General features: G+C 44.7%; 2 protein-coding genes and 1 non-coding gene across 7 annotated transcripts; all 3 read left to right on the top strand.

Moving 5' to 3' along the window:
- Window positions 1–481: 481 nt before the first annotated feature.
- LOC136167162 (tubulin alpha-1C chain) lies at window positions 482–41,101 on the top strand. 4 transcript variants are annotated; one of them, XM_065934497.1, is made up of 4 exons: window positions 482–630; window positions 37,194–37,416; window positions 37,557–37,705; window positions 40,018–41,101. In XM_065934497.1, exons 2-4 carry the CDS (start codon window positions 37,296–37,298, stop codon window positions 40,990–40,992), a joined length of 1,245 nt encoding a protein of 414 aa, XP_065790569.1. In that variant the 5' UTR covers window positions 482–630; window positions 37,194–37,295; the 3' UTR covers window positions 40,993–41,101. The 4 variants fall into 4 exon arrangements, with proteins under 4 accessions (XP_065790569.1, XP_065790568.1, XP_065790570.1 ...); XM_065934496.1 differs by lacking the exon at window positions 482–630 and adding an exon at window positions 20,953–20,997; XM_065934498.1 differs by lacking the exon at window positions 482–630 and adding an exon at window positions 32,686–32,702.
- Window positions 41,102–45,573: 4,472 nt separating this feature from the next.
- LOC136167161 (tubulin alpha-1C chain-like) lies at window positions 45,574–53,739 on the top strand. 2 transcript variants are annotated; one of them, XM_065934494.1, is made up of 4 exons: window positions 45,574–45,590; window positions 50,085–50,307; window positions 50,447–50,595; window positions 52,648–53,739. In XM_065934494.1, exons 2-4 carry the CDS (start codon window positions 50,187–50,189, stop codon window positions 53,620–53,622), a joined length of 1,245 nt encoding a protein of 414 aa, XP_065790566.1. In that variant the 5' UTR covers window positions 45,574–45,590; window positions 50,085–50,186; the 3' UTR covers window positions 53,623–53,739. The 2 variants fall into 2 exon arrangements, with proteins under 2 accessions (XP_065790566.1, XP_065790565.1); XM_065934493.1 differs by lacking the exon at window positions 45,574–45,590 and adding an exon at window positions 46,193–46,331.
- A 925-nt stretch (window positions 53,740–54,664) lies between these two features.
- LOC136168110 (small nucleolar RNA SNORA18) lies at window positions 54,665–54,795 on the top strand. The gene has a single exon (XR_010663262.1). It is a non-coding gene; the product is annotated as a small nucleolar RNA SNORA18 (small nucleolar RNA).
- The last annotated feature ends 5,396 nt before the right edge of the window (window positions 54,796–60,191 follow it).

Here is a 60,191-nt window from a genome sequence, read left to right as displayed (position 1 = left end):
AACTGTCCAGGGAGCCACGCCGCAGCCTCTGGCAAGATCCGAGCCTTTTCTCTTTCGACCAGCAGGCGGCGCTGTTTTCCACGGCCACCGCCCCGCCCGCCTCTAAGGTCACTTCCGTTGCGGCCCAGCGAGGCTCTCCCCTGCCACGCCTTGTTGGTCTTTTTGAGGCCAACTTTCTTCACCTAGCACACCCTGCTAGCGTTTCTGAACCACAGTACTCTTGCGACAGTTTATGCTACTTGAAAACTTCCTTCCTGAATCATTTGTGAAAGTGGAAATTCTTAAGAAAACAAAACAACCCCCCCCCCACCACCACCCCGTATTTGGGATTGCGTCATCGCTGATTTTTTTTTAACATCTCAAATGCACTTCAATTTAAGTTAAATTAAAAAAGCTTCTGACTCAACAAAGAAGGCAATATATGTTGAAACTCAGAATGCTTTAAAAAACAAATTCCCCTTCCTGTTTATTCCAGACGCTTCTGCTGGTTTAGAGAGCGGGTCGCGAAAATTCAGCTGCGGCGCCATCTGCTGGAAGCGCCGCGACGCTGCAAGGAGGTTGCCGGCGAAGGAGGAGACAGGTTGCAGGTGAACGTCCGGCCCTTTGCCCAGAGAAGGCTCTGACACCAAGGTAACAGTCAAATGCAGTCCGCTTGTCTAAAAAGAGACCAAATTGATCCTGCAAGAAAATGGCCTCAGTTTTGAGGAGCCCTCCGGCCTAAATGAACTGGCATATGGTCTATGGGTGTTAGGAAAACCTGGGGCTTCAGAGGAAGAGGAGGCTTAATTCATTTCATTACCCAGCCCCCAGCCCTGGCTTGTTCTCAGGTGCAGCGCTCAAAATTAAAACCGTATTTTCCATCAGTGCACATAAGGAGTTACAAGGTGCAGAAGTCACAATGTATTTGTTCTGTTGAATGGAACTGATTTTGCTGAATGGAAGGAATTTTAAAAGATGAGGAGGGTGACAGAAATTAAATTAATCTGGGAGTGGGGATGTGTTAGAATGTGGCCTTGCCCATGGTTTGATACAAGGTCACTAAGACCCACTACCATTTTCCAAACTCTTAAGTCAGTTCTGATTTACTTGATGATTTTTCTATTTAGGAGACTGCAGGCTCTTTCCACACCAGGATCTAAACCTATTTGCAAACACATTTATATACATACTCCAAAACAAACCTCAATTTACCATTGCTGGGAACTTTGTTAAAGGTCACAATCAGAAAACTCCTGGGGAACTGGAAGAAAACAAGATTTAGAGCAGAAATACAATTGGCCCACCCATCTGGAAAAATACGGTGTCACTGATAGGAAACATTTGTAATAGGAAAATGTTATCAAACATAGTCCTCACCCTCCAGAGCTTGATAATAACATTCTAACAAAAATGAGTTTTTGTTTTCTGGGATGAGCTCATAATGGGTTTCCTGAAAAAGATGAAGTAGCTTTACCAACAATATAAACCTGTTGGAACCTAACTGGTGATGTAGTTCTTGGGGTCCATGTCACGTCACTTTTGTATACAGTCAGTGTTTTACAGAGACATCGTTTGGTGCTTGTATATCTAAGCCCTCATGTATGAGACCTACCTGATTCTACTGCCATAGTGAATAGTGTCACAGAGAAAATGTTAACCCTCCAAATGGATGCTGGAAGAAAATAAACTAGGAAATCAGGATGAGAAATAAAATGACAATCCACTGTGATGATGTAAGAAAGGACTGTATCAGAGAAGAGTCAGTATATTTTCTATTTTGAATGAGCAAAGAGTTATTGGGTGTCGAATTGTCACCAGTAGAGGAATTATTTAATGGCTGGTGCCGCGTCTGTTAGACCTCGCTTCTACTACGGTATTTGTTGACGAGAGTCTTTCATAGAAATAAACGACTTATAAGACATCAGTAGAGTGAGTGGTGACATGCCGTGCAATTGAGCGTCTCTTGGTGAAGGTACTTTTACGGTCTCTGGCTTGGAACAGTGCAGGAGGGGAGCAGAGGTGGAGCACAGAGACCCAGACGGTTTAAGCCCTCATGGTCTCTCCCTTTTGCATGGCACAAAGCAGTCCCTAGAAACTGAGTTTTTCTCTTCTATGGTGTTTCTGCTTTCATTAACTTGTTTGTTTAGAGGGTGCCTGCACCCTCAGAACAGAGCCACATATGCAAACTACCCTGGCCTTCCTCACAGATGTCTCAAGGGTATACATTGGGTACTATTTCTGGTGAACCCAATATTAAAAGTCTACCCATTCCCCCAGCAGTTGAGCTTGGGATTCAAATATTTAGTGTTTCGAAGAAAAACACACACACACACACACACACACACACACACAACGGAAATTTTTTCTAAAGATGACCTCTCCCTTGACTTTCAGCCTGTTCTAAATTGGGCTTTTGAGAGAAATGTGATCCTTCTTTCAAAAACATGAAACAGATTGAGTTTAGTAGACGTTTCTATCTGGACCTAAGGGTTAGGTAAGTGTGTCTCTCGTGATGAAAATCCTGACTTCACAGGGGACTTGCCTTAACAATGTCAGTTCAACTCACTGCTGTTCTCTCAGTACCACAGTCGTCTTCTCCTCCCTCCCTGCAAAATGTCAGGCCAGCTCCTGCTCATCAGTGGGTCTTGTCCTTCTGGCTACTTCCTCCAAGATTTCCTTGACTTCCCCAGGTGAAGGGAGGGTGCCCCTGCTGAGTGCCCTTCAGCTTGCGGTTCCCCATCATAGCTCCGTCACAGCATATTGTCATTGCTTATCTGTTTCCCATAACAGACTCTTCAATCCTGTCAAGACAGGGTTAAGGTTATTATTATGTTTATTTTGCATCCTCAGGGCCTAATTAGTGCTTCAGATCAAGCAGATAATTAGATAGGAATTCAGCATACAGTGATAACAAGAAAGGGTGTTTCAGAAGGAGGGACTAACCGTGAACACACAGAGGTATAGACGTGGAAGAATGGCCTGCAGCCTGAGTGTGGTTTGGCCAAAGCCTGAAGCCCCTGAAAAACTCCATTTTTCAATTAAAGGCAAAGGCTAAGAGGAGATTAGGTGGGAAGGAGTCTGAGGTGGCTACGAATATTGTGACGGTTTGTTTAAGGCAGTGGTCATCAGAAGTTGAAATAGGTGCGAATGATGACATTTCTGGTGTATTGTCTGTCAGATAAGTACTGTACATGTATTTTCATTAACAAGGTAGAGTCACAGAACTAGCCCATTTCCCTTATGAAAAATACCACTACGTTGGCAAAACCGGTCTACATGATCAAACTAGGCAGTTAAGTAGGCTTATTTTCTATTAGGAAAAGTTAGCCTCCATGTAAAATAAATTTTTTTGGTAATTGTTTATTTTTGGCTGTGCTGGGTCTTTGCTGCCATGAGGGCTTTCTCTAGTTGTGGGGAGTAGAGGCTACTCACTAGTTGCGGAGCGCTGGCTTCTCATTGCAGTGGCTTCTCTTGTTGCTGAGCACAGGCTCTAGGGTGTGTGGGCTTCAATATTTGCAGCACGTGGGCTCAGTAGTTGGTCTCCTGGGCTCTGGAGCACAGGCTAAGGAGCTGTGGTCACGGGCTTAGTTGCCGTTTGGCATATGGGATCTGCCCGGATCAGGGATTGAACCAGTGTCTCCTGCATTGGCGAATAGATTCTTTACCTCTGAGCCACCTGGGAAGCCCCTAGCTCTGTTTTTAAATTAAGAACACTATATCACTTTAAGGTCTTCCAGCACCATCTTGTGACTTCTTATTCTAAGACAGTCACTGTCTAGGGCACAGAGGGTTGCTGGGAATCTGTTCAGGGGATGAAATAAGGCGCTGCCCTTTTTGGCATTTCTTACTGGGATCTCAGGAGACTCTGCCTCAGACATAGTACATTCTCAAATCATTCCTTCCTTTGGTAACAAACAGACTTCAGGGTGGCTGAGGAGTGCCTTTCCCTTGTGAAGGGTCAGAACAGTTGGAAAGAGGAGGCTGGAAAAAGAGAAGGCAGCTCCATGTCAGCTGTGCCCTGACAGATCTCTTCCAGGAGAGGACACGTTTGGTAGCTCAGAATCTGGAAATGGAGCCTCTTATACTATCTATGCTGTGTACCCTAAGGGTGCCTAGATCCCAGCTTGAAGGCTGTGTTTCTGTTTTCATTGTTGTTGTTTTAATTATTTATTTGGCTATGCTGGGTCTTAGTTGCAGCATGTGGGATCTTCCTTGAAGCATGCCCGATTCTGCAGCATGTGGGTGTGCTCTTAATTCCCTTACCAGGAATAGATGGAAGCTGGGCCTCCTGCATTGGGAGCATAGGCTCTTAACCACTGGACCACCAGGGAAGTCCCTGAAGATTATGGTTTTAAAAAAAACCTGGATTTTATCCTACAGAACAGTGGTCTCCAGAGTGGAGTATATAAAAGGTACAAAAAGGAAATATTACAAATTCTAATTATACTTGTTAAATGTCATCCTCTTAAACTCTCTATATTGGTAGATGTTTATGATTTGTATAAAATAGAAGCATAATAGTGTATAAATAAATTAGGTGTGTGTGTATCAGAGGATGTGCAAACATTAGTCTGCTGATAGGCACATGCAATTAAAAAGCCTGTGGACTACTTTTAGGGACAGTGAAGAGTCATTGAAGGTTTCCAAGTGAGGGAGTGAAAATGAGCCCCATCATTGCCTGCATCTGAGAGTGAGGAGCAGTGTCCGGCCTGCAGGGAGACACGTGGAGGTACTCCCTCCTTCAGAGCTGGCAGCCTGGCTGACAGGTGCAAAAGCAAGTAACAGTAGTGAGTGCTTGGCTAAGCATGGGGGGACAAAAAGGAATCAATGTAAATGAATGCGGAGGGGCTTCTCTGGTGGCTCAGTGGTAAAGAGCCTACCTGCTAATGCAGGAGACTCAGATTCGATCCCTGACTTGGGAAGATTCCACACGCCTCGGAGCAGCTAAGCCTGTGAGTCACAACTACTGAGCCCACGCGCCCCAGAGCCCATGCTCTGCAACCAGAGAAGCCTCTGCAGTAGGAAACCTGAGCACCGCAACTAGAGGAGCCCCTGCTCTCCCCAGCTAGAGGAAAGCCCTCACAGCAACAAAGACACAGCATGACCAAAAATAATAAATACTTAATTTTTTAAAAATAAAAGAAAAAAAAAATTAAAAAAAATAAAAATAAAAGAATGTGGAAAGAGCAGTTGTTTTTTGTTTTTAAACATGTATTTCCTACAGAAAGAGCTGAGTTTTCAGTAAAGCCCTAAGATGGTGATAGTCTCGCCTTGCTATTTTCGTTTCAAATTCCAAGCATTCTGTTTCGTCGTTCCTTTTTCTCTGTCTTTAACCACCAAATTGATGTTTTATTTCTCATTGGGGGGACCATACTCTTCCGTTCTTAGAAAGTGAAAAGAAGTGAAAGTTACTTGCACAGTCATGTCCAAATCTTTGCGATCCCATGAACTGTAACCTGCCACACTCCTCTGTTCATGGACTTCTCCAGGCAGGAATACTGGAGTGGGTTGCCGTTTCCTTCTCTAGGGGATCTTCCCGACCCAGGGGTCAAACCCTGGTCTCCTCCATTGCAGGCAGATTCTTTGCCAACTGAGCCACTAGGGAAGCCTTGCCACACTATTTTCGTTTCAAATTCCAAGCATTCTATTTAGTCTTTCGTTTTTCTCCATCTTGAACCACCACATTTATGTTTTATTTCTGATTGGGGTGGGGATCATGCTCTTCAGTTCTTAGAAGAAATACCTAAAAGCTGAGAGTTTGTGATGAAGAAGGGTTATCTATTGTATTGGTCTTTCAGAAGATATCAACATAATGGTTAATATGTCAAGGGAAAAGGGAAGTTAGGGGAGTAACTTCAGTAGCTTCTTCATATTTAGAAATTCTACTGTGGTCAGAAGTTCCCAGAGAGAGAGGCACTTTAAAAAGTACCCAAAGAATATCATAATAAGGCATAATGATACCTTAACAGTTGTGTATAATAGATGCATCCTCAAAGGATTTTCATGGTATTATCCTTGCATTCTCACTAGTTATGTCTCTTGAGTGTGAAGGTGATAAAAGAGGTCCAGAAGCATCCCAGGCTCCATCTGAATGGAAGCTTAGACTTCCTGAAAAACAAAAACACTGTTGGAAAAGAATCCTGGAACGTTCGTCCAGATGCTTACTCCAACCCCTCCCTACTCACAGTAACACCATAGGTGTTTGTTTTTTTTTAAATATTGATTTTATTGCATCATTTTACTGATTAGAATGCTAGGTATAGTGGATATAAATATGAAAAGAATCAAATTTTTACAAACAATACTTTGCTGCTACACTAGTGAATAATTAGTGGAGGTTGCAATTATAGTACAGCTTTAAATAACATTCTCATAATGGATTTAACACAGTGAACCAACCAGGGCCTAAGGTTTAAAGTTCTGCAAAGAGAAATCTGGGACAGTGTGAAAACTGAGAAAGTTCATCCTTCAGTTACGTGCTTCTTTTAACCATAAATCCAGCGACAGAAACATTCACAAAACTTGCAGCAACCCCTGATGAGAGATCTTTTTAAGAAACAGGCAAAGTAATAATATGGAAACTTGGGTTCGTTTCCCAGGTAGACTCGTTCCATCCCATCCCTGTCTAGTCCTATCCTTACCTGAGAACTCTGTACCTGAAGTGCATTATGTATCCATAGGCGTTGTTTTAGCCATTTAACAGAAGAAAAAAACAAGACTTGGGCAAGATAAATATACTTGCCAGTACGCAATTGCTAGGTGGCAGACTTAGAATTCAGTTGATGTCTGTTTTACTCAAAGCCTGTTTGACTACCTGGGAGACAATTGGTAATTTTTGATGGAAGAGTCTCAGTAGTGTGGTAGAGTAGAAGACAGATAACACAGGGTTTGGTCACTCATTCAAATATTTATTGAAGAGGGTGGGACTTCTAGGTGTGGTAGAGTGAGGAGGTGGGCAAATCAACTCTCCCAAAAAGCAACTACAAAGTTGGAAAAAATTGATGAGGACAACCATTTTAGGACCTTGAAAATCGACCAAAGGCATAGAATAATATGAGAAGTGTTTGTGTTTGAACAATTGCTGAAATGTAGTAATAACAGTGGGAATCTGTGACACGCTTGCTTGAGGATGCTCCCATTTTCCAGCCCTGCTGCCAGCCCAGTCACCATGGAGATTTTGCCAGAGGTGGGGATACTGTGAGGACTGGCAGCTTTGCTGCCAGAGTCAGAGGGCTCAGTTAATATGGATCAGGAGAGGACCAATGGTTCTACTAACCCAAAATTGTAGTTGTGGTTGGGGGAAGAGTATTCCTGGCTGAGGTGTGTACATTTGCAGCTGAGAACAGAGGGCCTAAGATAGCCACATACTCCTGGCTGACCTCGAGGATTTGTACATGGAGGAGCTATGAAAGGGCCCAAAGGAAAGTAAAAGTAAAAACTCAAATAGGATTGAAAACAGCCTGAACTTTAAATGTGCTTCCCTGCCCACACCCATTACCAGAGGACAGAAGCCAATTTCTGTCCGAACACTAGCTAACCATTAGGCTACTTAGACACAGGGATGACCCCTAGGAAGCCAGACTTGAAAAGTAAAAACAAGAGAAAATAAACTGAGCAGGGATATCAATAGCCATACCTTTCAAAGGGGACAGATTTAATTGATTTAACTAAAGCAAGGTACTAAACACACAAACACAGAAGTTACCCTGAAGGGAGAAAAAATTGGAATCCAGAGTTGTTACAGTACAGTATTTAAAAATCTAGCTTTCAAATAAAATATGCAGAGAGGTAGGAATGTATGACCCATTCTGAGGAAAAGCAAAAATAAGTAGAAACTCTCTCTGAATGTTCCCAGAAGTTGGATTTAGCAGGCAAAGATATCAAAGCAGTTATGTTCAAAGAACTAAAAGAAATTGTGTTTAAAGAATCAAAAGAAAGTAGGACAGTAATATTAATAAATGAAGATACTCAATAAGAAAGCACATTATTTAAAATTTTTTAAATGACTAAAAATGTAGAAATAAGCAATACTTGAAAAATTTTCCAGGAGTAGAAATAAGCAATACTTGAAAAATTTTCCAAGAGCAGAAATAAGCAATACTTGAAAAATTCACTAGGAGAGCTGAAAAGCAGATTCAAGATGGCAGAGAAAAAGAAGCAGTGAAATTTGAAGAGAGAGCAACAGAAATTATCTACTGAAGAACAGGAAGCATGAGAATGGAACAAAAGTGAATGGAGCCTTGGACATTTGTGGGACAACAGACCAACATACGTGTAATGGAAGAGGAAAGAAAAGGTTAGAAAAAACAATTTGAAAAAATAATGTCTGAAAACGTGGCAAATTTGATTGAAAACATTAATCTACACAGGCATGTAGCTCAACCAACCCAACTAGGATTTAACTACAGAGATCCACACCTAAACACAGTATGCAAACTGTTAAAAACAAACAACAAAAAATCTTTTAAGGCATCAAAGGAAAACCACCATCATGTACAATGGAACATCAGTGTAATTACTAATTTCTCATCTGAAACAATGAAGGCTGGAAAGCAGTAGAATGGAATATTCAAAGTGTGAAAGACAAAACTATCTACCAAGAATTTTTTTTCAACCAAGAATTTTATATCCCACAAAGCTTCCTTCAAAAATGAAAGAGAAATTAAGACAAACCCAGATAAGCAATTTTGAGGAACCTGCCCTCAAGAAGTGCTAAAAGGAGTTCTTCAGGCTGACAGGAAAGGATATCAGATGGTATTAATAACTCAAATCCAAAGGAAGAAATGAATAAATAAAAATTTTTAAAAAGAAGAAATGAAGAGCACTGGAAATGGGTTAATATAAAGGATTATACAGTGCTATAGCTCTGTACTCAATATTTTATAATATCCTATAAGGGAAAAGAATCTGAAAAGGAGTATATATGTATATTTCTGAATCAGTTTGCTGCCTACCTGAAACTAACGCAACACTCTAAATCAATTATACTTGAATGAAAAAAAGGCAATATAAAAATATATTTCTTGTTTCTTCACAAAATGTCTTTTGAAAATATGAAATTGTATGAAGCAATAATTATAACACTATACTGATGAGTCATAACATGTGAAATAATATAATACCTAATAATATATTCGGTAGTATAGATGTAACTATATGATAAATAATATTAAGTGTTAATATGAAGATATATTTGAGATATTAATATATATTAAAGCACAAAGGAAGGTGTGGGTAGAGTTATATTGGACTAAAGTTTCTGTATTTTCCTGAAATTAGTATTAATCTGCAATAGATAGTAGTGAGTTAAGATGTATTTTATATTCTGTAGAGTAACTATTAAGAAAATAATTTTAAAATATATGGTAAACCTACATAAGACTTAAATGGCACATTAAAAATATTTATTTAACACAAAAGTGGCTTTGGTTCAGAGTGGCTGTAGTGGAGATAATGAAAAGTGGAAATGCAGTAAATGTGTTTCAAGGTAGAGCTAATGGGATTTGCTGATATACTGATGGGAGTGATAGTAAAAGAGTCAGTGATGACTCCAAAGTTTTGGGCCCAGGTGACAGGAAGAATGACATTGCAATTAATTGAGATGGGAAAGGGAGGAGCATGTTTAGGCAGAAAGATTTAAGAATTTAGGTTTAAGAATCTATTAGATATCTAAGCAGAGAATTCCACAGGCAGTTGGATATATGGGTCTGCAGTTCTGGAAAGCATTCTAAGTTGGTGACTTATGTATCTATCGGACTTCCCTGGTGGCTCTTGCAGTAAAGCGTCGGCCTACGATGTGGGAGCAACCCGCTCCAGTATTCTTGCCTGGAAGATGGTGTGGATGGAGGGGGCTGGTAGGCTACAGTCCATGGGGTCACAAAGAGTTGGAAATGACTGAGCGATTAAACTTTAAAGTATCTATCGGTGTACAGTTCAGTTCAGTTCAGTTCAGTTACTCAGTCGTGTCCGACTCTTTGCAACCCCATGGACTGCAGCACGCCAGGCTTCCCTGTCCATCACCAACTCCCAGAACTTGTTCAGACTTATATCCATCGAGTCGGTGATGCCATCCAACCATCTCAGCCTCTGTCGTCCCCTTCACTTCCTGCCTCCTATCTCCCAGCATCAGGTCTTTTCCAGTGAGTCAGTTCTTTGCATCAGGTAGCCAAAGTATTAGAGTTTCAGCTTCAGCATCAGTCTTTCCAGTGAATATTCAGAACTCATCTGCTTTCAGATTGGCTGGCTTGATCTCCTTCAGTCCAGTGGACTCTCAAAAGTCTTCTCCAACAGCACAGTTCAAAAGCATCAATTCTTCAGCACTCAGCTTGCTTTATAGTCCAACTCTCACATCCATAAATGACTACTGGAAAAACCATAGCTTTGACTGGACAGACCTTTGTTGGCAAAATAATGTCTCTGCTTTTTAATATGCTATCTAGTTTGGTCATAGCTTTTCTTCCAAGGAGCAAGTGTCTTTTTTTTTTTTTTTTTTTTTTTGAGCAAGCATCTTTAATTTCATGGTTGCAGTCACCATCTGCAGTGATTTTATCACAGACAGAGAATAAAGTCTGTCACTGTTTCCATTGTTTCCCCATCTATTTGCCATGAAGTGATTGGACTGGATGCCGTGATCTTCGTTTTGGGGATGTTGAGTTTTAAGCCAGCTTTTTCACTCTCCTCTTTCACTTTTATCAAGAGCTCTTCAGGCTCTTCAGTTCCTTTTCACTTTCTGCCATAAGGGTGGTGTCATCTGTATATCTCAGGCTATTGATATTTCTCCCAGAAATCTTGATTCCAGCTTGTGCTTTATCCAGCCTCGCATTTCACATGATGTACTCTGCATGTAAGTTAAATAAACAGGGTAACAATATACAACCTTGACATATTTCTTTCCCAATTTGGAATCAGTCTGTTGTTCCTTGTCCAGTTCTAACTGTTGCTTCTTGACCTGCCTACAGATTTCTCAAGAGGCAGGTAAGGTGGTCTGGTATTCCAATCTCTTGAAGAATCTAACACAGTTTGTTATGATCCACGCAGTCAAAGGCTTTGGCATAGTCAATAAAGCAGAAGTAGATGTTTTTCTGGAACTCTCTTGCCTTTTCGATGATCCAGCGGATGTTGGCAATTTGACCTCTGGTTCCTCTGCCTTTTCTAAATCCAGCTTGAACATACGGAAGTTCTCAGTTCACATACTGTTGAAGCCTGGCTTGGAGAATTTTGAGCATTACTTTGCTAGTGTGTGAGATGAGTGCAATTGTGTGGTAGTTTGAGCATTCTTTGGCATTGCCCTTCTTTGGGATTGGAATGAAAACTGACCTTTTCCAGTCCTGTGGCCACTGCTGAGTTTTCCAAATATGCTGGCATATCGAGTGCAGCACTTGAACAGCATCATCATTTAGGATTTGAAATTGCTCGCTTTATTTGTAGTGCTTCCCAAGGCTTACTTGACTTCACACTCCAGGATGTCTGGGTCTAAGTGAGTGATCACACCATCGTGGTTATCCGGGTCATTAAGACCTTACTGTTTAGTTCTTCTGTGAATTCTTACCACCACTTCTTAGTCTGTTCTGCTGCTTTTAGGTCCTTACCATTTCTTCGTTTATCGTGCCCATTCTTGCTGAAATGTTCCCTTGATCTCTCCAGTTTTCTTGAAGAGATCTCTAGTCTTTCCCATTGTATTGCTTTCCTCTACATTTTTTCATTGTTCATGTAAGAAGGCCTTCTTATCTCTCCTTGCTATTCTCTGGAACTCTGAATTCAGTTGGGTATATCTTTGCCTTTCGTACACAAGTGGAAAAATTGACCTTTAATAAGAGCATGGACAGTTTATTGTCAGAAGCTAGAAGACCAGGCAGGAGTGTGTGGGACAATCACAAATAGGTAAAGGGTTAAGAAGAATTATCCCAAATTTTGAAATTGTGCTAACAGGATTACTGGGTATCTTTTTAGTGAAGAGCTGGGCTCTGTCCAGCAGGCCCTCTGGGGATTGTCTCATTTTCTAAGGGCAGCCACCTTTGCTTGACTTTCTACTTATTACTGATTAGGATTTTTTTTTAGATTTATTTTTAAAGGTATATTTATTTATTTTTGGCTGAGCTAGGTCTTCGTTGCAGTGCACGGGCTTTCTCTAGTTGTGGCAGGCGGGGGCTCCTCTTTGTTGTGTAAAGACTTCTCACTGGTTTCGGAGCACAGGCTCTAAGCGGGTTGGCTTCAGTAGTTGTGGTGCATGGGCTTGGTTGCTCTGCAGCTTGTAGGGTCTTCCTGTATCAGGAGTCAAACTTGTGTCCCCTGCATTGGCAGGAGGATTCTTATCCTCTGGACTGCCAGGGAAGTCCTGATTAGGATATTTAACAGTCCTGTTTCTTATAGAAAACTTACAGTGATGCACGTAGTGTTCATCCGAGAGAAATACAATGGTATTGGCCCTATGGAAAAGATAGCCTCACAGGTTATGATTTTTTTTTTGTTTTCTCTTGAAGGGCATTAGTCAGTTTTGTTTCTACTTAGCAGTCTTATTCTAATATTTTTAAGGTACCTTTCCTGATGAAATATAACAACTCCTGTTCCTTAAATGCTCTTTGCACCAACTTTATCATTTTACTGGTTCCTTAGTCAGTAAATCTTGAGCTCATGTTTAATTCTATATTTATATGTTGTGATTTTAACTTTTTAAAATATATTTATTTATTTATTTGGCTGGGTCAGGTCTTAGTTGCAGCATGCAGAATCTAGTTTCCCAACCAGGGACTGAACCCAACCCCATGCACCAGGAGCCATTGGACTACTAGGAAGTCCCATGATTTTAACTTTTTGAAAATTATGTTTTAGCAAGGAAAGCATAACATTGGGAACTTGTGGACAGCCTCTTCTGATTGCTTCTATTTTCCCAGTGAATAAAGATGCAAAGTTATGAACTGAGAGTGAGAATGGGAAGAACTTTGGAGGGTTTGAGGATCCAGAAGAAGACGTTAAAAAAAATGTTGAGGAAAATGGGAAAGTGAAGGGACTTAGGGAAATACAGTATTACTGCTAAGCAATGGAAGGCCCCCTGGAGGTTAGTGATCATGAATTTTAAGTGGATCTGTCAGCCTGCCACAGCTATGCCTGTAGGCATGGGGTAGGTAGAGATTTAATTAGCTTTGAAGTTTTGCTAAGTGAACAGGACAAAGAAAATGGAACTAGGGAGTTGCAGATGTAAGCAAGAGTGTAAGATTATAGTGATAGACTGTGCAAGGAGAGGTGTGAGGACATACGAGGGTAAAGGGCAGTGAAATGGTGGCAAGATTGGCGTCTCTCAGTCTCCTTAAAGGGAAGGATTGTTGGGATTGGTTTTTTCTTACTGGAAAGGTGGAGATGGTGATTGGGTGGTGGGATGCTTAAAATGGAAAAATTGACCCCACTGGGGTCAGTGGGGTGGGGATACTTATTAAAGTTAAGAAGTAAATGGGCAGATGGAAAAACCCACAAATTTGAATAAAAGGGAAGAGATATAGGATAGTAACTCAAACAGGAAATGACACTATGGTGGTTTGGGAGTAATTTGTGTTAAGAAAGAGAATTAAGGGTCAAGCAAAGGGGTTAATTAATAAAGCAAGTTCCCAGAGGCTGTCAGCAGGAATATAAACTAGGACCCAAGTGGGTGGGATTAGTATTAATAAAATTGGAGGGCACCTTAGTGAGAAAAGTGGGAGGATAATACAAGGAACAAGAAAGACAAACAGTTTGTGGAGGATGGGATGAAAGCTATTGGAGCTCAGATTGAATCCTTTAATCATATCACTACATTAGGAATCTAGGTTATCTGCTGGGAGTGAGCAGGTAAATGAAGATTAGGAGCTTGAAGGATACAGAAGCAATGAGGAGCTTCTCATTGGGGAAGCACCTCTTTCCTTGGGAAAGGAGGAGTAAAAGATGGATAAGAGTCATACAGCAGTGAGGGGTGAAGACTGAGAGAATTTCAAGTCTTCGAGGAAGGTGATAGATTAGCTTAACTTCCTGTGTCTCTCTGTAAAGGTGGAAAGCACAATGAGCTACTTCTATGGGTTGATTTATATAATGTAGCAGGTTACAAAATTGATCACATAGAAACAATGGTACTTTAAATCATTCTTGAGCTCCGGATACAGACCCCCTTACTTACTAAATCTACTTGTTTGTTCTGATGGTGTCCAAAACTCTCTACTGGAAGGCCAAAGACAATCTAGCTTCAGCCTCTTATAAAAATAAATAAATAAACAGAAGTAACCCCGACCCCCATGCCTCTGGTATTTCCTATTGCTATTGCCCACCTAGGCTCCAGAGACAGGAAATTCAGAGCCTTTTCCTATTCCTCACTCTCCAATCCAATTAGACACTAATTTCTACAAATTCTACATTGTAAATGCCTCTAAGAGTTTGATGCTCCTATTGGGATTAATTATAAACTGTTGTGAAATAAGAGTCATATTTTATGTCAAGACAAGAAAAATCTAAACATAAAACATTCTTGCTGCCTGTTGTCCTCCCCTCCCACTGTACATTGTGTCTCTACATCATGATTGACTAAACCTCCCGCATCACCAGGAATACCTGCTCAACCATAAAGAGAAACCTCCTAGCATCAACAAGCAACTCCTTAAAAGATAACACTCTTTCTTGAGCTTGTCAAGGGTCACATGACCTACCACAATGACACCTAGATCTCGATCATGTAAACTGTCAGTAATACTTCATTTAGTGTACAAAAAAGTTACATAACTGTGCCTTGACTTTTAATGGACAGAGGAGTTCTCAGAGCTTTCTGAGCTGTGCTTTCTGGGTTATGACCCTCAAATTTGGCTCAAATAAAATTTTCCATTCCTTTCTTAGAAGGATTGACTAATTTTTCATTGACACTGTCCAGAATCTTAGGTTTGCATATGCCAATTTGGGACATAAGGGAATGAGGCAGACTGGTTGTGTTCTAACTCAGGCATAGAGGAAACTAGCTCTCTCAGATTAAATTCCTTGGATGGCTAAACTGTAATGGGCTTACAGTCTCCAGTTCCAATTTGTACGGAGCACAATATGTGGTCTCACATCAATACATGGGGCCTTGGCACTTCCCTGGTGGTCTAGCGGCTAACACACTAAGTTCCCAATGCAGGGAGCCCGGGTTCAATCCTGGTCAGGGAACTAGATCCCACGTGCCACAGCTAAAAATCCTGCATGCTGCCACTAAGACCTAGTACAGCCAAAATAAATAAATATTAAAGAAAGAAAGAAAAGAAACAGCAACATACACTTAAAAAATTACTTGAAATGTGTTAATACTTGAAATGTCTTAAAATGCGTCTCTAATCTAGACTTCTTTCCTCAAGACGGTTTTGAGTCTCAGTATCCTTTTCTGCCACTGGACTGTTGTCAAGCTCTCCTAGTTTTACCAAGGCTATATTCCCTAATGTAGAAACTTGAGGATTTGTGTTGGAAGTCCTGGTCCCTTTCCACCCTAGGATTCTTATGCATATTGATTCATTGCCTCCTTAAGTTCTCGACTTGATGTCTGATTGGCATCTCATCCTCACCGTGTTCAAAGCAAACCATGAGCTTCCTGTTCCTTACCACACTTAGACCTGCTCCTTCCAAACTGCTCCTCATCTTAGTATCAACTCCATTTTTCCAGTTGTTCAGACCCCAACCCTTGGGGTCACTCTTAAAGTTTTACAATTTTATTTTATGTATTTATTTTTGGCTGCTCTGGGTCTTTGTTGGTGCATGGGCTTTCTCTAGTTGCAGCGAGCAGGGGCTACTCTCTAGTTGCAGTGTATGGGCTTCTCATTGCAGTGGCTTCCCTTGTTGCAGAGCAGGGGCTCTAGGGCCTGTAGGCTCCCCAGTTGTGGCTTCAGGGCGCTAGAGCATGGGCTCAGTGATTGTGGCACATGGACTTAGTTGCCTGTGGCGTGTGGGGTCTTCCCAGGTCAGGGATCAAACCCGTGTCCCCTGCAGTGAAAGGTGGATTCTTAACCATTGGACCATTGGGGAAGCCCCGGTTAGGGGGGACATTCTTGAATGTTTTCTCACAACCCCCATCCAATCCATCAGAAACTCCTAACCAGAATCGGGCCACATCTCATCATCTCCTCTGCTGCTGCCCTGCGTTCCTGCTCAGATTATTACAGCAACTGCTTAATTGGTCACCTGCTTCCATTCTTACCTCCCTAGAGTCTATTCTAAGGATAGAGGCCTAAACGACCCTGTTAAAACAAAAGTCTAATTGTATCATGATGTTGGGCCAATGACTTCCAACCTCATGCAGAGAAAAAGCCAAATTCCTTATGGTAGCCTCTAAGGACCTACATAGTCTGGACTTCACTCTCTCTCTAACCTTTTCTACTGCTTTTTCCCTCATTCTCACTCTCTAGCCATTTCTTCTGCCTGGAACGCTCTTCCCCCAGAGAGTCACATGGCTCAGCTCGTCCTTCAAGTCAGAGAGGCCTTCTTGCCACATTAGCTGAAACAGCACTCATTACTCTCTAGCATCCTCACTAGATTTCATTTTTCTTCCTATGTCACTTCTCTTCCCCAAATGCAGTATGATCTCCTCAGAGGCTTTGTCTTCTCCTTAATTCCTAGTACAGTGCTTAGTACACACTAGGGGCCAGATAAATATATGTTGTGTAAAACAAAGAATAATGTAATTTTGCATTTCTAGAAAATCTTTATGTTTTCAGGGCACTATGTAAAGTAACTAAATTGTATAAGGAAACTTAGAAGCTATGTTTTATTTTACAAATGATGAAACTAAGATCCATTCAGTAAGTTGTGCTAGAACTAGAATCTAGATCTCCCAACCCTCAATCCAGGGATCTACTTATTCAGAGATCTGTTTTAGATCAGTTATTATCCTCACACTGCCAATGGGGAAACTCAGATGCAGTACAGGAAGGGAACTTACCAAAGGTCATGTTATCTATTCACACTAGAAACCAGAATTCCCAGTTGCTAGTAGTGATAATGGCTTTGAGAGTTTGCATTCTTGTTGCTGAGGAGTCAATAAAGTTGTTACTTCAATAGGTTGTTTTTCTAATCTTTGCCTCCCCAACCTGCCAGCATCTTTCACTTTGCGCTTTACTCTGTCTTTGTCTATAGAGGTCAGAATGATTCTGTTGCTGTCTCGTCAGTTCAGTCACTCAGTTGTGTCCAACTCTTTGTGACCCCATGGACTGCAGCATACTGAAAGGTTGTTGCTGAACGATGAGACGCGGGATTCTTGGCCTCCGGAGGAGATGAATTCAATCCGGGGCCAGAGACGAGGCTGGATTGCTCAGAGCTTTTGTGTAATAAAGTTTTATTAAAGTATAAAGGAGATAGAGAAAGCTTCTGACATAGGCATCAGAAGGGGGCAAAAGAGTACCCCCTTTGCTACTGTTAGCAATGGAGTTATATACTCTCCAATGAATCCAAAGAATGTCTGGAGGCTGCAAAGACCTCACCAGACCCACTCCCATAATTTACATTTTAAGATAACAGAGTTGGCTAGAAGGACAATCTTTAATCCAAAGATTGTCCTCAGGCAGGATATACATCCTTGTAAAGACCAGACCTACTCCCATAATTTACATTTTAAGATAACAGAATTAGCCAGAGGGTTTAATCCAAAGACTGTCCTCAGGCAGGACACATTATTGTTATATAATCCTAAGGAATGTAGAGGAAAAAAAGTAAAAAAGTTTGTCCTTTCTTCCTCCTTGAATATCCCAGACCTCTCTCTCCTTGGGGACCCCTAGACTTCTTATCAACTTGCCTAGGAAATGACTCTCTCAATACCAGGCTTCCCTGTTCATCACCAACTCCCAGAGTTTACTCAAACTCATGTCCATCCAGTCGGTGATGCCATTCAACCATCTCATCCTCTGTCTTCCCCTTCTGCCTTCAGTCTTTCCCAGCATCAGGGTCTTTTCAAATGAGTCAGTTCTTCACAAGAGGTGGCCAAAATATTGGTTTCAACATCAGTCCTTCCAATGAACATTCAGGACTGATCTCCTTTAGGATGGACTGGTTTGATCTTCTTGCAGTCCAAGGGACTCTCAGAAGTCGTCTTCATCACCACATTTCAAAAGCATCAAGTCTTTGGCATTCAGCTTTCTTTATAGTCTAGCTCTCACATCAATACATGACTCCTGGAAAAACCATAACTTTGACTAGACAGACCTTTGTTGGCAAAGCAATGTCTCTGCTTTTTAATATGCTGTCTAGGTTGGTCATAGCTTTTCTTCCAAGGAGCAAGTGTCTTTTAATTTCATGGCTGCAGTCACCATGTGCAGTGATTTTATCACAGACAGAAAATAAAGTCTGTCACTGTTCCCATTGTTTTCCCATCTATTTGCCATGAAGTGATTGAACTGGATGCCATGATCTTAGTTTTCTGAATGTGGAGTTTTAAACCAGCTTTTTCACTCTCCTCTTCCACTTTCATCAAAAGGCTCTTTAGTTCTTCTTTGCTTTCTGCCATAGGGTGGTGTTATCTGAGGTTATTGATATTTCTCCCAGCAATCTGATTCCAGCTTGTGCTTCATCCAGCCCAGTGTTTCACATGATGTACTCTGCGTAGAAGTTAAACAAGCAGGGTGACAACATTCAGCTTTGATGTACTCCTTTCCCTATTTGGAAACAGTCTTTTGTTCCTTATCCAGTTCTAACTGTTGCTTCTTGACTTGCATACAGATTTCTCAGGAGGCAGGTAAGGTGATCTGGTTTTGCCATCTCTTTAAGAATTTTCCAGTTTGTTGTGATCCACACAGTCAAAGGCTTTGGCATAGTCAATATAACAGAAGTAGATGTTTTTCTGGAAGAAAAACTTTGCGGAACTATTTTTCAGAAGTAGATGTTTTGCTTTTTCGGTGATCCAATGGATGTTGGCAATTTGATCTCTGGTTCCTCTGCCTTTTCTAAATCCAGCTTGAACATACGGAAGTTCTCAGTTCACATACTGTTGAAGCCTAACTTGAAGGATTTTGAGCATTACTTTGCTGGTGTGGGAGAGGAGGGCAATTGCGTGGTAGTTTGAGCATTCTTTGGCATTGCCCTTCTTTGGGATTGGAATGAAAACTGACCTTTTCCAGTCCTGTGGCCACTGCAGAGTTTTCCAAATCTGCTGGCATAATGAGTGCAGCACTTTCACAGCATCATCTTTTAGGATTGAAATAGCTCCACTGGAATTCCATCACCTGCACTAGCTTTGTTCATAGTGATGTTTCCTAAGGCCCACTTGACTTTGCATTCCAGGATGTCTGGGTCTAGGTTCGTGATCACACCATTGTGGTTATCTGGGTCATGAGGATCTTTTTTGTATAGTTCTTCTGTGTATTCTTACCACCTCTTCTTAATATCTTCTCTTCTGTTAAGTCCCTACCATTTCTGTCCTTTATTGTGCCCATCTTTGCATGAAATGTTCCCTTGGTATCTCTAATTTTCTTGAAGAGATCTCTAGTCTTTCCCATTGTATTGTTTTCCTGTTATTGTTGCTGTCTAAGCATTAATAAATAACCACTACTTTCAACCTAGACAGCATATTAAAAAGCTATAGAGACATTACTTTGCCAACAAAGGTCCATCTAGTCAAAGCTATGGTTTTTCCAGTAATCATGTATGGGTGTGAGAGTTGGACTATAAAGAAAGCTGAGCACTGAAGAATTGATGCTTTTGACCTGTGGTGTTGGAGAAGACACTTGAGAGTCCCTTGGACAGCAAGGAGATCCAACCAGTCCATCCTAAAGGAAACTAGTCTTGAATATTCATTGGAAGGACTGATGCTGAAGCTGAAACTCCAATACTTTGGCCACCTGATGTGAAGAACTGACTTATTTGAAAAGACCCTGATGCTGGGAAAGATTGAAGGTGGGAGGAGAAGGGGACGACAGAGAATGAGATGGTTGGATGGCATCTCCAACTCAATGGACATGAGTTTGAGTAAACCCCAGGAGTTGGTGATGGACAGGGAGGCCTGGCAAGCTGCAGTCCCTGGGGTCGCAAAGAGTCGGACGTGACTGAGCGACTAAACTGAACTTTTCCTTGTACTTGGACTTCATCTTCTCTGACTTCCTTAACCATGTGCTTGGGCTTCCCGGGTGGCACCAGTGGTAGAGAACCCGCCTGCCAGTGCAGGAGACAGAAGAGACATGGGCTCAATCCCTGGGTCAGGAAGAACCCTTGGAGGAGGATGTGGCAACCCATTCTAGTATTCTTGACTGGAGAATCCCATGGACAGAGGAGTCTATGGCCTACAGTCCTTGAGTCACAAAGAATCGGACATGACTGAAGTGACTTAGCACGCACGCAACAATGTACTTGGGGTTAGGCTGTGGCTTTGTTCAGTCTGCTGTAACAAAATTCCATAAACAGGGTGACTTATTAACAACAAAAATTTATTTCTCACAGTTCTGGAGGCTGGAAGTCCAAGTTCAGGGTGCCAGCGTAGTCAAATTCCAGTGCAGACCCTCTTCCCAGTTGTAGACTGTCATTTTATCCTTGTATCTTCAAATGGCAAGAGTGCTCTCTGGGTCCCTTTTATAAGGGCACTAATTCCACTTATGAGAGCTCCACCTCACGACCTAATTAATCCCCCTTAGCCCCGCTTCCAAATACCGTTACGGGTGGAGGTCAGGATTTCAATGTATGAATTAGGTCAGGGTCGGTTGGGGGAGAGGGTTGGGGTACAGAATACATTCAGTCCATTGCAGGCTCCCTGGGCCCTGATCAGAGGCCATGAAACCCCTCAACTCAATTAAGCAAACCAGCATCAAGGAAACAGGTTTCATAGCTTGTTAGGTGACCTACATCCCAGGTTATTTTGTTTTTTTTCCTCTTTGAAATAACTGTAATTTGTTTACTATCAGTTGTTTCAGGCACAATAAAGGGAAAGAGCAGCCTGAATGTAAAATTTGTTTCTTTGTTTTGAACACAAAGAATTTCCTCCTTCTCTTTTTCTTTTTCCCACAGTGTGTGAACCTGGCTCTGTCCCTTGGGTTCAGTACAAATAAACGGAGCTGCTGAGGGAACAGGGTAAGCAAGCTGATTTTTGTAGTTACAGGCTGTTCCACATAACCCATTTACAAGGTCAGTAGGGACCACAGCTTACCAAAACAAAGAGGTATGTAATTTTAAATGAGGAACTCTTGATCGATCAGAAACAAGAAAAGACCTTCCAGGGTTCCTAAATGGTTTATATTCCTGACTGTAATGCAACAAAAAATTGCTGGAGGGTAAGGAAAAAGGAAGACAGACTAGAGGATCAGAATATTAAAGTGCCATAAAAATAGAGTGCTGAGTATGGCCGTGTCTGTTAGAACTCTGGACCAGCCTCTTTCCTTCATTGTGTTCTTATAACTGAATGGGATCATTACAGGTTTGGATGATTTGGAGAAATAAACATGTAATTAAAGTTGTAGATATAAAAGTGGTTTCATATGGATGTTTTTAGAGAAAAAAACAGTGGTTGAGAAATGAGAGCCTTAAAACCAGCCTCCTGAGGAAAGGGCTGAGGATCCCAGAGAGGAAGGCTGGACTGCAGGCAGCATGGGCCAGCATGTGCCTTTAGATAAGTTCCTTCAACCTATGAGCCTCAATTTTCTCTTCTGTAAAGTGGAGGCAACAGTAGTTGCTGCCTCATAACCTCATAGACTTATTGTGACAAGTAAACAAGTGAAGGTGTGTAAACTCTTCATCCAGAGGGTGGAAGCTGAGTGGTGACACTGGTCCTGGAGGTGGGATGCTGGGGTGGAGTGTGGCTAAACAGGAGTTGGGGACTTTTATAATCCAAGAAATAAAACAATTGGAAAAGATGTCGATTGCGATTGGAGGGGCTAAGAGGTAAAGAGTCTTTTTTTTTTTTTTTTTTTTTTTTAATATCAGAGCTCTAAAGAACTAAGAGAAATGTCCTGATTTGGGCTAGAGTGGAAGTAGGGGCAATGGAAAATGTTTTAACAACCAGCTGAGAGTGGAGATGAGAGCCTAATTTGTAGTATTCACTAATTTCCATGATGTAAATACATCCATCATTGCTGGTTTCAAGCTGCCAATGTGATGTCTAACTGGCTCACCAAATTCCTAAAAATCTAAATTGTTGGCTCTAGTAGGCTCTCTCACACACCAGTGAGTAGGAGGATTAGTATTACAAAAGAATCATATGGGGTTCAGGTTAGGGAGCAGCCCACTGACTTGAAGTGGGAGAAACAGATCCTGGAAAAGGCCAAATGCTTTCAGCCAAATTTAATTATGGGCTTCCCTGGTGGCTCAGATGGTAAAGAATCTGCCTGCAATGAAGGAGACCCGAGTTTGAGCCCTGGGTTAGGAAGATGTCCTTGGAGAAAGGAATGACAACCCACTCCAATATTCTTGCCTGGAGAATTCCATGGACGGGGTGGGGGGAGCCTGGTATGCGGTAGCACATGGGGTCTCACACTTCCACTTCACTTTTTCACCTGAGTAACATGAAACTCTTTTACCTCTAAATTTCCCAACTGTGTACAATTTATGCAGTGGTACTCCCTCGAACTGAGGTACTACAGGACTAATTAGGTAGGAAAAACCAAGTACTTGGTGTACTTGAAAACAGTCGGCTCTGTGTCCTGGGAGGAGGTATCAGGAAAGTGAAAGAGGAAAGATTATCCTAAGATTCACAGTCTCTGAGTAAACCCCCACCATCTCAGCTGCTGGCAAGAAGGTACAGTCAAAAGGAAAGAAGTTTCTCAGGGGCCTTTCCACTTTGGGCTGCCAGGGGCTTTTTAGGTACATGAATAAATAAAATTATTAAATAAACATTGCTATAAATAGAAAAGAGTTCCAGACTCCAAGATGTAGTCTACTTACTGGAATAATAATGTAGATGATTGGAGAATGTGAATAGTTCTTTTTAATTTTCTGCAAGAGTATACTCCCTGTCTATCCTGAAGGGACAGAGGAGGAGAATCAAGGAAATGGTTATTAATTACAGGAAAGATCAGAAAAATCTTAAGGTAAGAAGGATTGGCTCTGGGATATAAAGTGGGAATACAGGAGAAACAAAACCTACTTAGTTGCTTCATTTGGTCACTGTGAGGAAATGACCCCCAAATACAATATTTTTAGGGATTATAAGGCAGGTTCGAAAAAGCCATGTGATGTCTCGGTGGAAATAAAATGTGGAATTTTAGAGATGAAAGTCAGTCTTCTGTGGTAGCCTCACAGAATGGAGCTTGCATTTCACATAAAGTCCTAATGGAAGAGAAGGCCAAAAGCCTGCTCCAGTCATTAGGGAGGAGAAATTCAAAATAGTGTATAATTAAGTTACGAAGGTTGTAAATAGTTGCAGAGAAAGAACAGTAAGTGAAAGTTAAAGGATCTGAGGATTATTTTTCCCATATTATCTAGAAGATAATAGGCTCTTCTCTATTTACAAGGGGTAAAGAGAAGGGGAAAAAATGCTTCAAGATACATACATTTTATTATTATTTTATGCAGAGGGCTCTCATGCCCCCTGCATTGGGAGCACAGAGTCTAACCATTGGAGGGCCAGGGAAGTCCCAAGATTTTAAAAATGCTTATCATAAAAAAAAAAAAAAAAAAAAATGCTTATCATAAAGAAGGTGGTTGAACATAACTGTGAGGAGTCTTAGCTGTCCTTTGGAAGTCTTGAAAGTAGGACAAATTCTCTTTTTGGTATTATATGAGCCTTGCCTTAAGAAAAATTCAACAAATGACTTCTAGGACGTCCTTTCCTTGTGAACTAGAGCCAGTAGCAGACTAATATAGGGCCAAGAAGTAAAAGAGGCAACTGCCATTTTAGGCATTTGTTCTGGGTTCCACCTCTTGTGGTTCAGAGTAAATTATTTCAAGTCTCAAGACCTTATTTCCCACAGTTCCAAATAAATATCCTTGTTAAAAACTTATTTTTGAAAACTTTTCCAAGGCACTATTCAGTTCAGTTCAGTTCAGTCGCTCAGTCATGTCCGACTCTTTGTGACCCCATGGGCTGCAGCTTGCCAGGCCACTCTGTCCATCACTAACTCCCATCTCATCCTCTGTCGTCCCCTTCTCCTCCTGCCTTCAGTCTTTCCCAGCATCAGGATCGTTTCAAATGAGTTAGTTCTTCGCATCAGGTGGCCAAAGTATTGGAGTTTCAGCTTCAGCATCAGTCCTTCCAATGAATATTCAGGATTGATTTCCTTTGGGATGGACTGGTCGGATCTCCTTGCTGTCCAAGAGTCTCTCAAGAGTCTTCTCCAACACCACAGTTCAAAAGCATCAATTCTTCGGTGGTCTGGACATGGAATCAGACATAGAACAACAGACTGGTTCCAAATACGAAAAGGAGTACATCAAGACTGTATATTGTCACTCTGCTTATTTAGCTTATATGCAGAGTGTATCATGAGAAACTCTGGGCTGGATGAAGAACAAGCTGGAATCAAGATTGCTGGGAGAAGTATCGATAACCTCAGATACGTAGATGACACCACCCTTATGGCAGAAAGCGAAGAACTAAAGAGCCTCTTGATGAAAGTGAAAGAGGAGAGTGAAAAAGTTGATTTAAAACTCAACATTCAGAAAACTAAGATCATGGCATCCCATCACTTCAAGGCAAATAGATGGAGAAACAATGGAAACAGTGACAGACTTTATTTTCTTGGGCTCCAAAATCACTGCAGATAGTGACTGCAGCCATGAAATTAAAAGATGCTTGCTCCTTGGAAGAAAAACTATGAACCTAGACAGCATATTAAAAAGCAGAGACATTACTTTGCCAACAAAGGTCCATCTAGTCAAAGCTATGGTTTTTCTAGTAGTTATGTATGGATGTGAGAGTTGAACTATAAAGAAAATTGAGTGCCGAAGGCACAATTGGAATAGGAAATATTTTGTTCTAAATTGCTATATGAGCACAAAATATCCCTATACATTATTTGTAACATGTAATTTGTAACTGGACAGAAATAAGTTCTTCAATATTACTGGTAGCCTAGCAGAGAAAACAGACTGAAAAACCCAAGGTTTGGTTTTATCTGAATTCACTTCTCTTTACTATATGTGGATCCTATATATGGTGACATAAAGCCCAAGCTTCCCTGAGCTGGAGTAGGTTTTCAGCACTTCTTTTCCTAAAGCATTGTAAGACTCCAACAAAAGTCCCATATATAAGAATGTATCTAATGTACTGGTGATTCTAAGAAGACCCTGACTGAAGCATGTTTTCAACTTTGCTCATTTTTTTACAACTCACATGTACAGCAGAAGTCTCACGTGAGAGTATTTCAGAATATTAGGGCTGGCAGAGGCCTTAGAGCTGACCCTGTCCATGCCCTTCATATTGCAGACACACAGTCTGGGGTCCAAGGAGGAGGAGGAGGACCTCTCCAAAGTTACAGCGCCAAAAATGGCAGAGCTCTGGCTCTCTGTAACAACTCAATATGTTTGTGATCAATTCTGAAAACTGTCAGCTAGAAAGTAAGCCTTTCCTCACTCAGTAATTTTTAGACCCATAAAGACCTGTTTACATAAAAGGTTAAAATTTTAACTGTCCATGCAGGAAAAAGACTCCCCACCCCTCCAAAAATGAAATCCAGCAGAGGGGCAGAAAACTTAAATATGGATCCCAAATTAAATATGGATGATTAAAGTGATTTTCAAATGCAAGAAGATGCATCTTCATCTCTGAATTTGTCCACCACCACCACCCTGGTGGTGCTTTACTAGGTATATGTACTCTGTATTGTGTATCTCATTTAGTCCCTACAACAGTTCATCAACCTACGAGTTATACATTATCCCCATTTTATAAGGGAGGTAATTCAGATATTAAGAAATTTGCTGAAGCAAAATTTGCTAGAAATTTGAAATTTTCTAGAAAGCAAAAAATGCCAGAATCCAAAACAAGGTAATCAGGACTAGAAAGCCCTTAAAGATAGTGTGATTCCTCGGGGGCAATCTGCTTGAATGTGAGGAGGAAGGGAGTTAGAGAGAGAAAAAGAAAAGTATTTTGTTAATGAATCATATGAAAACAGAATCTAAAAATAAAATGACTATTAATATATTTTTTTAACTTTTTATTTTGTATTGGGGTATAGCCAGTTATGGAGGAGCCTGGTAGGCTACAGTTCATGGGGTCGCAAAGAGTCGGACACCACTTCACTTCACTTCACTTCACTTCACTTCATGGCCAGTTAACAAACAATGTTCTGATAGTTTCAGGTGAGCAGGGAAGGGATTCAGCCATACATATACATGTATCCATTCTCTCCCAAACTAAATGCCTATTATTTTTCAATCACCACACTGAACTATTCCCATCCAGGTTACTAGTGACTTCTGTGTGGCTAAATCCTTGGTCATTTTTGAGTTCTCATCTTGTTTGGCCTATGACATAGGCATATGATACTGCTGATCATTCCTTCCTTGGTTTCCAGGACTTCACACTCCCAGGTTTCCTCCTAACTCAGTGACTGTTCCTTCTCAGTGTCCTTCATGGGATCTGCCTCCTCTCCCAGGGCTCAATCCTTGGTCCTCTTCTCTCCTGTTTCTATATTCATTTCCTTAGTGATCGTGCCCCATGTCATGCCTTTAGGATGGCACTTATATGTATATCTCTACCCAGATCTCTCTCCCTTGAGATCCACACTCATATCTAGCTATGTCCTGAGCATCTCCACCTCTACATGGACATCTCAACTTCTGGATTTAACATCACCAATGACAAACCCCTGATAACATCCCGTTCCAAGCCTGCCCATTCCCAACATTTTGCATCTGTTGATGGCAAAATCTTCTCTTACTCATTCAGGCTAAAAATCCTGGAAAAATGCTTGGCTTTTCTTCCCCCTCATATGTGAGCCTCCAGGAAATCATTTTTTCCATATCTTCAGAATGTAACCAACTGTAAACACTTTTTGCCATTTCCTCTACTACCACTCTGGCCTGAGTTTCCATTATCTTTCAAAGGGTTCTGCAGTAAGTTATCATCCTGCTTTTCCCTACTTTTCCTATAGTATGTTCTCAACACAACACCAGAGGGATCTTAGAAAAAGGGTAGTCAGGCCATGTCACCACTGTTTTGCACCCTATAATGGCTCCCCGTGTCAGTGTTAAAACCACGGGACCTTTTTTTTCCTCAGTTTGTTACTTTACATACTGAATAGCAAAATCAATCAGCCATGCGTATGCATATATCCCTCCCTTTTGGACTTCCTTCTCATTAGGGTCACCACAGTGCATTAAATAGAGTTCCCGTGCTATACAGTATGTTCTCATTGGTTACCTATTTTATTCATAGTATCAATAGCATATATATGTCAATCCCAGTCTCCCAGTTCCGCTCATCCTGCCCCCTTTTCCCTTTGGTATGCATGTATTTGTTCTCTATGTCTCTGTCTCTATTTCTGCTTTGCAAATAAGATCATCTATACCATTTTTCTAGATTCTACATTCTCTTCCGTTCAGTCGCTCAGTTGTGTCTGACTCTTTGCAGCCCCATGGACTGCAGCATGCCCAGCTTCCGTGTTTTTTGCTATCTCCCCGAGTTTGCTCAAACTCATGTCCACTGAGTGGATGATACAATCCAACCATCTCATCCTCTGTCGTCCCCTTTGCCTCCTGCCTTCAATCTTTCCCAGCATCGGGGTCTTTTCCAATGAGTCAGTTCTTCACATCAGGTGGCCAAATTATTGGAGCTCCAGTTTCAGCATTAGTCCTTCCAATAAATATTTAGGACTGATTTCCATCAGGATTGACTGATTTGATCTCCTTGCAGTCCAAGAGTCTCTCAAGAGTCTTCTCCAACACTACAGTTCAAAAGCATCAATTCTTTGGTGCTCAGCTTTCTCTATGGTCCAACTCTCACATCCATACATGACTCCTGGAAAAACCATAGCTTTGGCTAGATGGACCTTTGTCGGCAAAGTAACGTCTCTGCTTTTTAATATGCTGTCTAGGTTGGTCATAGCTTTTCTTCCAAGGAGCAAGTGTCTTTTAATTTCATGGCTGCAGTCACCATCTGCAGTGATTTTGGAGCCCAAGAAAATAAAGTCTGTCACTGTTTCCATTGTTTCCCCATCTATTTGCCATGAAGTGGTGGGACTGGATGCCATGATCCTTGTTTTTTTTTTTTTGATCCTTATTTTTAAATGTTGAGTTTTAAGCCAGCTTTTTTACTTTCCTCATATGTGTGTTACTATACAATCCCTGGTGGTTCAGATGGCAAAGCGTCTGCCTACAATGTGGGAGACCTGGGTTTGATCCCTGGGTCAGGAAGGTCCCCTGGGAAAGGAAATGGCAACCCACTCCAGTACTCTTGCCTGGAAAATCCCGTGGACAGAGAATCCTGATGGGCTACAGTCCATGGGGTTGCAAAGAGTCAGACATGACTGAAGGACTTCACTTTCACTTCATACAATGTTTTTATTTCTCTTTCACTTACTTCACTCTCTATGGCACTCTCTATAGAACCCCAGGGCTTTATAGTAGCTTATATGAAGCCACAAGATCTGGCTTCCATTGCCTCTCCAGCCCTCACCTCCTACTGTTCATCTCTTCCAGTCAAGCTCTCTGCCTGCTCTCCTTCCAGGATCACTAAACCCTCACCTTTGCCTGGAGGGGGCGTCGGTTGCAGCTTCTCAGTGTTCTGGGTCCGCTCTTCTCCCGGGGTCCTGACTAGCCCCTCAGGACCGTCAGCTCTGTTCACATCTCACTTAACATTAAGGCTCACCTGACCGTCTTGCTTACATTGCAACCTCCTCCCACACTCTCCCCTCCCAGCACCCTCATTCCACTTTGCTCTGATTTTCTATAGTTTACATATGTTCATTGTTTATCTTTCCTCCCCATCCTGCTCTAGAACATTCACTCCATGACACAGAGACCTGTTTTGTTCACATACTTATTTCCAAGCAGCTAGAAACTCTGCTGAATATATATTTGTGGAATAAATTTTAAAATGGGAAAGCACTGCTAATGAAGACTAAAATGTCTAACAGCAAACTAAAGTGCTGATTATTCCAAATTTCAGAATGCCTTGCTACACAATAGGTGCTCAGTAAGCATTTGATGAATGAAGGAGTTATGTACTGTAATTTGAAAAGGAATCTCTGCACACATTTCCACAGCATCCATTTTGTGTACATGAGTTGGAGTGTATCTTGAGTTCTGCCTATTCAGTAGCTGAAACTCATTTTGCCGTTTTCTACTTCAGGAAAAAGTCCTTTAACATATTCTTCTACTATTCAGTAGAATATTTCTTTTTTAAATTAAAGTACAGTTGATTTACAATGTTGTGTTAGTTTCAGGTATAAAGTGATTGTTTTATATGTGTGTATATATATATTTATTTATTTATTTATTTATTTATTTATTTCAGATTGTTTTCCCTTACAGGCTCTTGCAACATATTGAGTATAATTCCCTGTACTGTACAGTAGGTCCTTGTTGGTTATCCATTTTGTATATAGTGAAAGTGTTAGTCGCTCAGTCCTGTCCGGCTCTTTGCCACCCCATGGACTATAGCCCACCACGATCCTCTGTCCATGGAATTCTCCCGGCAAGAATACTAGAGTGGGTAGCCATTCCCTTCTCCAGGGGATCTTCCCAACCCAGGGATCAAATCCAGGTCTCCTGTACTGCAGGCAGATTCTTTACCGTAGTGTGTACATGTTAATCCCAAACTTCTAATTTGTCCCTCCTCTCCCTTCCCCTTTGGTAACCATAAGTTTCTATGTCTGTGTCTGAGTATTTCCATAAATTCTATCACTCAGAGGTGGCTGAGGAATTTAAGAACTAGGATAACATGATGAAAGGGTTGCAGGAAGGGGAACCCCTTCCAGCGCCCAGGAGTGGGCACTTGTCTAACACTGAGAAATGAATCATCCAAGGAGACACGCATACTTATTATTGAAAGGTAGGGTCTGGCTGCTCGCTGCCCAAAAGTCAATAAACAGGCCCAGTTGCTGGAAAGGAAAGTTTGCTTTATTTCAGATGCCGGCAACTGGGGGGAGGGCAGACATCTGTTCAAAGGAAGGCTGATTCCTCCTGACAAGCAGGGGGTAGGAGCTTTTATACAGAGTAGGGAGGGGGGTTGGCTACATACAGAAACAGCATAGTGAGCTCTGAGAGTCATCTTCAGATTGGTCACTGGTAGTCTGACTAGCATCATCTTGATTGTTTTAGGTACAGTTAATCTTCACTTCCAGAGTGTGTTCCCATTTCTTTGAGAACAGTTCTTGGAATTGTGGCAGCTCATGTCCTGGGTACAGTCTTGTCATCTTATAGTTAACTTTTCCACCTGGGGTTTCAGTATCTGTAAGACAGCTCACAGGATATGTCTCAGAATATTATCCGTAGTCCTTGAGAAGAAACTAAAGGTCCTTGACTATGCTTCGTGACTACATTATTATTATTTGATCTCCTTTGACTGTTTTCCTTTGTTTCTGCATTTCTCACTTCTCTGATGAAACTTATTCTTTGCTAAAGTTTTCCACAGACAACAGGCAGGCAGAGGACATGCCTGGGGGGAAGGACCATAGGGTCATGCTCTGTTTCATGCTGACGGAGCAAGAGGTTTTATTGAGAAGGGCTGCCTGGGCAGAGAGCAGGAGGGTAAGGGCACCCAGGAGGTCTGCTCTGCCACATGGCTCACAGTCCCGGATTTTATAGTAATGGGATTAGTTTCTGACTCAGGGTCCTTCCTGGTGGTGCACACATCACTCACTCAGGATGGATTCCAGCAAGGAGGATCCTGGGAGGTTGGTAGGACACGTGGCATCTCCTTTTGAACTTTCCAGAATTCTCTGGGTTGGTAGTGGCTTTTTAGTTCCCTGTTCCTTACCAGGACCTCCTGTCATAGTGTAACTCACATGAATGGTTATTATGGTTCCTGGCCAGGGTGGGCGGTTCCAGTCAGTATTTCCCTTAACACCTCCCAACTCAGAGATTGCATACTCAAGATGCTTCTTGGTAATCGTCTCTTTCTTCTGTAATTAGTCCCTGCTGAGATTCTTTGCCAACTAGCTGGGGCTTTCCTTGTGGCTCAGTTGGTTAAGAATCAACCTGCAATGTGGGAGACCCAGGTTCTATCTCTGGGTGAGAGAGATCCCCTGGAGAAGGAAATGCCAAACCACTGCAGTATTTTTGCCTGGAAAATCCCATGGATGAAGGAGCCTAGCCGGCTACAGTCCACTGGGGTCAGACACAACTGAAGCAACTTAGCACGAGTGGGCGTAGGCATGCGCAGGAGGCCTAACAGGGTCCAGAAAAGGAGGCAAAATTTGGGGTGAATTTTGAATGTGGGGGATGCAGAATGTGTCACTTTCTTCTGATTGGTTGTTGGTGAGATAATAGGGCGGTGCTCCAGGAATCTTGTGCTCAACCTGGGTAGGGGCCTTGGTTCTGCAGAACTCAGGGATACTGTTAGGCATATTCCTTGAGTAGGAACCAGGCTCCAAGGCTGTACCACCACTAGACTTCTCCTATTTCTGCTTTTCCTTCCTTCCCTAATAAGCAGCTGTTTGAATCGGCCCTTTGGAGTTCAGGGAAGATCAAGGAGGCTGAATGAAGCCTATATCCTATAAACAAGTAAACAAATGAAATAAAGGATGCTTCTGAGAAATAAATCGTTGCATGGACAGTCAAGTGATATTGGGCAGGACCTTGCAGGTCCTTCCCAGTTTCAAAAGCCCCTCCATGTCCCCTGTATCTTATTTGTAGAAAACAGAAAAAAGTCTCCCAGGCCTTCCTTGAGTGCCAAAGAACAAGCCCAAGCAGTTACTGATTAGGAAAATAGGGTCACAGGACACCTAGATCTTCCTGAAGCATAATCATAACAACCTGATGCATTATCTTTGAGTTGTTCTTGAAAACTAAGACCCCCCACTCAGGAGGATGTAACTACAAGTCCACCACAAGCACACAGACTCCAGACTGGTTGGAACCAGAAGGCTGAGATTCTGGAAACATCACCCTGTTACCTCACCACGAACCAATGAGGAGAAGGTCTGGGAGCTGGTCAAGCAACTATGACCCTTTTCGCTAACAGTCTTGCCTGAAAGTGATTGGAGGGTTCTGGTATTTTGTGCACCTGACATTAACTTGCTTTGAGCCTTTGCAATAAATCTTTTCTGCTCCAAACTCCCAGGTTCTGGATTCAGTGTGCCAGGGACACAGGAACTTGGGTTCCATAACAAAGAGTCGTATACTTAGGGTGAGGCAGTGCAAGGCGGTGAGGTCCTAACTTCGCTCCAGATGTGTGATCCGAAACTAGTTTAATTACTCTAAACCCTAGTTTCTTTATCTGTAAAAACGGGGCTAAGGCACAGCATTTGTCTATGGATGACATGTGATTAACACTGTCTGAAAAACAAACAACTCTGCTTAGTAAGCAACTGAAAAGTAAAAACTATTATATGCACGTGTGCTTATCCTGCCAGACTCTTTGAGACCCCAAGTACTGTAGCCCACCAGGCTCCTCTGTCCATGGGATTCTCCAGGCAAGAATACTGGAGTGGGTTGCCATTTCCTACTCCAGCGGATCATCCCCACCCAGGGATCAAACCTGCTCATCTTGCCTCTCCTGCATTGGCAGGAGGATTCTTTACCACTAGCGCCACCTGGGAACTCGGGGTTAGCATTATAATGAATTTGGGGCGGGGGAAAGACTGCTTTTGCACCAGTAGGAAGGAGCTTGCTGTTTGGAACCAAACGGTTCATTTAAAAGGCAGTAGGAAAACAAGGAAAGAAAAGCAACAAAAAAGGTGAGATGCAAGATTTCAAGTTGGTTTGTGGTGATTAGGACCTGGAATGGGGAACCTTAGGCCTTCCCTCTTGGAAGTGCCTCAACTGCGAGAGCTGCGGGCGCCGCGATTCCCCGCGCTGGAGGCAGCCGGATCGTGTGGGAGGTCCTGACTGGGGGCTGTGCGGCTGGGACTGGCTGAAGGCCACCTAGGTCGCCCTCCAGTCCAGGGTCGGGGGTCCGGAGCCCCGGGGCCGGGCGGGCAGCGAGAGGAGCCGCGCCCGGAGGGCTCCGCATCCGCGCCTTCCTCTACCTGGCGCCCCTCCTCACTTACGCGTCGCCCACTGCCGTCCCCACCCTTCGCCTCGCTTCTCCTTCCAGTCGCCGAGTGCATCCTCTTCCTCACCCCGCCGGCCCATTCCTCGGCCCCGGATGCCTCCTCCCCTTCCTGGTTCTTCTGTCCTGTTCCGTAGAGTTTGGCTTGAACTTTTGAACCCACCAATGAGCGCCGTGCGCCCCTCCGCTCTCCGCCCGGAGGGTAAAAGCCGGCCGCGGGCTGGGAGGCGGGGCGGCGGAGGCCGGGGCGGGGCCGGGTGCCCGCCCTCCTGACACGTGGCCCGGGTAGGGGTTTATAGGATGCCTCCCGGCCCCGGGCCTCTCACTACTTCTCCCCCGGACTCCTTAGTAGTCTGTCAGTGGGAGATCTTCACGGCCGTCCCCTCACCTGTTCCAGCCCCGCAGAACCGTTCAAGTCCCCGTCATGGTGAGTGGGGGTCCCCGGGCGGTGGTGTGGGGGCAGACTGCGGAGTCCGAAGGGGCGTTGGGACCCCAGTGCGAGCGCAGCCACGTCCACGCCTCCGGGCACACTGGTTTCTGGTGGCCAGGTTGGGAGAGTCGAGTTCACCTGGCTCACTCCTCGTCGGGCTCGAAGACGCGGCCTGGGCACTGCCTGGAGTGGAAGTGGAAAAGCCACTTGATCCTAGAGAGGGGCCATTCAGAGATTCCTGCGGGGCCGCTACTGCCCCAGGAAGGTCCGAGAACCTTCGCACCGGCTCCCAAGGACTTGTGAAAGCTCAAATCCCTCCCATTTCCTGAAATGACCTCACCTTCCCACAGCCTTACGCAAAGGACCCCTGGAGCATCTCGTGGGCTCCAGCATAGTAGGTGCAGAGGTTTCCCGGCGACCCCTCCCCTGTGCCCTGTGACTGGCTGCTGAGTCACCTGTGGCCAGACTCTGGGAGGAGTTTCCAGTTGCACCATCCTCACCTGTGGCCGGGATGGCGGGGGTGGGGTGGGCGGAGGGAGCTCTTGGAATTGCGCCAATCCACATGAAGGATGAAGGCAGGCTCCTCCTTTGAAGGAAATCACTATCATGTTGTTTAATCCTGTGTTTCTAGTGTTAATTTAGTGGGGTGTTTAATGGCTGAAATTTTCTTACAGGTTTTAAAAAGTCCATAAAAGAGACATTTACTTATAAAGTCACAGAGTATTCTTAACAAAGTATTCTTGGTCTTACAGAAACATGAAATTACACACAACTTGAATATTTTCTATTTAGCTTCCAGAGGTTTTGGAAACAAGTATCTTAGGAAACATCCGTTGGAGGTCTACCTAAAGCAGGCCATGAGTATCAAATGTTTCAAAATATCTTTTTTTAAAAAAGGAATATAGTGAATAAATAGTTACCCTTTTTAGGGACCACCATACTTATCAAAAGGATATCTGACTGACACTTGCTTGAGTGCTTTTTACAAAGCCAGACCAAAGGACACTGGTAAATGTGTTATTGAGAAAATAGTGGGAGTGTTTAAAGGGCAGGAGATCAGCAGCAGCAGCAAACCTATTAAGACATACACTGGTTAGACTGGTATTTTACAAAGGACAGGTGCTGATTATCCCGTTAAGGCTAGACTAAGTGACTCCATCACCAGTATCTCACTTCATCTCCCAAGTGGCCAGGGAAGAGTGGAGGGCAAGCAGTGGCCCCATCTAAGCCATACTGTTGCACAATATGAAGTTTTTGAACTCAAAAGGCTTCATTAGAAGTGCTTCATTAGGATGGCAGGGTCTTCTCAGATATTTTATCTCCTTGGGACCTGGGACTGTCATGGGCAAATACCTGGTTCTTTCCTGGTTTCTAGGCCTGTGGAATGTCCAAAGTCCAGTTAAAGGTAAACACAATGCAGTGGTAAAAAGTCATGGGTTCATCAGAGCAAACTCCCCTTTCGCCCACAGCCTTAGAGCTCAGCAAGTAGATGCAGGTAATAGTGAACTTGCTGATGAGGTCAGCAGAGCATAATTGCTTTATGGGGAGTATGGTGAGAAGGAGGGAAGCATAAGTCAAAGGTTATGAGCAATTGGAGGTTTTGTCTTGGGGTTATGAGACTAGGCCCTTTGACGTCTTAGGCGATGTTGAATTTTCTTTAGATTCCTATTGTTGTTCAGGTGGTAAGTCGTGTCTGACTCTTTGCAACCCTACCGACTGCAAAATGCCAGGCTTTCCAGTCGTTCCCTGTCTCCTGGAGTTTGTTCAAACTCGTGTTCCTTGAGTCGATGATGCTATCTAAACATCACACCCTCTGCCACCCCCTTCTCCTTTTACCTTCAATCCTTCCCAGCATCAGGGTCTTTTCAAATGGGTTGGCTCTTTGCCTCAAGTGGCCAAAGTATTGGAGCTGCATCATCAGTCCTTCCAATGAATAGTCACCGTTAATTTCCTTGAGGATTGACTGGTTTGATCTTGCAGTCCAAAGGACTCTTCTCCAGCCCCACAATTCAGAAACATCGATTCTTCCATGCTCAGCCTTCTTTACAGTCCAACTCTCACATCCATACATGACCATTGGAAAAATCATAGTTTTGACTATACAGGCCTTCGTTGGAAAAATGATGTCTGCTTTTTAATATGCTGTCTAGTTTTGTCATAGCTTTCCTTCTAAGAAGCAAGCATCTTTTAATTTCATGGCTGCAGTCACCATCTGCAGTGATTATGGAGCACAAGAAAATAAAACCTGTCACTGTTTCCACATTTTCCCCATCTATTTACCATCAACTGATGGGACCAGATGCCAGCTTTTTCATTCCTCTTTCACCCTCATCAAGAGGTTCTTTTCTTTAGTTCCCCTTCACTTTCTGCCATTAGAGTGGTATCATCTGAGGTTACTGATAGTTCTCCTGGGAGGCTTGATTCCAGCTTGTGATTCATCCAGCCTAGCATTTCGCATGATGTATTCTGCATAGACGTTAAATAAGTAGGGTGATAATATACAGCCTTGATGTACTCCTATCCCAATTTTGAACCAGTCCATTGTTTTATGTCTGTTTCTAGCTGTTACTTCTTGACCTGCATACAGGTTTCTCAAGAGACAGGTAAGGTGGATGGAATTCCAGTCTCCTTAGGAATTTCCCAGTTTGTTGTGATCCACACAGTCAAAGGCTTTAAAGTCCTATTAGCAGCTTTCAGAACCCTGAAACTCTCTCATTTGGAGAAAATGTAATAGGAGATATTTGATATGGATACTTGAAAGACTGCTGTCTCAACCAGCTAATTTGATTTATGATGGAAATACAATAAAAATCCTGTTTGTTTTCCTCCTAAGTCTGTGGGTTTAGATTCTATGTTCACTGCCTCATTTTACCAAGCAGGAATGAGTTTGGTACCTTATAAATTACCTTGTTCAGCAAGTAAAGGAAAACAAACGCTTGCCTAAGGTCGTTAAATTTATGAAATTATAGACTCTTCTTCCACAATGCCAGAGAGAGAAAAGCTGATTTCTTAAACTATTAGTGAAGTCTTGGTGACACCTCTAGCTTTTGTTAACCATCTCCATCCGCCTACCCTCTCCCACTCTCCCCTCAAGGTGTGTGGACAGTGAAGGAAAATGTTTTTCCCTAAGATTAAATACTTCCACAGGGATAACAGGATGCCTTTGACCACAGTCTTTAAAGTCCAGGTAACTGCTGCTTACCTGGTGTTTTCTCCATGAGTCATACAACTGTAGTTTGCTGGTTTAAGCTGGTTTTTAAAGGGAGAGGCAGAAGCTGTTTAAAGAATAGAAAGAAAGAAAGAAAGAAAAAAAAAAAAGAATAGAAAGAAAGAAGGATGGGAATGAGCTGTAGTTACATAGTCACACAGGGAATGATTCAGAGCTGGAAGGAGGAATTTTGCATGCCTCTAAGGAATTAGCAGGCATATTTCCCAGGAGTTGGGGAAAATCTATTGCTAGAGTAGCTTGTGTCATTTCTGAAGGTAGAAACCTGACCATGAATATCTGATGTGCCAGTAAAGCGAAAGTATGGTCTCTGGCCTTGTGTAGTAGTTCATTAACTTATCTGTGGTTTTCCAAAGCATTTTCTCTGAATTGGCCTGTTTGTGAAATAGTGCCTGGGCAGGCTTGGCCTCCAGAAAGGTGCTGTTCTGTCTTGAAGATTAATAGTCATTTCCGTGTGAATCATTCCCAAATGTCCCATCCGATGTGTCAGATTCTGACACTTCCTTTCTTCCTTCCCACAGCGTGAGTGCATCTCCATCCACGTTGGCCAGGCTGGTGTCCAGATCGGCAATGCCTGCTGGGAGCTCTACTGCCTGGAACATGGCATCCAGCCTGATGGCCAGATGCCAAGTGACAAGACTATTGGGGGAGGAGACGACTCCTTCAACACCTTCTTCAGTGAGACAGGCGCTGGCAAGCATGTGCCCAGGGCAGTGTTTGTAGACCTGGAACCCACAGTCATTGGTGAGTTGACCTCAGTAACCCCATAGATCCCTGGGATCTAGAATAGGAGGTGTGTCCTGGGAGTTCTACTGATGCCCTGAGATAGACCAGACTTGTGTGGGTTGTTAGTGATGGGTGGCTGCTTCATTTTCCTTTTCCAGATGAGGTTCGCACTGGCACCTACCGCCAGCTCTTCCACCCTGAGCAACTTATCTCAGGCAAAGAAGATGCTGCCAATAACTATGCCCGAGGTCACTACACCATTGGCAAGGAGATCATTGACCTCGTCTTGGACCGAGTTCGAAAACTGGTAAACAAAGAACTTTGTAAAATAGGATGAGGGTTTTCTCTTAGAGCTTTGAGAGACCAGACTGTGAGAATCATTCTTTGGGCACTAGAATGAGCTTTATACTGCCCACTATGACTTGACTTCTAAACCAAATGGTCCTGTGCTATGGAAGAACTTTTTGAGGCTGAAGTAAGTGCTGTTTGGCCTCTTCCTGTGTCTTCTAAGGCAGATTTGTGCAATTGCTCACTCATGAGGGCAGTTTACCTGAAGTTGAGTTAATACCAGGAAGCCTTAACAGTTTTACTGACACTTAGGCCCATTAAACATCCTTGTTCATCTTAATCAGGCAGCTTCCTGGCTCCAAGCTGTGGCATCCCTTTTTAGGTCATCTTAGTCACAGTGGTATGTGGCTGACTCTGAATGTAACTAATTGATCAAATTCATAAAAATTGGAGAGCTACCCTATGTTGCTACACAAAGTTACAGCAAAAGAAGCCGATGAAATACCAACTAGAGACAGCTGCCATTGGATAATTCCAGCAACCCTGGGAGTGGAGTCAAGGGACCTCCCTTGTTAGGGAAGCAAGTATAAGTCACTGGAACTTTGAAAGTATTAAGATATAACCACAAAAGCAGTACCCTTGTTTTTCTACTAGAGCTCAGGGCAGTGTAGACTAGCCTTGAGGCAGAAAAATCTAAGGTAACTGTGTTCACATCGGTAAGGTTGATAAGGGTTCTGTTCAGATCATTTTAATTAAGAGTCTGGCAATCAGATGACTCTGCTGCTTAGGCATCTGGGCAACTTGTAAGTAATTAACTAAAATCAAGAATGAAGGCCTGGGTGGAATAGCTTGTCAGGAAATTCATATAACACTAAGGCTGGCAACAACAGGTCTATTTTCAAAAGAATGGCCTTACATCCTTCTTGGCTTCATAGTTTTTCAAATGTTTATTATAGTCTTCGCAACACAATTGGGCTAATGGTTCCCCTGTTTGCAAGTGAACCTTCAGTTACAAGTACTGACTTGGAAATCAGGACCTGCCTTCAGTCAGTTCAGTTCAGTTCAGTTCAGTCGCTCAGTCGTGTCCGACTCTTTGGGACCCCATGAATCGCAGCACACCAGGTCTCCCTGTCCGTCACAAACCCCCGGAGTCTCCCCAAACTCATGCCCATCGAGTCGGTGATGCCATCCTGCCATCTCATCCTCTGTTGTCCCCTTCTCTTCCTGCCCCCAATCCCTCCCAGCATCAGGGTCAGGGACAAATAAACTAGTGAAAGTCTTTGAGGGTTCTGGAGTGAAGTTCATTAAGCACCAGAACAGTTGCATTTGTTCCTGTGTGATTACTATGTCCACAAGAGTCTTAATGGGTGGAGACTGGTAAACTAGAGTCTGCCCCTTGCACTGATCTCATTCAGAGGGTGGACCCATAGAAGTGACTAAGGGCTTAGTAGCGAATGTCCACAAATCTTGGAGCACCTTAAAGTGAAAATTGTCCAGAGAATACTCTTTTAGGTTAAGATCATCCTCACACCCAATAGCAGTTTGTTAGCCAGAAGAGCTCAAGTAAGTGCTGGAAAGTTCTGGTGACAAAAGGACCTGGATTTGTGACAGTGAATCACCTTTCCCGGAATGAACAGACTTTCTGCTAACTAGTGCTGACTGTGCCAGACAGTGTTCCAGTACTCATTTAATTCCCAACAACCGGAAGCAGATTACTATTCTCCTCAGTTAATAAATGAGAACACTGAGATTGTGGAATGAATTTGGTCAAAGGCACATGGCAAGGAACTGGTAGAGCCAGACCCAGCCTTACCCTAGTGCCAGGTACTGAATCTTCACTCTTCTGTTGTATTGCAGCTCAGAAAGCAGCTGCCAGAATTTTTGTAAGACATCCTTTGTATGGGGCTGGTGTGGTCTCAGGCCTGCTGTTGGTAGCTCTCCAACTGCTAAGAGGTCGCCTTTGCTCTGTGGTCATGTCAAGGGCAGCAGAGGTGAGCCTCCCAGTCACCAAAACTTGGACCCTGCATCCATTCCAGACTTCATGATTCCTGTGTCTGCAGAAATGAAAATAATTCATTTAAAATAGCCTTTTCACAGATCCCCTCCCTCCAGGCCCCAAGAGTTGATTGTGAAGTTTCTCTCAATCACTTAGCACTTAAAAAGCTCTTTAGGTCTGCTTTCTAAGCAAATATGGTTCAGAAGTTTTCTGGGAAAAAAAAAAGTTTTCTGTTTTTTTTTTTTTTTTTAAGATGTTGATCAGTGTGGTTATGGATGCAAAGAAGTCACTCCAGCTGTCCCGAAGGGTAAAATTAAACCTTTTTTCTTTTTCAGGCTGACCAGTGCACGGGTCTTCAGGGCTTCCTGGTTTTCCACAGCTTTGGTGGGGGAACTGGTTCTGGGTTCACCTCCCTGCTGATGGAACGTCTCTCTGTCGATTATGGCAAGAAGTCCAAGCTGGAGTTCTCCATTTACCCAGCCCCCCAGGTTTCCACAGCTGTCGTTGAGCCCTACAACTCCATCCTCACCACCCACACCACCCTGGAGCACTCTGATTGTGCCTTCATGGTAGACAATGAGGCCATCTATGACATCTGTCGTAGAAACCTCGACATTGAGCGCCCAACATACACAAATCTTAACCGCCTCATGAGCCAGATAGTGTCCTCCATCACAGCTTCCCTGAGGTTTGATGGAGCCCTGAATGTGGATCTGACAGAGTTCCAGACCAACCTGGTGCCCTATCCCCGCATCCACTTCCCTCTGGCCACATATGCCCCTGTCATCTCTGCTGAGAAAGCCTACCATGAACAGCTCTCTGTAGCAGAGATCACCAATGCTTGCTTTGAGCCAGCCAACCAGATGGTGAAATGTGACCCTCGCCATGGTAAATACATGGCCTGCTGCCTGTTGTACCGTGGTGACGTGGTTCCCAAAGATGTCAATGCTGCCATTGCCACCATCAAGACCAAGCGCAGCATCCAGTTTGTGGACTGGTGCCCCACTGGCTTCAAGGTTGGCATTAATTACCAGCCTCCCACTGTGGTACCTGGTGGAGACCTGGCCAAAGTCCAGCGAGCTGTGTGCATGCTGAGTAACACCACAGCCATCGCTGAGGCCTGGGCTCGCCTGGACCACAAGTTTGACCTGATGTATGCCAAGCGTGCCTTTGTTCACTGGTACGTGGGTGAGGGCATGGAGGAAGGAGAGTTTTCTGAGGCCCGTGAGGACATGGCTGCCCTTGAGAAGGATTATGAGGAGGTTGGAGCTGACAGTGCTGAGGGAGATGATGAGGGTGAGGAGTATTAGCATGTCTGCTGCAGTTTCATCTTGGGGGACTGTATTGTTTGTGTTTGATGCAGCTGTCCACTGTGGCCGTATCTTGTCAATAAAGGTGATATTTCCACTTCCAAGGTCACACTGGGTCATAGTAAATATTTACTTATTGAAGGCCAGTTTGGGATGGAGGATGCTGGCAATTCTATCTGATCATTTGCTCAACATTTCAAGTGGTTTCTGTGTACTGTGCTAAGGGGTTTGTCTATTTCACTTAGACCTGAAACAATGACTGGTGATAAAATCATAAGTAAGGCAACAGGCTGAGATTCGGCCAGTGCTTTTCAAACTTTAATATGGATGTGAATCTCCTGTAGATTTTAAAAAGCAGAGCTGATTCTGTAGGTCTGAAGTGGACTTTCAACAAACAGACTGCCTTTTGAAATTTTTTCTTCTTTTTTGCCTTTGTTTTTTAAAGCTCTCAGGTTTTTTGTTTTTAATTGGAGGATAATTGTTTTACAATATTGTGTTGGTTTCTGCCATACATCAACATGAGTCAGCCATAGGTATACATAGGTCCCCTCCCTCCCACCCCATCCTACCCCTCTAGGTTGTCACAGAGTACTGGGTTTGAGCTGTCTGCATCATACAGCAAATTCCCACTGTTCTACTTATGGTAATATATGTTTCAGTGCTACTCTCTTAACTCATCCCACCCAAAGCTCCCAGGTATTCTTGTCTGCTGTGACCACATGTGGAGTAGCAAGGGGTTAGGTAACATAGCCAATAAATGGTGGAGCCATAACTCAAGTTGCCAGGCTGACTGCCGGAACTACTGCAGTCTATTTCATAAAGTGTTGGAATCACATCAGAAGGGCTTGGAATTGTGCTGAGTTTTCGTCCTTGGCCAAAATCTGCAATGGCAAACTAGGGCTGTGCTTTAAGAAATCACTGCTTGGAGAAAGTAGAGCAGGCTGAGACACACAAGTACAGTAGTCTCAGGTGGTTATGGTATGGGTCCTTGACCCAGTGTATGTCATGGGGAATATTTGAAATAGGGGAATAACAAGGAAAATTGAAGGAGTATGTATGTAAGAAAGGTTGAAGACCAGAGCTCCCCAATTTGGATGCTTTTCTGAGCACCTATTGGAAGCTGTGTGGTTCTTGAGGGGGGCAGGAGGCAACTATGAAAAGATGAGGGTGGAGGAAGAATGTGCGGGTGACTGGAGAGTTTGGTGATTGGTGCTCAGGGACCAGTGGTGTGGCCTCTGAGGTTGAACTGAGCAATGAGAGGACAACGATCATCAGAGGGCCTGGTCATGCAGAAGGGAGGCACCATTTTTGATGCTTAGGTCTTGGCCTGAGTGGGAAGGCCAAGCAAGTGGCAGGAGGTGAGGGTCAGTGCAGATCTGTTCACCTTTGCTCCAGGACTGAGCTTATTCAGTGGCGCTCAGCTACCATCTTTCTTTTCCCACTGGTGTTTTCACTCTTCCTCATTGCTACCCTCTGCCCCCTTACTCTTTAAGGAGAGCATTTTAAACATGCACATTCTGGGAATTCCCTGGTGGCCCAGTGGAATTGTTGCTTTCAGTGCTGAGGGCCCGGGTTCAATCCCTGATTGGGGAACTAAGATTCCACAAAGCACATGGACCACCAGCCCCCTCCCTCAAATGCACATTCTGTCAAATGCACAGCTTCCAGCTTGAGCTGTCTCAGCTTTGTGCTCAGAAGGGTTGTCACGAGAGCAACCGTTTTCTCATGCTTTCAGGGCGATGCCAACCTGCCTCATCCTTGAGTACAGCCAGCCACTGCTACCCAAAGTGATGGGCTAGATCCCTTCTGCAGGCTGAGCATGGGCTTCCTGGGCTGAAACAATGAACCTTGGAGAGGCTGGCCACTCCAGCTGCGCTCAGACCTTCCCAACCTGGGGTATCTGTCGATTGCTCCAGTGAGAGCTCTGGAGGGAACAGGACATCCAGGTGTGAGAAGGAAGAGACAGATCATCAGCTTCAGCTGAGCACAGACCCCACGACACCTGAGGTCCATCCTCGGAGCCTGCGTGTCCCAAGCCAGAGACCCTGAGAATGGGGTTCAGGGTTTGCCTATTCTCCTCCTCCCTCAGACTTCAGGAGAGCCAGACAGCACCTGCAAAACCTGAAACCCCGGGGCCAGTGGGCTTCCCCCCAACTCCCTGGCCAGGAGTGAGCCCCTCCAATTTCCTCCATAAGCCTTACAGGTGAATAGCCTGCCAAGATGTGGAAGGGGCTGGAAACCTTTAAGCAGCCACAATGGTGTGGGGGTGAAAGAGTTTAGCTGAGAAAAAATATTCGAGGAGAACAGAGCCTGGGGAATTGGAAAGGGCAAAGTGCCAGAGCTTGGAGAGCGAGCTGTCCTTGTAGTGATGATCCCCCCCACCCCTGTGCTGGTGAGAGAGTGAAGAGAAGTTAGCCTGCAGCAAGAACAAATATACCCCAAGGTCTCAGTCACTGCTTTGTGCCTGACAATCATCCGATCTGCCCTTGAGCGCAAATGGAAAGTCTGCACTCAGAACTGCCGCCAGGGCTGAGACCGCTGGGGCTTGATGGGGATAAATGGGGAAAGCCTAAGAGGGTGCAGCCCCAAAATTGGCTGGCACCCCAGATTCTGTGGGCATCCCTAATAGCTCAATTGGTAAAGAATCTGCCTGCAATGCAGGAGACCAGAATTCTATCCCTGGGTCGGGAAGATCCCATGGAGAAGGAAATGGCAACCTACTCCAGTATTTTTGCCTGGAAAATCCCATGAACGAAGGAGCCTAGCCGGCTACAGTCCCTTGGGTCGCAAAGGGTCAGACACAACCGAAGCAAGTTAGCACAAGTGGGCGTAGGCATGCGCAGGAGGCCTAACAGGGCCCAGAAAAGGAGTCAAAATTTGGGGTGAATTTTGAATGTGGCGGATGCAGAACTTGTCACTTTCTTCTGATTGGTTGTTGGTGAGGTAGTAGGGTGGTGCTCCAGGAATCTTGTGCTCAACCTGAAGTTACCGTCCTCCACCTGGGCAGGGGCCCAGGTTCTGCAGAATTCAGAGATACTGTTATGCATATTCCTTGAGTAGGAACTAGGCTCCAAGGCTGTACCACCACTAGACTTCTCCTATTTCTGCTTTCCCTTCCTTCCCTGATAAGCAACTGTTTGAATCAGCCCTTTGGAGTTCAGGGAAGAACAAGGAGGCTAAATGAAGCCTATATCCTATAAACAATAAAAACATGAAGTAAAGGATGCCTCTGAGGAATAAATCGTTGCATGGATGGTCAGAGTGAAACTGAGCCGGACCTTGCAGGTCCTTCCCAGTTTCAAAAGCCCCTCCATGTCGCCTGTATCTTATATGTAGAAAACAGAAAAAAGTCTCCCAGGCCTTCCTTGAGTGCCAAAGAGCAAGCCCAAGCAGTTACTGATTAGGACAATAGGGTCACAGGACACCTAGTTCTTCCTGAAACCATAAACCTAACAACCTGATGCATTATCTTTGAGTTGTTCTACAAATGCTAAGACCCCCCTCCCCCCTCCCACTCAGGAGGATGTAACTACAAGTCCACCACAAGCACACAGACTCCAGACTGGTTGGAACCAGAAGGTTGAGATTCTGGAAACATCACCCTGTTACCTCACCACCAACCAGAGAGAAGCTCCGGGAGGTGGTCAAGCAATCTATGACCCATTTTGCTAAGTCTTGCTTGAAAGTGATAGGAGGGTTCAGGTTTTTTGTGCAACCGACATCTATTCTTGCTTTTAGCCTTTGAAATAAATCTCTCTGTGCTCCAGACTCCCAGGTTCTGAAAATTGTTTGGCTTCAGTGAGCCAGGGACACGGGAACTTGGGTCCCATAACAAAGAGTGGTATACTTAGGTTAAGGTGAAAGTGAAGTTGCTCAGGCGTGTCTGACTCTTGTGACCCCATGGACTGTACCCTACCAGGCTTCTCCATCCTTGAGATTTTCCAGGCAAGTGTACTGGAGTGGGTTGCCATTTCCTTCTCCCATGGATCTTCCCATCTGAGAGATCGAACCCAGGTCTCCCATATTGTAGGCAGACACTTTCCACTCAGAGCCAGTAGGGAAGCCCTAGTGAGGGCCTAACTTCGCTCCAGATGTGTGATCTGCAACTAGTTTAATTACTCTAAACCCTAGTTTCTTTATCTGTAAAAACGGGGCTAAGGCACAGCATTTGTTTAATGGATGACATGTGATTAACATTGTCTGAAAAGCAAACTCTGCTTAGAAAGCAACCGAAAAGTGAAAACTATTATATGCTCGGGTGCTCACCGTGTCAGATTCTTTGAGACCCCAAGGACTGTAGCCCACCAGGCTCCTCTGTCCATGGGATTCTCCAGGCAAGAATACTGAAGTGGGTTGCCATTTCCTACTCCAGCGGATCATCCCCACCCAGGGATCGAACCTGCTCATCGTGCCTCTCCTGCATTGGCAGGAAGATGCTTTACCACTAGCGCCACCTGGGAACTCGGGGTTAGCATTATAATGAATTTGGGGCGGGGGAAAGACTGCTTTTGCACCAGTAGGAAGGAGCTTGCTGTTTGGAACCAAACGGTTCATTTAAAAGGCAGTAGGAAAACAAGGAAAGAAAAGCAACAAAAAAGGTGAGATGCAAGATTTCAAGTTGGTTTGTGGTGATTAGGACCTGGAATGGGGAACCTTAGGCCTTCCCTCTTGGAAGTGCCTCAACTGCGAGAGCTGCGGGCGCCGCGGTTCCCCGCGCTGGAGGCAGCCGGATCGTGTGGGAGGTCCTGACTGGGGGCTGTGCGGCTGGGACTGGCTGAAGGCCACCTAGGTCGCCCTCCAGTCCAGGGTCGGGGGTCCGGAGCCCCGGGGCCGGCCGGGCAGCGAGAGGAGCCGCGTCCGGAGGGCTCCGCGTCCGCGCCTCCCTCTACCTGGCGCCCCACCTCACTTACGCGTCGCCCACTGCCGTCCCCACCCTTCGCCTCGCTTCTCCTTCCAGTCGCCGAGTGCATCCTCTTCCTCACCCCGCCGGCCCATTCCTCGGCCCCGGATGCCTCCTCCCCTTCCTGGTTCTTCCGTCCGGTTCCGTAGAGTTTGGCTTGAACTTTTGAACCCACCAATGAGCGCCGTGCGCCCCTCCGCTCTCCGCCCCGAGGGTAAAAGCCGGCCGCGGGCTGGGAGGCGGGGCGGCGGAGGCCGGGGCGGGGCCGGGTGCCCGCCCTCCTGACACGTGGCCCGGGTAGGGGTTTATAGGATGCCTCCCGGCCCCGGGCCTCTCACTACTTCTCCCCCGGACTCCTTAGTAGTCTGTCAGTGGGAGATCTTCACGGCCGTCCCCTCACCTGTTCCAGCCCCGCAGAACCGTACAAGTCCCCGTCATGGTGAGTGGGGGTCCCCGGGCGGTGGTGTGGGGGCAGACTGCGGAGTCCGAAGGGGCGTTGGGACCCCAGTGCGAGCGCAGCCACGTCCACGCCTCCGGGCACACTGGTTTCTGGTGGCCAGGTTGGGAGAGTCGAGTTCACCTGGCTCACTCCTCGTCGGGCTCGAAGACGCGGCCTGGGCACTGCCTGGAGTGGAAGTGGAAAAGCCACTTGATCCTAGAGAGGGGCCATTCAGAGATTCCTGCGGGGCCGCTACTGCCCCAGGAAGGTCCGAGAACCTTCGCACCGGCTCCCAAGGACTTGTGAAAGCTCAAATCCCTCCCATTTCCTGAAATGATCTCACCTTCCCACAGCCTTACGAAAAGGACCCCTGGAGCATCTCGTGGGCTCCAGCTTAGTAGGTGCAGAGGTTTCCCGGCGACCCCTCCCCTGTGCCCTGTGACTGGCTGCTGAGTCACCTGTGGCCGGACTCTGGGAGGAGTTTCCAGTTGCACCATCCTCACCTGTGGCCGGGATGGCGGGGGTGGGGTGGGCGGAGGGAGCACTTGCAATTGCGCCAATCCACATGAAGGATGTAGGCAGGCTCCTTCTTTGAAGGAAGTTATTGTCACGTTGTTTAATCCTGTGTTTCTAGTGTTAATTTAGTGGGCTGTTTAATAGCTGGAACTTTCTTCTTACAGGTTTTAAAAAGTCCATAAAAGAGACATTTACTTATAAAGTCCCAGAGTAAAACTAGTACTGACTGACAAAGTATTCTTGGTCTTACAGAAACATGAAATTACACACAACTTGAATATTTTCTATTTAGCTTCCAGAGGTTTTGGAAATAAGTATCTCAGGAAACATCCGTTGGAGGTCTACCTAAAGCAGGCCATGAGTATCAAATGTTTCAAAATATCTTTTTAAAAAGAAATATAGTATAAATAAATAAATAAAAAGGGATATAGTGAATAAATAGTTACCCTTTTTAGGGACTACCACAGTTATCAAAAGGATGTCCGACTGTAACACTTGCTTGAGTGCTTTTTACTAAGCCAGACCAAAGGACACTGGTAAATGTGTTATTTAGAAAATAGGGGAGGGGGGAATTAAAAAAGAAAATAGTGGGAGTGTTTAAAGGGCAGGAGATAGCAGTAGCAGCAAAACTATTAAGACATACACTGGTTAGACTGGTATTTTACAAAGGACAGGTGCTGATTATCCCGTTAAGGCTAGACTAAGTGACTCCATCATCGGTATCTCACTTCATCTCCCACTTGACCAGGGGAGAGTGGAGGTCAAGTAGTAGCCACAGTCTAAGCCATACTGTTGCACAATATGACAGGTTTTTGGACTCAAAAGGCTTCATTAGGGTGGCAGGGTCTTCTCAGATATTCTATCTCCTTGGGACCTGGGACTGTCATGGGCAAATACCTGGTTCTTTCCTGGTTTCTAAGCCTGGGGAATGTCCAAAGCCCAGGTAAAGGTAAACACAATGCAGTGGTAAAAAGTCATGGGTTTATCAGAGCAAACTCCCCTTTCTCCCACAGCCTTAGAGCTCAGCAAGTAGATGCAGGTAATAGTGAGCTTGCTGATGAGGTCAGCAGAGCATAATTGCTTTATGGGGAGTATGGTGAGAAGGAGGGAAGCATAAGTCAAAGGTTATGAGCAATTGGAGGTTTTGTCTTGGGGTTATGAGACTAGGCCCTTTGACGTCTTAGGCGATGTTGAATTTTCTTTAGATTCCTATTGTTCAGGTGGTAAGTCGTGTCTGACTCTTTGCAACCCTACCGACTACAGAATGCCAGGCTTTCCAGTCGTTCCCTGTCTCCTGGAGTTTGTTCAAATTCGTGTTCCTTGAGTCGATGATGCTATCTAAACATCACACCCTCTGCCACCCCCTTCTTTTACCTTCAATCCTTCCCAGCATCAGGGTCTTTTCAAATGGGTTGGCTCTTTGCCTCAAGTGGCCAAAGTATTGGAGCTGCATCATCAGTCCTTCCAATGAATGGTCACGGTTAATTTCCTTTAGGATTGACTGGTTTGATCTTGCAGTCCAAGGCACTCTCAAGAGTCTTTTCCAGCCCCACAATTCATAAACATCCATTCCTCTGTGCTCAGCCTTCTTTACAGTCCAACTCTCACATCCATACATGACCATTGGAAAAATCATAGTTTTGACTATACGGATCTTTGTTGGAAAAATGATGTCTGCTTTTTAATGTGCCGTCTAGTTTTGTCATAGCTTTCCTTCTAAGAAGCAAGCATCTTTTAATTTCATGGCTGCAGTCACCGTCTGCAGTGATTTTGGAGCCCAAGAAAATAAAACCTGTCACTGTTTCCACATTTTCCCCATCTATTTGCCATCAACTGATGGGACCAGATGCCAGCTTTTTCATTCCACTTTCATCCTCATCAAGAGGTTCTTTTCTTTAGTTCCCCTTCACTTTCTGCCATTAGAGTGGTATCATCTGAGGTTACTGATAGTTCTCCTGGGAGGCTTGATTCCAGCTTGTGATTCATCCAGCCTAGCATTTTGCATGATGTATTCTGCATATACGTTAAATAAGTAGGGTGATAATATACAGCTTTGACATACCCCTGTCCCAATTTTGAACCAGTCTATTGTTTTCATGTCTGTTTCTAGCTGTTGCTTCTTGACCTGCATACAGGTTTCTCAAGAGACAGGTAAGGGGGTCTGGTATTCCAGTCTCCTTAAGAATTCCCCAGTTTGTTGTGATCCACACAGTCAAAAGCTTTCAGAACCCTCAAACTCTCTTATTTGGAGAAAATATAATTGGAGATATTTGATGTGGATACTTGAAAGACTGCTGTCTCAACCAGCTAATTTGATTTATGATGGAAATACAATAAAAATCTGTTTTTCCTCTTAAATCTGTGGGTTTAGATTCTATGTTCAATGCCTCATTTTACCAAGCAGGAATGAGTTTGGTAACTTATAAATGACCTTGTTCAGCAAGTAAAGGAAAACAAATGCTTGCCTAAGGTCGTTATATTTATGAAATTATAGATTCTTCTTCCACAATGCCAGAGAGAGAAAAGCTGATTTCTTAAACTATTAAGTCTTGGTGACACCTCTAGCTTTTGTTACCCTATCTCCATCCGCCTACCCTCTCCCACTCTCCCCTCAAGGTGTGTGGACAGTGAAAGAAAATGTTTTTCCCTAAGATTAAATACTTCCACAGGGATAACAGGATGCCTTTGACCACAGTCTTTAAAGTCCAGGTAACTGCTGCTTATCTGGTGTTTTCTCCTTGAGTCATACAACTGCAGTATGCTGGTTTGAGCTGGTTTTAAACGGAGAGGCAGAAGCTGTTTAAAGAATAGAATGAACGAGGGATGGGAATGAGCCATAGTTACATAGTCACACAGGGAATGATTCAGAGCTGGAAGGAGGAATTTTGCATGCCTCTAAGGAATTAGCAGGCATATTTCCCAGGAGTTGGGGAAAATCTATTGCTAGAGTAGCTTGTGTCATTTCTGAAGGTAGAAACCTGACCATGAATATCTGATGTGGCAGTAAAGCGAAAGTATGGTCTCTGGCCTTGTCTAGTAGTTCATTAACATATCTGTGGTTTTCCAAAGCATTTTCTCTGAATTGGCCTGTTGTTTGTGAAATAGTGCCTGGGCAGGCTTGGCCTCCAGAAAGGTGCTGTTCTGTCTTGAAGATTAATAGTCATTTCCGTGTGAATCATTCCCAAATGTCCCATCCGATGTGTCAGATTCTGACACTTCCTTTCTTCCTTCCCACAGCGTGAGTGCATCTCCATCCACGTTGGCCAGGCTGGTGTCCAGATCGGCAATGCCTGCTGGGAGCTCTACTGCCTGGAACATGGCATCCAGCCTGATGGCCAGATGCCAAGTGACAAGACTATTGGGGGAGGAGACGACTCCTTCAACACCTTCTTCAGTGAGACAGGCGCTGGCAAGCATGTGCCCAGGGCAGTGTTTGTAGACCTGGAACCCACAGTCATTGGTGAGTTGACCTCAGTAACCCCATAGATCCCAGGGATCTGGGACAGGAGGTGTGTTCTGGGAGTTCCACTGATGCCCTGGGATGGAGCAGACTTGTGTGGGTGTTAGTGATGGGTGGCTGCTTCATTTTCCTTTTCCAGATGAGGTTCGCACTGGCACCTACCGCCAGCTCTTCCACCCTGAGCAACTTATCTCAGGCAAAGAAGATGCTGCCAATAACTATGCCCGAGGTCACTACACCATTGGCAAGGAGATCATTGACCTCGTCTTGGACCGAGTTCGAAAACTGGTAAACAAAGAACTTTGTAAAATAGGATGAGGGTTTTCTCTTAGAGCTTTGAGAGACCAGACTGTGAGAATCATTCTTTGGGCACTAGAATGAGCTTTATACTGCCCACTATGACTTGACTTCTAAACCAAATGGTCCTGTGCTATGGAAGAACTTTTTGAGGCTGAAGTAAGTGCTGTTTGGCCTCTTCCTGTGTCTTCTAAGGCAGATTTGTGCAATTGCTCACTCATGAGGGCAGTTTACCTGAAATCAAGTGAGTACCAGGAAGCCTTAACAGTTTTACTGACACTTAAGCCCATTAAACATCCTTGTTCATCTTAATCAGGCAGCTTCCTGGCTCCAAGCTGTGGTATCCCTTTTTAGGTCATCTTAGTCACAGTGGTATGTGGCTGACTCTGAATGTAACTAATTGATCAAATTCATAAAAATTGGAGAGCTACCCTATGTTGCTACACAAAGTTACAGCAAAAGAAGCCGATGAAATACCAACTAGAAACAGCTGCCATTGGATAATTCCAGCAACCATGGGAGTGGAGTCAAGGGACCTCCCTTGTTAGGGAAGCAAGTATAAGTCACTGGAACTTTGAAAGTATTAAGATATAACCACAAAAGCAGTACCCTTGTTTTTCTACTAGAGCTCAGGGCAGTGTGGACTAGCCTTGAGGCAGAAAAATCTAAGGTAACTGTGTTCACATCGGTAAGGTTGATAAGGGTTCTGTTCAGATCATTTTAATTAAGAGTCTGGCAATCAGATGACTCTGCTGCTTAGGCATCTGGGCAACTTGTAAGTAATTAACTAAAATCAAGAATGAAGGCCTGGGTGGAATAGCTTGTCAGGAAATTCATATAATGCTAAGACTGGCAACAACAGGTCTATTTTCAAAAGAATGGCCTTACATCATTCTTGGCTTCATACTTTTTACATTGTAATCACAGTCTTCACAGCAAAATTGGGCTAGTGGTCCCTCTGTTTGCAAGTGAACCTTCAACTACAAGTACTGACTTGGAAATCAGGACCTGCCTTAGGGACAAATAAACTAGTGAAGGTCATTGAGGGTTCTGGAGTGAAGTTCATTAAGCACCAGAACAATTGCATTTGTCCCTGTGTGATTACTGTGTCCACAAGAGTCTTAATGGGTGGAGACTGGTAAACTAGAGTCTGCCCCTTGCACTGATCTCATTCAGAGCATGGACCCATAGAAGTGACCTAAGGCTCAGTAGAAAATGTCCACAAATCCTGGAGCACCTCAAAGTGAAGCTTGTCCAGAGAATACTGTCAGGTTAAGATCATCCTTGCAACCAATAGCAGTTTGTTAGCCCGAAGAGCTCAAGTAAGTGCTGGAAAGTCCTGGTGACAAAAGGACCTGGATTTGTGACAGTGAATCACCTTTCCCAGAATGAACAGACTTTCTGCTAACTAGTGCTAACTGTGCCAGACACTGTTCCAGTACTCATTTAATTCCCAACAACCGGAAGCAGATTACTATTCTCCTCAGTTAATAAATGAGAACACTGAGATTGTGGAATGAATTTGGTCAAAGGCACATGGCAAGGAACTAGTAGAGTCAGAACCAGCCTTATTCTAGTGCCAGGTACTGAATCTTCACTCTTCTGTTGTATTGCAGCTCAGAAAGCAGCTGCCAGAATTTTTGTAAGACATCCTTTGTATGGGGCTGGTGTGGTCTCAGGCCTGCTGTTGGTAGCTCTCCAACTGCTAAGAGGTCGCCTTTGCTCTGTGGTCATGTCAAGGGCAGCAGAGGTGAGCCTCCCAGTCACCAAAACTTGGACCCTGCATCCATTCCAGACTTTTTAAAATAGCCTTTTCACAGTTCGCCTCCCTCCAGGCCCCAAGAGTTGCTTGTGAAGTTTCTCTCAACCACTTAGCACTTAAAAGCTCTCTAGGTCTGCTTTCTTAGCAAATATGGTTCAGGAAAAAAAAAAAGAAGTTTTCTGTTTTTTTGTTTTTAAGATGTTGATCAGTGTGGTTATGGATGCAAAGAAGTCACTCCAGCTGTCACGAAGGGGAAAATTAAACCTTTTCTCTTTTTTCAGGCTGACCAGTGCACGGGTCTTCAGGGCTTCCTGGTTTTCCACAGTTTTGGTGGGGGAACTGGTTCTGGGTTCACCTCCCTGCTGATGGAACGTCTCTCTGTCGATTATGGCAAGAAGTCCAAGCTGGAGTTCTCCATTTACCCAGCCCCCCAGGTTTCCACAGCTGTCGTTGAGCCCTACAACTCCATCCTCACCACCCACACCACCCTGGAGCACTCTGATTGTGCCTTCATGGTAGACAATGAGGCCATCTATGACATCTGTCGTAGAAACCTCGACATTGAGCGCCCAACATACATGAATCTTAACCGCCTCATGAGCCAGATAGTGTCCTCCATCACGGCTTCCCTGAGGTTTGATGGAGCCCTGAATGTGGATCTGACAGAGTTCCAGACCAACCTGGTGCCCTATCCCCGCATCCACTTCCCTCTGGCCACATATGCCCCTGTCATCTCTGCTGAGAAAGCCTACCATGAACAGCTCTCTGTAGCAGAGATCACCAATGCTTGCTTTGAGCCAGCCAACCAGATGGTGAAATGTGACCCTCGCCATGGTAAATACATGGCCTGCTGCCTGTTGTACCGTGGTGACGTGGTTCCCAAAGATGTCAATGCTGCCATTGCCACCATCAAGACCAAGCGCAGCATCCAGTTTGTGGACTGGTGCCCCACTGGCTTCAAGGTTGGCATTAATTACCAGCCTCCCACTGTGGTACCTGGTGGAGACCTGGCCAAAGTCCAGCGAGCTGTGTGCATGCTGAGCAACACCACAGCCATCGCTGAGGCCTGGGCTCGCCTGGACCACAAGTTTGACCTGATGTATGCCAAGCGTGCCTTTGTTCACTGGTATGTGGGTGAGGGCATGGAGGAAGGAGAGTTTTCTGAGGCCCGTGAGGACATGGCTGCCCTTGAGAAGGATTATGAGGAGGTTGGAGCTGACAGTGCTGAGGGAGATGATGAGGGTGAGGAGTATTAGCATGTCTGCTGCAGTTTCTTCTTGCGACTGTCTTATTTATTTGTGTCGGTGGAGTTGTCCACTGTGGCCCTATCTTGTCAATAAAAGTGATATTTGCACAGGAGTGCTGAATCTGTAGGTCTGAAGTGGAGTTTCAACACACATACTGCCTTTTTTAAAATTTCTGTTTTTTTTTTTTTTAAGTTCTCAGGTTTTCTTTTGTTTTTATTTTTAATTGGAGGTTAATTTCTTTATAATATTGTGTTGGTTTCTGCCATACATCAACATGAATCAGCCAGAGGTATACATCGGTCCCCTCCCTCTTGAACCTCCCTCCCACCTCCCACCCCATCCTACCCCTTTAGGTTGTCACAGAGCACTGGGTTTGGGCTGTCTGCATCATACAGCAAATTCCCACTGACTCTTTTACATATAGTAATGTATATGTTTCAATGCTATTCTGTTAACTCATCCCACCCAAAGCTCCCAGGTATTCTTGTCTCCTGTGACCACATGTGGAGTAGCAAGGGGTTAGGTAACATAGCCAATAAATGGTGGAGCCATAACTCAAGTTGCCAGGCTGACTGCCGGAACTACTGCAGTCTATTTCATAAAGTGTTGGAATCACATCAGAAGGGCTTGGAATTGTGCTGAGTTTTCGTCCTTGGCCAAAATCTGCAATGGCAAACTAGGGCTGTGCTTTAAGAAATCACTGCTTGGAGAAAGTAGAGCAGGCTGAGACACACAAGTACAGTAGTCTCAGGTGGTTATGGTATGGGTCCTTGACCCAGTGTATGTCATGGGGAATATTTGAAATAGGGGAATAATAAGGAAAATTGAAGGAGTATGTATGTAAGAAAGGTTGAAGACCAGAGCTCCCCAATTTGGATGCTTTTCTGAGCACCTACTGGAAGCTGTGTGGTTCTTGAGGGGGGCAGGAGGCAACTATGAAAAGATGAGGGTGGAGGAAGAATGTGCGGGTGACTGGAGAGTTTGGTGATTGGTGCTCAGGGACCAGTGGTGTGGCCTCTGAGGTTGAACTGAGCAATGAGAGAGGACAGCGGTTGAGGTCTATCCCGATGGTTCTTTTTCTATAAACCTACGTCGTTGGAAACGCCTCATAGAGTAACTATGTAGTTTCCTTTACTCATAGAACTACCTGTTAAATCTGTGGGAAAGAACTACAAGACATAGCTGCCAATTAAACTATGAAAAACCTAATATTTTTTTTATGATAAATTTTTTTTTTAAAATAATTTAAAAATTTAGTATTTAAAAAAAAAAGAGAGAGAGAGAGGACAGCGATCATCAGAGGGCCAGGTCATGCAGAAGGGAGGAGCCATTTTTGATGCTTAGGTCCTGGCCTGAGTGGGAAGGCCAAGCAAGTGGCAGGAGGTGAGGGTCAGTGCAGATCTGTTCACCTTTGCTCCAGGACTGAGCTTATTCAATGGCCCTCAGCTACCATCTTTCTTTTCCCACTGGTGTTTTCACCTCTTCCTCATTGCTACCCTCTGCCCCCTTACTCTTTAAGGAGAGCATTTTAAACATGCACATTCTGGGAATTCCCTGGTGGCCCAGTGGAATTGTTGCTTTCAGTGCTGACGGCCTGGGTTCAATCCCTGATTGGGGAACTAAGATTCCACAAAGCACATGGACCACCAGCCCCCTCCCTCAAATGCACATTCTGTCTTGGAGCACAGCTTCCAGCCTGAGCTGTCTCAGCTTTGTGCTCGGAATGGTTGTCACGAGAGCAACCGTTTTCTCACGCTTTCAGGGCGATGCCCAACCTGCCTCATCCTTGAATACAGCCAGCCACTGCTACCCAAAGTGATGGGCTAGATTCCTTCTGCAGGCTGAGCATGGGCTTCCTGGGCTGAAACAATGAACCTTGGAGAGGCTGGCCACTCCAGTTGTGCTCAGACATTCCCAACCTGGGGTATCTGTCGATTGCTCCAGTGAGAGCTCTGGAGGGAACAGGACATCCAGGTGTGAGAAGGAAGAAACAGATCATCAGCTTCAGCTGAGCACAGCGCCCCACGACACCTGAGGTCCATCCTCGGAGCCTGCGTGTCCCAAGCCAGAGACCCTGAGAATGGGGTTCAGGGCTTGCCTATTATCCTCCTCCTCCCTCAGCCTTCAGGACAGCCTGGCAGCACCTGCAGGGCCTGAAACCCCGGGGCCAGTGGGCTCCCCCCCAACTCCCTGGCCAGGAGCGAGCCCCTCCAATTTCCTCCATAAGCCTTACAGGTGAATAATCTGCCAAGACGTGGAAGGGGCTGGAAACCTTTAAGCAGCCACAACGGTGTGGGGGTGCAAGAAGGTGAAAGAAGAGTTTAGCTGAGAAAAAATATTCCAGGAGAACAGAGCCTGGGGAATTGGAAAGGGCAAAGTGCTGGAGCTTGGAGAGGGAGCTGTCCTTGTAGTGATGATCCCCCCCACCCCTGTGCTGGTGAGAGAGTGGAGAGAAGTTAGCCTGCAGCAAGAACAAATATACCCCAAGGTCTCAGTCACTGCTTTGTGCCTGACAATCATCCGATCTGCCCTTGAGCGCAAATGGAAAGTCTGCACTCAGAACTGCCGCCAGGGCTGAGGCCACTGGGGCTTGATGGGGATAAATGGAGAAAGCCTAAGAGGGTGCAGCCCCAAAATTGGCTGGCACCCCAGACTCTGTGGGCGTCCCCGATAGTTCAATCAGTAAAGAATCTGCCTGCAATGCAGGAGACCAGAGTTCTATCCTTGGGTCGGGAAGATCCCATGGAGAAGGAAATGGCAACCCTTCCAGTATTCTTGTGCCAACTACAAATTGGCACAAGAGCGTTGCCAATGACTGAACAACAAAAGCATTTGCCACCTGCCTCTACAGAGTTTGAACCCCATTCTGCTATAGCTGCTGACCTTCAGCAACCCCTGAGGGAGTTCAGGGTGGAGTGAGGCAGTCTTGCTCCAGGGAATCTGGTGGGACAGGTCTTTAGATAGTTGCCTGTTTTTAGGAACAGATTTTATGATCTCAATCCTTGCATCTCCTCATATCTAGAGAAGCACGAAATCCCTTCATGGTGATATCAGATCCTCATGATTAACAAAAAGCCTTTTGTCAAACTGAGTGCTTCATGGTATTGAACTCCCTCTTCACCAAAACCTTTTATGTTGTCTTTCCCCCACTGTGGGTTTGGTGCAGTCTCTCAGTTATCTGAGATGCTGCCTCCCGAGCTGCAGTCCTCATTTTGCCCCAAATGAAACTTCACTCACAACTCTCAAGTTGTACATCTTTTTCCAGTCAACACTGCCTGAAAAGTCCCATGGATAGAAGAGCCTGGCGGGCTACAGTCCATGGGGTCACAAGAGCCGGACTTAGTGACTAATCCACCACCAGACTCTGCTGTGTGCTCAGTCGCTTCAGTCATGTCTGACTCTCGGTGACCCCGTGGACTGTAGCCTGCAAGGCTTCTCTATCCATGGGACTTTCTAGGCAAGAATACTGGAATGGGTTGCCATGCCCTCCTCCAGGGCATCTTCCTAACCCAGGGATCAAACCCGCCATGAAGCTAATATGCTGCTCTCACCTGACCTGACCGATGGAACAGTCTGCTTCCACCCCATGGAGGCTGCCCACCCTGGGGGGTATCCCATGGACCCCCTGGCAAAGCTGCAGTTCGAGTTGGGGTGAGGAGGAGAGAGTAACTAGGAGGACCAGCAATGCTGGCCAGTCTGCTGGTTGTCCTGTTTGGGAAGCAGCTGGCAGGCGTCTCTGCTCCAGCGGAAATCTGTCAAACAGGCCCCTTTCAGGCCAGGGGTGGCCAGGTGCGGTTATCTCAGAGAGCGTGTGTCTTCAGGCTCTAGGTGTGTGGAGTCCCCGCCTGGGGTTGTGAGAGGATGGGGAAGTTCTGTCAGGGTGGGGGGAACGCCTTTCCCTTCTGGGGTGTTGCATGATCTTCACAACACCTGTGAGGAGGGGACCTGCTCACACCCATTTCCACAGCTGAGGAAATCGGGAATCTTGGAGAGATTAAGCATGTAACTTAAGGCTGCAGAGCACGGAGCCAAACTGAAATCTGACCGCAGAACTATGACTCCAAAGCAGTACTCCACTCTGCCCAGCAGCCCCTGGGAGGTCGTCACTGTGCCTGGCAGTCTTTCCAGTTCCTGGGAGGAGGGACACGGAGGCCAGCCCTCGTGTGGAGCTCTGGGTGGAGCCACGGTTGGAGATCAGAGATCTCGTCCTGCTGTTGTGGGGAGCCACATTCCTGGGACCGGGTGACCCAGAGTAGCACATTGACCCAGGGGAGCAAAGTCAGCAGCCCCCCACTATCCAGGCTGTAGCTTCCTGAGTGAGGGGGCCTTTTTTCAGGTCTTCTTCTGAACTCAGAGACTCAGCTCTCAGATCATACAGACACAGAGTCTGTCCTTGGAGGGTAGCTGCTGTCACCTGCCTGGACTTGTGCTGACAGGACAGCAGCCAGCACACAGACAGGACAGCCCTCACCCGGAGCACTGCCCCCCTGAGCCCCGGGGCCAGGGTGATCAGCTCCTGTCAGCCAAGGCCACACAGTGAAGTTGGCAGAGATGACCCAGGCAGATGGCTCCTGGAGCTGCCAGAGTTCCTGTCTGGGAGGCCCGGGGCAGAAGAAGGTGAAGGGAAAATACACCCAGTGCGTCAATGTGGGGAAGGTTCCCATCTTCAGCCCCGTGGAGAAAGTCCCCTTGACTGACATCTCATTAGCCTGTCACCGCCCCATTCATTCCTCCGAGTCTGTCAGCCCTGAGCAAACTCAGGTTCTGGAAAATGGTTATTTCCTCCTCTAACGCTCCCTCTGACTGCAGCAGGAGAGAACCGTTCAGCAGCGAGGACTCTTTCAGAACTAGAGATGTGTCTTCGGTAGTCATAATATGGAAAATGCTTTTGCACACTTGTCTCACCACCAGATGACTTCTTTTTCTCTCTCTTACTAAAATAAGAAGAGAATATAAAGCATTCCTAATTACATGAGAATTTTATCTACATTCACAAATTAGTTTAATTCATTGGGAAGGTGAGTATAAATACACAGTCTCTTTGATGTCACCTTTCCCCTCCTCCCACTCCGGCCAGCTCCACTCTGTTCTTACCAAATATCTCATTTGGCTCAAGGGAGATGTCTTGCTCAACAGTAAGCTGATAGTGAAATGCCTTTGACAAAGGTAATCATGTCCAATTGTCCCATTATAAAAATTATTACAGTTTTAAAGTTTAATTCATTTTTTTTCACACTTTAAATTTTTTATTTTGTATTTGGGTATAGCCCATTAACAATGTTGTGGGAGTTTCAGGTGAACGGGGAAGGAACTCTGCCATACATATACATGCATCCATTCTCTTCTCATTCATTTTTTAATTCATTTTCCTTGGAGCATAGTCACTTTACAGTTTTGTGTTAGTTTCTACTGCACAGCAGAATGAATCAGTCACACATATACACATATCCCCTCCCTTTTGGACAGACTTCCCATTCAAGTCCCCATAGTGCATCAAGTAGAGTTCTCTGTGCTCCACAATATGTTGTCATTAGTTATCTATTTTAGGCATGCATACTAAGTCACTTCAGTCATGCCCAACTCTTTGCAACACTATGGACTGTAGCCCACTCACCAGGCTCCTCTGTCCATGGGATTCTCCAGGCAAGAATACTGGAGTGGGTTACCATGCCCTTCTCCAAGGGATCTTCCCGACCCAGGGATCGAATCCATGTCTCTTATGTCTCCTGCATCAGCAGGCAGGTTCTTTGCCACAGCACCACTTGGAAAGCCATCTATTTTATACAGAGTATTATGTCAATCTCAATTTCCCTATTCCTCCCACCACCACCACCACTCCCATTCATTATTTTTAAAGAGCCTATTTGGTTCAAGTCATTATTCTAGGTTCTACAGGGAATATACTTAGCTTTATTGTTCCCCCTCAGTTTTTAGAGATAGATCACATAGGCACGATCCTAATTTGAGGCAGAACAGACCACATGTCAGAAGTATGTGGCAGCCACCGTCGTGTGTCTACCCGAAAGCCATTCCTGGCTGGTAGTTTTTATCTGCCAACATAACCTCTGGGCCTCTCAAGCACCAGGGTGAATCCTAGTCTAAGCTGATCGAGGTCATTAGAGTTCCCTCGCCAGGGTCTGGTTAAGGAAGCAGCAGATGATGCAATTATGCAAATGAGAGGTGAGGTAAAGTCGGCTGGATGGGGCTTGGTGGGAAGATGTTCTTGGAAGAATTTCCTTGCTCTTAAAAAAAGGAACACTAAAAAAAAAAATAATAATAAGGAACACTGGGAAACTATTTTCTTTTTTGAAACTTTAACATTATTTTGTGAGCACATAACACTTGAAGTTGCTGCAGTTATCTTGTGACCACAAGGGAACCGACATGAGGACAAAAGCAAACATTCCAAATCTAACAGAACAGAAAGATGTAAAGACCCTGGGTCCTTGATAGATTGTTGAGCGCCTCAATTGACGAGTCCTGAAACTTCTCTACATAGTGCATTTTTCCTTATGTGAGATTCTAAACCTTTTATTGTTTGGGGGCATTTTGAGTTGGGTCTTCATTGCTTCCTGTCA

Source organism: Muntiacus reevesi, chromosome 4, assembly GCF_963930625.1.
Source record: "Muntiacus reevesi chromosome 4, mMunRee1.1, whole genome shotgun sequence".
NCBI classification, from domain to species: domain Eukaryota; kingdom Metazoa; phylum Chordata; class Mammalia; order Artiodactyla; family Cervidae; genus Muntiacus; species Muntiacus reevesi.
Note: the sequence above shows the minus strand (reverse complement) of the source record. Positions and strands in the feature narration are given on the sequence as shown.

Bases quoted from the DNA above. Each gene is read 5' to 3' on its own strand.
- LOC136167162 (XM_065934495.1), top strand. The intron at 37,417-37,556 runs GTGAGTTGACCT...TTCCTTTTCCAG, and splicing joins CCTGGAACCCACAGTCATTG to ATGAGGTTCGCACTGGCACC. The intron at 37,706-40,017 runs GTAAACAAAGAA...TTTCTTTTTCAG, and splicing joins TGGACCGAGTTCGAAAACTG to GCTGACCAGTGCACGGGTCT.
- LOC136167161 (XM_065934493.1), top strand. The intron at 50,308-50,446 runs GTGAGTTGACCT...TTCCTTTTCCAG, and splicing joins CCTGGAACCCACAGTCATTG to ATGAGGTTCGCACTGGCACC. The intron at 50,596-52,647 runs GTAAACAAAGAA...CTCTTTTTTCAG, and splicing joins TGGACCGAGTTCGAAAACTG to GCTGACCAGTGCACGGGTCT.